The sequence below is a fragment of the Cydia splendana genome, chromosome 9 (genome assembly GCF_910591565.1).
Source record: "Cydia splendana chromosome 9, ilCydSple1.2, whole genome shotgun sequence".
NCBI lineage: Eukaryota > Metazoa > Arthropoda > Insecta > Lepidoptera > Tortricidae > Cydia > Cydia splendana.
In genome coordinates, this window is record NC_085968.1 from 9,008,718 (window position 1) to 9,080,806 (window position 72,089).

The window sequence follows — 72,089 nt, forward strand, 5'->3', positions numbered from 1 at the left end:
AGTATTTAATTTTTGCAAGTTCATTTGGTGCAACTAACACAACCTACTTGTTATTTTTAATTATTTTAGATAGTTTCCAATGGCTACAAATATAATGACCACCAAAAAATACTTTGGGACCCTAAATAAAAAAATCATGCTTACCAAAAAAAATTACTGAACACCAAAAAAATAAGGCCTAAAAATACAAAAGTACCACCATTTTAATTACGACTGCACTTCAAATTGTATTCAAATACCAAATATATTGAATGATCACCAAAAATCATTAATGATCACCAAATCTTGAAAACCAAATTAATGCGATATTTTCACCTAAATAAACCACTATGATTACCAAAAAATGTATACATATTACCAAATAAAGTAAACTGATGCCAAAATTACTAGCCCCTCCCGCTCAACCCCCCGTTTGCCCGCACCGCATATCTACCTAACCTAATCTACTTTTCTAGTAGCATTTCGTTATGCTACTAGAAAAGTAAGTTAAACTGCTATCAGTTAAGTGGGTTAGGTTAGGTTAGCACTGCGACCCTTACAGAAACGAAATGGTACTAGAAAAGTAGGTTAGGTTAAGTTTCTACTGCTACCCATACAGATACGAAATGCTACTAGAAAAGTGGGTTAGGTTAGGTTTGAACTGCGACCCTTACAGAAAAGAAATGCTACTAGAAAAGTGGGTTAGGTTAGGTTTGAACTGCGACCCATACAGAAACAAAATGCTACTAGAAAAGTGGGTTAGGTTAGGTTAGAACTGCGACTGTTACAGAAATAAAATGCTACTAGAAAAAGGTGACGAAGTGGATTAATTAATTTAATAGGATAACGATATATTAAATATTTGCACATTTTTAATTAAAATGTGGTTACAATTTTTGTGATCATTTACTATTTTTGCGTTTACAATGATTATTTTGGAGTCATTTGCTTTAGTAGGATAGCAAGATTTAAAAATTTGGTTATCATTTTACATTAAAATGGAGTTCTAATTTTGGTGGTCAGTTACTATTTTTGGGTTTACAATGATTATTTTGTTGTCATTTTCTTTAATAGGATAGCAAGATGTATAAATTTGGTTATCATTTGACATTAAAATGGGGTTTGAAATTTGGTAATCATTGACTATTTTTGGGTTAATAATGATTAGTTTGGTGTCATTTCCTTTAAAAGGATAGTAAAATGTAATAAAATTGGTTATCATTTCACATTAAAATGGTGTTATAATTTTGGTGATCATTCATGATTTTAGGGTGGTAAAATAGATTTTTTTGGTATTAAATTTTACTAAATCTGGTGATCAGTTAAATAGCAGCCGTTTCCAATTATTCGAAAATAATTTTGTGAAACGTGTTAAGAAACTAAAACCTTTTTATCAGTCAAGGAAACCAGAGATATTTATAAGACGATTGCGTACTTTTGAGTGGTTGTCAATGTCACCATTTGAACTGTCGTTGTAAACAATGTTGTGGTTAGTATTATTAATATTAAGGAATAACATAACTATTTCATTCAAGTATTGAACAAGTGGAACCACTAAGAAAGCGAAAATCCTGCAATGATTCTTACCGTGCTGTAAGCAGACCTAAAAATGGTTAGATGGCAACAAATTAGCATAATTTCCTGTCGAATACTGATTGTTTACAAGTAAGTTCATTGACCCTGTCACCTGTTAGGGTTAGAACAAAGTAGTTTTTTGCGTGGATGTTTATAAGGTCATAATTTAGAAACGGTTGCCCATATTAACATAGTTTTAGGAGAAAATATAGAGCTTAGGCTAAACTATCTCCCATTTCCGGAAAGGATCGTCATGCCTTTCCACCCTGTATATAAAATTTGACTTACTTAAATAATACAAATCACCTTTATGGAGCCAAGCCTTCATCAACCAGTCAGTAGCCGACCGTGGTCATAGTAGGTAACGTCTTACCCCCTTATTCATACAACTTTACGGGCCTAATTTAGTTAAATTATGTTTTATCCCTTTCTTAACAAATACATAAGTCACAATAACAGATAAGGACAAACTATTATTAGCTTATTGAGATTTGTAGCGCGTTTATGAATATTAGTTCTTACCACGTTCTTACCAACCGCCTAATTTACGGTAGATAGTACATAGATGCTATAATCAAAATCTCGTCTTAATATATGCGTTTTCAAATCAAAATCAAGATGAGATTCTCATATAAGTATACATCGGTTTTGGCTGGTTTTGTATTTTTTTCATTCATCCAAAACGAACGGCGAACGCCTGGGTTACAACGGAAGAACAGCGCTGGCTTTGCCAGCAACATGCTGAGTTGTGACCCTTTTATGGCATTTTTCACTAAATGTTATACATTGTATATTTTGTCAACATGTTTTTGTCATCTGTGTTTGTTTGTCATAAATAAATGTATTTCTATTTCTATTTCTATTTCAAAACCCCGAACCCTATCCAACCTAAACATCGCAAAAAGAGACCTAAACAATTTACACCGAATCATTGTATGATTGTCTTTTTAAACAAGTGCGAGTAAAATTAGGTAGTTTTTCGTTATACGTAGTTGTATTAAGTTATTAACAAACCCGCTAAGTATCTCGTGAAGTTAAACTCCATTTAAAACGAACACAAATCGGAATATGTAAAGCCTCGCAGAGAAAGAAATTCTTTGAAAAATTGCAACCTCCGACTGTGGAAAAACATTTTGTTCCGAGTCCGTAAGCTATGCACATAATTCCCTATGTAAATTGTATAAAGTTCTCAATCCTTTGCCAACTATTTAGAGTCTAAGTTGTTGGAGATCACAAGTTTTCCCATATAAATGGTAATGAGGAGGAATTTCGTTTTTATCGCGTGTTTTTTCAATCTTCCCGCACTGATTGTAGTCGGGAAGTTGGCTCGTTTAGATAGTCTGCACTCTGCGGGGATGCATTGGCCTTTCACTCGGCTAGCTTGAGTGGAAATTTAAAAGCGATTAAATGGCGTGTACTCATAAGGCTATTAATTTGTAGAGGATATTTTTAATAGGTACCTACATTGTCACAGATAGTGATGTGGTTATAAAATGTTCGTGTTTTTGTTAGAAGTCAATTTCTATTAGGATACCTGCCTATATTTAATGTGTTCAACATACAATCAGCATTAATAATCCTGCACAAATAACGACATAACATTTCAGCCATGTCTTCTTTCTTCAAAAAAGGAGAGCAAAAAAGATCATTGTCATAAATCTATAATTAACGTTGAACTGCAAACAGTAATACCTACTGTATATGTATACTGCGACCCAATTATCAGAGCTACAAACTAAATACGCAGAAAAGCCCTTAAACACTTTCATTTGAACACAAACAGACCCAATTCGCAACAGATCTACCAATCTAACCCGAAGACAGCCCGATACAATCAAACGCATAACCCCCCATTTTTCATACGGACACGGAATAGCGTGCCGCACGCAAGCCAACACGTATCCAGCCCACTTAGGAACGTCTTATGTGAATAATTAACTATATAATGTTACGTCATTTTTAATTTGTTCCAATGCTTGGTGATAATGCTAATCTTCGTCGTTATGAAGTTATCCGTAAAGCGCGAACAACGGAAAGGAAGGTGATATTTGGTAAATGAATATTTTCGCAAAAAAATGCAGGCTAAAGAAAATATAGAGTTTTCCTAATATGTAAATATATTATATAGAAAACAAAAATCGTACAAATAATACGGCTTCCCTTGAACTGACGATCCATCGAGACAAATAACATCTTAATTCAAACCAGACAGCTTAACACAGCCATAACCTGGCAAATTATTCCAATTATTCATACAAATTCGGAGAAACTATGTGAAACCGAGCGTTAACGGGAGTTGCCAACTTACCCGCAAAACAAGACCATTATGGATATTCGCTGGGATTCTACGATTGAGAATACATATCTGTTTGTCCGTATAGTTGGCGGTATATCGAGTAGGTACTTACATAGATAAAAAAGGTCTTGAGCCGAGGAATATTATTTGTTTCAAGATCTTTTCGACTTTCCATAGAAGGAAACTCGAAAATGTCTCCGTCCAAGACATAAAATGTCTCGTATCAGATATATATATACAATTTTATACCTCCGGACGGACGGACGGACAGCGGAGTCTTAGTAATAGGGTCCCGTTTTACCCTTTGGGTACGGAACCCTAAAAAGTTTCTAAAAGCTTATCATTTCTTCATCCTTTAGTATTTTAGCGTTAATAGACATCAAAGCGAAATTGCTGAAACAGGTACTTAGCCTACTTAAGTTGAAGTTCGGAACAGGGATGTTGCGGATGCAGATTTTTTGACATCCGCGGACGCGGATATTTAAAGGCTCACATCCGCGGATGCGGATGTCAAGATTAGGTACTTAGAAAACGTCAAATATTACATTATTAGTATTTTTTTTGAAAAAAAAACGAAACGTTTAGTATTTGAGCAAGAATATAGGAATTTGAGCCAAGAACTATTTTAAAAACGAATTATTGGATAAAAAGGTCAGTTTCATTCCATATAGTATACCTAATCTTGACACAATCAGTAGTACCTAGGTACTTAAGCCCTGCAGATGAAAACTGCCAATTTTCTGATCTAACCGAGGGTACACGCCAGATCCATGTACCTAGTATGTATATAGCTTTTTCGGGATATAAGTAAAATGATTCTGAGTGTAGATAGGGACCTACTGCTCTACTCGACCATCTGCTAACTGGCAAAACTGCCCATTAATAGTTAATTATAAATCTAAAGTACCATTTTACTTCCACCCTGCTTGGCTAGATTTGTAATCCCCTGAAAATATAAATTATATTTATTGTTGGAACTCCCAACTACTAGTTTTAACGAGGAAAGTTGTCACTAGTTCCGGAAACAATAGATGCAGCTCCGCAAGCTTCATGCGAATTTGAGCCGTATCACATTTTGTTAAGGAATATTGAAAGAGTTAAAAGTGAAAACAAAAATGAGGGCGTAATGGACTCTGCTAACTTTTATTAGAAAAGGCGACCAACAGTCCAACAAATAACAATAGAGAAACGGTTTTTAAAGTGAAACCTTAAAAATTATATATAGTTAAGGCTTTAATAGTTTAATCTCAGTTTATTTATTAGACAATAACAAATATGATCAAATGTTCAGTAAGGATATCCACAACGCAGGCTTCGTCAGGTGGCCACAAATGCAAATCCGCAACACGCTTCGTCCAAAACAAACCAATGATGATGTCCGCACCAGGCTTCGTCATTTTTAAACAAAACAATTGTCACGAATCGTACCTGGTTCAAAAGTCCCCATCACACTGGCAGCGTTACCACGTTGAATGGCCAATGAGATTTGTTGAACCAGGTACGATCCGGACCGAGGGTCACACCCCCTGTCCCTCAGCCGCCGGCCCAAACCCCATACGAATTCCTTGGCCTCCAAAGCCCAAGGTCCCGCAGTCTCGACTGCAACTGGCACAAAGTCGTAGGTACATTGGCTCCAGGGCAGAGTGCTTAACATGCTTCATTTTAGCCGCATACTCCGCGGCTGAGCCAGCAGACCTCACCGTGAGATTCAAGTGGGACGGCGCAAACGTACTGACGCACGTTGCATCCCACAGGAGGCACCGTCCCTTCTGCCATGGAACCAATGTCAGACCGTCAGGCCTCTTGCCATCTGTGCGGCACAACCCTGGAGGCTCCAAAACGCAAGGAACGCCCAAGTAGCACAGATAGCTCTATAACTACTCACTTTTAGTTCTATCTAACGCTCTGTGCGTATTAAGACACTTATAAGAGCACACTCGTGGTCCTACAGCTGTATAATAGATCTCAGTGATATTTATATAGCTTAGGGCTGATTAAAAGCTGCATTACGGCTCTGAAAACTACCATTAATACGCAAAGAGTGATATAAAGGTATATTTGCTACGACCCTATACAGCTTTAAGGGTTATCAAATGCTTTAACCGTTATAAGGTCTGTTTAGTGGATAAAATTACGCCATGTGCTGTATAAGGAGGTAATTGTGGACTTTTATTACGTTGACTTATTAAGGGAGCAAAAGTGAACTATTATGAAGCTAATAGACGTATAATGGAACACATGTGGCACATAATACAGCTTGTCGCTTAACATGTTTACCACTAAGCAGCTTTTATTACACTGACTTTTAAGGGAGCACGAGTGAACTAATATGAAGCCAATAGACGTATAATGGAACACATGTGGCGCATAATACAGCTTATCGCTGAACGTGTTTACCGCTAAGCAGCTTTTATTACGCTGACTTTTTAAGGAAGCACGAATGAACTATTATGAAGCCAATAGACGTATAATGGAACACACGTGGCGCATAATACAGCTTATCGCTGAACATGTTTACCGCTAAGCAGCTTTTATTACGCTGACTTTTAAGGGAGCACGAGTGAACTAATATGAAGCCAATAGACGTATAAATGGAACACATGGGACGCATAATACAGCTTATAGCTGAACATGTTTACCGCTAAAGCAGCTTTTATTTCGCTGACTTATTATAAGGGAGAACGAGTGAACTATTATGAAACCAATAGACGTATAATCGAACACATGTGGCGCATAATACGGCTTAGCGCTGAACATGTTTACCGCTAAGCAGCCTATTATACTACCATTGGGACTGTCTGCATAGCGGCTGTTAAAACGTTCATAAGATGCCTTATAACTGTTTAGAGGTTCACTAGTGTATCGAAATAACGACTTGGACTTTATAGTGGGATATATAACAGTCGTATGCTGCATATAAGAATTTTAACGGTTCACGTTGCTTTTTAACATTGACCGCCATTTTATTGTATATAACATACAAAATTGAAATTGCTTTTCCAACTTTTAAGGGTAACAATATGGTTTTGTGCCTCAGTTCTTAACCTAAATCATTAGTTTAGTACTTCCTATAACGTATTATTAACTTTTTATCTCATAATTCTGTCCGAACCACTGAAATAGTTTTTACACACAGCTTATTTATATCATTAATTTAAATAAATACTGATTATTTTCGTGGCGCACTGAAATTTTCTTAGATAATGTATATATATAATGTCAATAAACTTGCATTCCCAAACATCTTTCTCGCATTAATATATAAAAGATCATGTACAAACATTTAACTAAACACTTTAACAAAATGACTTATGGTGTCGTTGCGCTTAACGTTTTTGCTTCAATATAAATATGTTCACCTCTGCGTTCGTCGTCACTATACTAAATATAATAGCTGATTTTTAAGGCAGAGGTGTAAAAGTATGTTATTAATTATCTTTTATTCAGCCCAACGTCAATCTTTCCCGGTATTAGGGCGCACATGTGACATATTAGCTGAATAAAGGGTAACTGGTGGTCTCTTACCCAGCCAATATACACCTCTTATAACTCCTGTTACCCCTTATAATTCCGTTAAATTGCTGCTACAACGCTCTTAAGTAGCTATGTGAACTTAAGGCTGCCTAATTTGTGCCCATTTAAGAGTTATAAAAGCTGAAAAGACGCTTATACAGCTCTTATGCAGTTTTTATATTCCAGCTTCAAGCGTATTCGTACTTCATTATGCGACTGCTATACAGCTAATCTGTGCTACTTGGGCGTTGGCCGACACCAGAGCCCTGCGAAACTTTAATTGAATCTTAATTCGTCCACATTTCATGGTGTGAACGGAACCATCCATATCTTTAAGGGGTCATCCATTAATTTCATCACACGTTTAGGGGGAGGGAGGGGGTCAAGAAAATGTGACATGTTGTAACAACGGGGAGGGGGGAGTCATAAACTTTGTGACGTCACTTTAACTTCATCAGTAACCGAAAATGTATTTAAATTATTTTATACGCTAATTATCATTTAAATAACAAGTTTTTGAAACGATAATCGTTTTTATTCGTTTAATTTTATTTCTTAATCAGTTTTGGGTTATAAAATTACTAATATTTCTTTTGTCAAAAATATTTTGATAAAATATTAAATAAATATTTGCCGATTTCGTTGAAGAAATGTGACGTCACACCAGGGGGGAGGGGTTTGCCAAATGTGACCAAGTGTGACAAGGAGGGGGGGAGGGGTAAAAAAATCTAGAAATTCGTGTGACGTAATTAATGGATGACCCCTAATATATATATTGTATTTTTTTTTTCGAGTGAGAGGAGGCCTGTGCCCAGCAGTGGGACGTATATAGGCTGAATTATTATTATTATTTGTTTGTCCTTTCCATATCTCTCCTTTGGGACCTTTGGGAGGCATGCGTGGGGCCGAAGCCAACAGCGCAGAGGCCCTTTAAGACAGTTTACTCTAAAAGCAAGGGATACACATGGCGGATACCATCCCCGAGCGCACAATATGATACATCCGGAGATGGTCTCCGCCAGGTGCAAAGACTATTGCAGTGCAGCACTTTTGTGCTGCGATGGGAACTAAGGTCATGGGCTATTGATATGCAAGTTGGATGGACTGGATAATGGGTTATGGGAGGAGACTAGCGGACAGCTGCCGTGACAATCAGTCTCAAAATTGTGTAAGACAGGTGGTGACTCGCCTACTCATTTAGTGGGCCCTACAACGGCCGCACGCACAGTGCGACAATAGGGCAACACTTCGGAGCGACTGTAAGGTTGTCGAGAGGTGAGTCTGCGGTAGCCAGATTCCGGTGATCCGTTCAGCAGGCCGCCGGCGTTATGACATTTTACACTTCCAACCTGGAGCATAGGTCCCGCTCTTGCGACTCCACTCTGGCCGGCCAATCAAGGCAAGCACAGAGGCGAGGGCCAGATGACAGGGCCCTCTGGAATAGGGGTCCGCGGTGTCGCCACTCACCGTCAGCTCGCCACAAGCTGCCCTCGCGGGGTTATTATTATTCTCTTTATTTATTTTTCGTCTTAAGTTAGGGTTTTTATAATATACAAAACGATAAAAAATACATATAAACACATTATAAAAAACCTAACCTAGGGTACCGCCAGCAGCGGGGCAAGGCCCAAGCTACCGGTGGTCAGGGCTGCAGAGAGAGGAACCGGCGGACTATCCGCGCCGTGTCCAAGATCACCGCCTTCTGCATCTGACCCTTGATCCAACCACCTAGCGAGAGTCTCTCAAGATGTTGGTCGAGACTCTTCGCTATTAGACCGTTCACTGAAACGACTATCGGGACAACGATCGTCGAATCAACATCCCACATGGCGGTTATCTTGTGAGCCAAGTCTAGGTACTTACTGGACTTGTCCTTCTCGGCCTTCACGAGATTCTCATCATGGGGGATGGTGATGTCAACGAGCACGGCCCGACGTTGCGATCGATCTATTATCACAATGTCAGGCTTATTGGCTACAATGTCTGTCTGTGATGATAGATCGATCCCAATAGAGCGTGGCACGACCATTCTCGAGAACAGGCGCAGGTAAGTACTTGTAGTACGGTACTTCGCGGTCCACAAGGCCATATAGAAGAGCAAGTTGCTGGTGAATAATTCTGGCTACGAGATTATGTCTGTGCAAGTACTCGCCGTTAGCAAGATGAGAACAACCGGAAATGATATGCCTGAGTGACTCTCCGGGACGGCGGCATGCCCGACAAATGTCGACCGTACCGTCCTTCAGGATATATTTCCGATAGTTGTTCGTCATCATCACTTCATCCGCAATTGCACAGGCAAAACCCTCGGTTTCTCCGAAGAGGTCCCCGAATCGTAACCATTATTATTATTATTATTTATTTTATTTATTTCATATCACACCACACCACAATATATGTACCTACAAAATACCTTGAGAAAGGTATCATTTTCGCCCAAACTGAAATACAGACGCTTCGCGCTCGCTCGGTTAAAAGTCGAGTATAGAAATTATTTTACATACTTATAGGTTTTTTTTCGTTAATGTACACTTATTCATATGTATTTATTTAACCATAATAAACTAATTTTGTCGAAGGTATAATCACTACACCCTATAAAACAAAGTCCCCCGCCGCGTCTGTCTGTGTGTTTGTATGTTCGCGATAAACTCAAAAACTACTGAACGAATTTTCATGCGGTTTTCACCTATCAATAGAGTGATTCTTGAGGAAGGTTTAGGTGTATAATTTGTTAACCCTTGCGAAGCCGAGGCGGATCGCTAGTTTTATATAAAAAATAATAAAATGAAGAAAATAATTGTTTGATTCAAAATCGACTCATCCCTTCCTATTTTCATAATAAAGGTAAATGATTGATATTTGCGCCATCTATCTCAATGCTCTGACACCCCATGATACCGACCGCCACTTTCTATTTACCATGCAACGATAAACTTAGTGCGTAAGGTTTCTTATAGATGGCGCAAAACGCATAGGTTGACATCTTGTAAAATTAGCCTAATAACAGTAATAACAGGCCCCAGGGCAATTTAATTCAATTTTCGGCTACTCGGCGTGACAAATCACAATGAATTTAATTATGATGGCTTAATAGATAATGATCACTTCCCGGACAAGGAACGAATGAGACTTTTCCGTTAATAATTATTTTAATCATATTTAAAAACACGTTTCTTTTACATACCTAATAAAACATTTGGTATTATAATGTCTATAATATACTGAAACACGTCCAACTTGTCAGTAGAAAAAGGCGCGAAATTCTAATTCTCTTCGCGCCACATTTTTTACATTTGCTGCCTTTTTCTCCTGACAAGGTCGCTGTGCCTGAGTATAGTTATATTAAGTAGTTATAACGTATGTTCTTTTCAATTCAATTTATCAATTAAACAAGCCTTAATATAAAATAATAAATAGTAAATTAGCAAAGCGATCAATTCGATCGAATTGTAAATCATTATTTACCTACTGCAATTGATAGTGATGTGAAATTATTTTCACAGTCGAAAATCGATTAAAAATTGATACGATTTTTTTACATGTTATACCTATTACTACTGGACCTACTTTTGCTTTTTATTAATACTTAACTGACTAAAGACCAATACGAGAACTAATAAAACCATTATGTATCATCAAAACCAATTTGTTCAAAGAGTTACTTACCCAATTTGATTCGAGGACTAAGGGTCGGTTGCACCAAACTGTCCGTATCGTTAAAGAGTTTGCTTAATTTTTATGTATGGAAAGTTTCATAGTAAAGCGCCGGGGCGCGCCGGCTGACGTTGATCAGTCTGTCAAATGTGGTTGGTGCAACTGGCCCTTATTCAATCAAAAAGCAACGGTCATATTGATCTCTAGTACCATTAAAAAAAGTAATTTAGATTGGATGGATTAGCGTAGATATAATAAATTCATGTAATATAAATTCAACTAAGTATTTAAGTTCTGAATAAGTTATTTGCAGACCTAATTGTAGGTAGGTAAATAGCTCATACGGAATTGAAACCTGTGTGATAGCTGTACCAAGCTGTACTAACCAAACTGAACCACTGCTGCTCTGCTAGGTACGATTTTGTGTCATTATCTCATTGACAAACTACCATGCGGCCATGTTGATTAGATTGTACCCAAGTATCTATACCAAACTATACTACTATTTACGGGTAAGTAGGGTTTAAGTTTCCTAATTCAATCTCTGACAAGAAAGTCTAATATCCCAGCTAGTTGACTTGACTGTTTCCGGCCACAATTGCCACAACTGAACATGCCACAATTGCCACAACTGTGCGGACCCCGAGCTGAAGGCAGGTTGCCCGTGCCAGGCGAAGGCAACCTCAGAATGTCAGAATTACCGAAAGGTAAAAAAATACCTTATATCTACACGTGATTCGGACTTGTTTAGAAAAACGATGCGTGAAAGACTAGAACATCACATCACCATGCTAAGCTATATTGTATGTAAAAGTCCAATAATCTAGTTGCTTAATACCATACCTAAACCAATGGCTGGTCAGAATAAGAATGCAGGAGAAATATTCATTTATAGTGATATTCATATATGTGTAGTGTACTCATTTATTACCAAAATTATCTCCTTTTTTCTCAGTCGATGTGTCCACGTCCACTGCTGGGTACAAGGTGTTCTCAGGAAGACAGGCACTTCGTGCTGAGTTATAATTGCGAACATGGGTAAGTTTATTTTAATTTTACTTAATAAACAGATAAATAAAATAAGGTAAGGCAAGCTGGAATCCGAAAATGTCATCTTTTAAAATAAATGTTTGCCAGAATCAAACTGTATATGATATCCTGCTCTACATAAACCTTAATCCCCAGTTACTACGCTGATGCATTATTCAATTACACTGATATCACTTAAGATGATTACTTCAATATTGTACCTAATGTCTTGTTTCCGAGACAGCGGCAGCGCGTGGGCACGCGAGAAATGACCGGTATGACTCCAACCGAACTGAGGTCAAACTTAAAAAAAATGTTTTTCAATACATAGTAGAAATTGTATCTATATTTAAATAGGAACTTACTCTCAAAATAGCTTAAAACTTTAACTAGACTTGTCTCTCATAACTCGAAACAAAGATGTAGGTACTTAGATAAATACCAGAAAATTACACTATGAGCTACAATACGATATTTACGATAATGAGCATACGAGTATGAGCTACGTTCAAACCAAAGTATGTTTTAAGAGTCTGTTAATAATTGTTCATAATTTCTGTAATCTATATAGAGCAACAACAACGGATGCATTAACATTATAATTATGTATAATAGAAATTGTAGTATAGTCAAGTTCAATTTATCAATTTTAGTAGGGTCAATAGTGTACCTAAACCCTCACCTACTTATAAGATTCCAAATTTTACTGTGTGGGAAAACGGTTTTATTTACTCATTCTCTGTACTTATTGTACAATCACTTCCAGGAAATTACTATAAATGATTCAGACCGATGAGTAAAGAGATGTCTGTAGTACCCTATATCGTCAGAATCGTCAATATCGTTAAATTCTATTAACCATTAAAATTATCGAGAGGCAGCCAAATATCTTAAAATTGGCAAGCCAATACAAATCGAGTTCTTTGGACGTATACCTAAGGAGTGTAACTTGCTTATAAGATTCAACTTGCCCAATTGCTAAATCATAGTAGGTACTTAACCGGCAAGTGCTTGTCTTGTTCGGATGACACATAAAAAGCGTTAGTCTGACGACAACTTATATACCTACCTTTAACCCTGTCACCGCCGTCTGTCAATACATCTAAATTATAGATTTAGTATGTACTTGGGATTTTTTTATTAATTAATAAAATTTAATAGAACAAAGAGTAAGTTCTTTTTTTTATTTATATAAAAAAACGGTTTTACACCAATTAAACTTTATCCATAATTTTACATAACTATTCGGGGTCATCCATTAATTACATCACACGTTTAGGGGGAGGGAGGGGGTCAAGAAAATGTGACATGTTGTGACAAGGGGGAGGGGGGAGTCATAAACTTTGTGACGTCACTTTAACTTCATCAGTAACCGAAAATGTATTTAAATTATTTTATACGCTAATTATCATTTCACGAATAAAGGGACCTGTGAACCGGAGATACGCAGACGTATCGGCATGGCTAAGACAGCAATGACCCAACTCGGCAAAATATGGAGAGACAGGAACATTTCGAACCGCACCAAAATACATCTCGTCCATATTTCTGTATGGGGCCGAAACCTGGACGCTGAAAGCCGCCGATAGGCAGAGGATCGACGCTTTCGAAATGTGGTGCTGGCGCCGTATGTTAAGGATTCCTTGGACAGCCCACCGCACAAACGCCTCGGTCCTCAAAGAACTCAGAATGGAGAACACCCAACGTCTGTCCTCTATATGTCTACACCGTGTTGTTACCTACTTTGGCCATATCGCACGAAGAGGGGCCAACAATTTAGAAAAACTAGTGGTGACGGGAAAGGTCAAGGATAAAAGACCTAGAGGACGAAGTCCAAAGAGATGGTCGGACCAGATCTCCGAACAGCAGCTGGAGCTACCTGTTACCACCGCCCTCCATCAAGCCACAGACCGAAACAGTTGGAGGCAATTTATAAAGCGCAAGTAGAGTCACGATCCTCAGCAATGGGGGAGCGATTAAGAAGAAGAGAATCATTTAAATAACAAGGTAATCGTTTTTATTCGTTTAACTTTATTTCTTAATCAGTTTTGGGTTATAACATTAATAATATTTCTTTGGTCAAAAATATTTTGATAAAATATTAAATAAATATTTGCGATTTCGTTGAAGAAATGTGACGTCACTCCAGGGGGGAGGGGTTTGCCAAATGTGACCAAGTGTGACAAGGAGGGGGGGAGGGGTAAAAAAACCTAGAAATTCGTGTGACGTAATTAATGGATGACCCCTTCCGTTTATGAGATCTAGTCCAGTCCAGTGTTAAGATATTTTACTTAAACTTCAAAATGCCAAGTGCAACATAATTGAAAAACGGGAGCCCAAGGGTCCCCCATAGTCCATTAGTTTAATTAGACAAATAACTATAATTATCATTCCCGACACATGCTATTTATTAATAATCACCCCAGTAATTTCCAACTACCAATTTAAATTTTGTCTATCCATTGAAAGCGACAAAAAATATATCCTGATACTCGAAGGGATACGGCAGTTGAGTGTTAGCTTAATAAACGATTTAATTAAGAGAGCGTTGGGCCCGGCGAGGGCGCAGTGTGATGTTCGCGCGCGTCCAGGCACCATGCTGACGCTTGCGCTTGCGATGCTCACGATCGCGGCCGCGGAGGCGCAACCGTTCAACATCACTCACTTCATCGTACCACACGACGTCCCTCCGGGCCAAGACGAAGTGATCATCGAATGCAGATACGATGCCAATTTTACCATGCTTAGCTGGTTTAAAGGGCCGACGGAATTTTTCCGCTACAAACCTGGCAAAACACCAAGCACCATGTCATTTCCAATCCTCGGAGTGGGTAAAGTGGACTTGGTTTCCTGTGGACCGACAGCCTGCAGTCTCAAGCTTGGCGCTTTGACCGAAGACGCATCCGGTTTATATAGATGTGACATTGAAAGGAGTTCACCGCCGTACTTATTCGAAACTCGATCCTCTTACATGGAGGTCCATGGTCACAAGCACAAAAGACCTTTGATGGAAGGTCTTGCAGAAGAGTTTGGTGAAGGAGATGAGATACTAGCGTATTGCAGAGGTGCAAGGGATTCAGAATTTCGCTGGTACATTAACGGACGAGAGGTGGAGGAAATGAAGGGTTCGCAAACTTTGAGAAAAACCAGTTCCAGACTGATATTTTCGGGAGTGCCACCAACAGTGACAGTGCAGTGCGCAGAGTTCCGTCACGGAAAACTGCTCGGCTCTAAAGAAGTAAAAGCACGCTGGAGAAAATCCATCCAAAAAGATCAAAAACCTCTAGAACAAAGAAATAATGGTTCATCCGTTAATAAAAATATTACTTTTCTGAGTATCCTATTGTTGCTTTCAATTTTTAATGAAAAATAATTATAAGTTATATTAGTTTTAATCTAAAGCTAAAATTTACCAGTTTATTTTTTGCCAAAGATATTGTTCCTCGTAGTTCATTTAAATAAAGATAATATGGATTGAAGATGTTTTAAGTTTTTAAATAGAAAGTGTAATATGTCGACTTCCTCAGTTTATCTATTTATAGTAGGTACATAACCTACATTTATGTTACACATTACTTAAATTCACTCTCCATTTAAATCATTTTCCTAAATGGATATAAAAACAAAGATCGTGTTAGTTAAATACTATCGAAATAGAAAAATTGTTAAAGAGATTTTTATATCAAAATCTACGGTTCACTAATTTAGCGCGTGTCAACGTGAGTTGACTTTACCCATTAGCATTATTTGAGTGTTTTGCGTTAAAAGTATAGCTATTATTTTGAACATTGAACCAACAGATAGATAATATATTATACTACATATACATCTAATTTAGATATATTTTTTGTAACATAGGGAGATTAGAGAATCAGCCACAGCGGAAACTCCTTAAATTCCATTCCTACACAATAACATAAAGTCGAGCCCTCAGCAGTATTACTGTCAATCCTTATTCATCACATATCCTTATCTTCCTCATAGATGGATGATAGACGTACACACACCCAGTGCAATTCTGATTGCTCATCACAAATAGGTACTAGTTAGTTAATATGTAGTTAGTTATTCTGGGCATTTCCCGCAAATCGATATTCACTGTGCCTATTTTGCATGAAACGAGGTAGCCCTACTTTAACCACCCCAGCTCCTCCAGAAACCTAGCAAGGTCTTCAGGTTACTAGCTGCCTCCTTCAGTGTAATCAGTGTGCACGGATTCCCTAGGTATTTGCTCCTTTGGATAATTTTACGGTTTAGACTCACTTGTTTTAAGTCACTCGCGCGACATGTCGTAAACCGTAAAATTATTCAATGTTAGTATGTCTCACAACTAGGGTTGCCAACCGTACTATATTATATAGTATTGTACTATATTTTGGCTCTCTGTACTATATACTTTTGGAAAAATATATAGTACGCTAAAATACTATATTTCCGATTAAACGTATATTACACTCATGTTTAGTATTTTATCTAAAAGTACTATATTTTTTTGAAATGTACTATTTTTTTGATGCCTTATTCTGGAAAATACTATATTCCACCAAAAAAAAGTTGGCAACCCTACTCACAACAGTTTAAATTCGAGTATTTGCTCCTGTAAACTTCCTGTACATATTTTGATTTCTGTTACTCGACGCATTTCTATGCTCATGACATGACACAGTTTCTACTGGTCCTATAATGTTTGTCGAGAACACAATACATGCCTCAACTTGCCTTTATGTAGGTATATATTTATGGTATTTAGTATAATTCTTCAATACATTTTATGTTACCTACATTCCCAAAAAGTATGTAATGATTATGTTTTAATAGTATTCTTCCTAATCTCATATTGGCGATGGCGCTACCCGTTCTTTTGTGTGCAAGTTATTGGATTCCTATGCTACCCAAAGGTTTTCTGAAAGAGATCATTTTTAGTGTTGTTACCTAAGAATATTATTAAGAATATTTACTTACTTAATACACTCGTAAATTTGGACCCAAAATGCCCCATCTCGTTTGTTGTAATGAGTTGTCAGTAACTACCGTCATTATGTATGTTATGCTTTGTTATGTAAGTAGTTAGAGTTAGACCAAGGAAAGTCTGCAGCGATTTTGATAGCCCACGCAGTGCAAGTGTTATTTTATACGTCATAATTTCATAGAAGTTTAACGTTTAAAATGACACTTGTACTGCGTGGGCTATCAAAATCGCTGCAGACTCTTCTTGGTCTAACTCTAGAAAGTATAGGTACGTAAATTTAATTATAATATTAGCTTGAAATTGAGGTTTATTATACTGGTGAGTTTTATTCACAAAAACCCATCTGACGACATCTGACAAATCCATCAAAGTTATTTAAAAAATCCTACAGACCCTACGAATTCAACTCTCCGTAGGTACCTAGATAACCATCGCGGGCTTCGCGGAAACTGAACCTTAATCAAAAAAGTATTATAAATATACCTACCTACCCACGCAACGTTTACAACAAAACATTGCACAAATTTAATAATATCATAACGTGCCTTGAGTGTGTGACTCACGTATTCTCAATTTCTCATTCACCGTCATTACCGTCAACAATATAAACGAATTACAAAATGTTTTAATTATGAAATTATGATGAAATAGCTAGCTTTTAAGCTACTTTTAGGCAACATCTTATACGTTTTTGTAATCAATGAATACGTAGGTATAAAAATAAATATGTAAGTAGTATGGTATAAGACATAAAAAATATAGGTATGTACATATAGGTTTATACCTATATTTTGTAGGTCTTCATAGTAATACCTGCCAGTTTTTTTCCAAATCGCATAAAAGGGGTTAAAAAAAGAGAGACTCTAATTGTAATAGGTACAAACACATTCTGAAGATTATTTGATAACATTTCACCACGTTATTAAATTTAAAATCGAATGACTATCCCGTCGTCGTTTAGTCGATTTTGTTTTGAGGGAGGACGTCACTGGCTGATGTCAGAATTCGCAGAAAATGTTACCATACATAAAAGAATATCAAAAGAAGCGGGAAAATGACCCGTGTCTTCAACTCGCAGACATTTTTATCTACAAAAAGAAGCCCAAAATGCAGATAACATGTTAAATTCTTTAAAAAAAAAGAGTTTATCATATACATATTAAAGACAGAAACAATCATTCGTGATGATCTATCGTAAGTTTATTATGAATTTCATTAAAATTTGTTGATATTATATTAATCTGATTTTGATTTATTATTATGGCAACACTCAAATCCAAAATGGTGGCTTTAAATGACAGCTAGCCAACCAGACAGCGCATTGCGCAAAGCAGTGGAGTTGAGTGTGCATGTTACACGGTTAAACATGTTAAAAAGTTTTTCTGAAATTTTAGTTTTATGTTGCATTCGGTGCCCAAATCATTCTATAAGAACTGATATATTGAACTTTTCTCCGTCTTGATTAAGTGGGAAAGTTAGAAAATTATTTAGTGAATATAATTTAGTTTCATTTTAAGTCGAGACAACAGCTTTGTGTAAAGTAAAACCTACACCATGCCGAAAGGAAAGAAAAAAGGAAAATACGGTGAGTCTATCCCATTGGTTCTCAAATGTTTGGAAGCTTATTGTTAAAATAACATGTGGGACAGGAAATTAACACAGGAATGCAATCACGCGTTGACCTTGTGCTCGCGGACTTTCCGCACCGCGTCCACGTATTTGACTTCGGTCGTTATACTTGAGGCATTACCTTTTAGTCAGGTAGCATATGTTACGCAGACACAAAAGCTTGGCACTAGCAAAAGCCACTAATTTCGCAAGCCAAGTACCTGCGTCGAGTGGTTGGCGCAAGAATTACTTTCACGATTTCATAACATGCCAATCTCAATGTTTTTATTCGCACGTTCATTGTGATCTAAACAATAATACCATAAACAACAGAAACAAAGCTTGGTTTGTTTAACTTTATTCAACCAAAATTTATGACCTTGTATTCTAAAAACATCAATTATGTAATTTGAGATGATAAGTTTCTTATTTGTAATGCAACAGTCTGGCAGTAGCTGATTACATTCTTTAAGATAAACTTACATCAAGTAACCCAGATGTTACAAAAAATTATAAATGCAATTTAAAAAGTATGTAATACAATGATATAGCAACTTTACGCTAGAGTATTAAATTACTGGAATAGTAACAACTATTGTTCTAGCTTAGAAAGTGAATCTTTATTGTTAGTACTAATACCTGTAATGGTATACTAAGCGCATAAATGACTATCTTATGTATCTGCTGTGATGTTTAAAATTCTTGAAAATGTTCCAGAATATGACATAACTGTACAAGGTCGTATAGGATTATTTAGGTATGGCTTTTAAAAGATTGAATGGAGTAAGTGTCCTTAGTACATTTTGTACCGGAGCTAGGACAGTTTTGAAATGATATGGGGTCACATTTCACATACTTTCCTTTATTTTGAGATCTACACATAGGGTAAATGTACCTAGTAGGGAAGAGGTCATCAAAGTTGACTAATCATTGGATTTGTCAACTTTGATGACCTCTTTAGCCCCTCAAACATGAATTTATGATTTGTAATTTTTAAGAATTTGCTTCGCAACACTGGCTTGAGGACTAAGGAAGTACATACATATAATGTTGCACAACATTGCTCAAGGGGCATTGTCTTGGGTTTTCCCTGGGTGTGGATCTGGATATTGTAGCTTCTGCTGTTATTAAAGAACACTCCTTACTTTGGTGATATTTATATTACTTATGTATGAGTATAAATAATATAGTATTTTAATATACAAAAGATAAGCTATTTGGAATAATACTATTTATGGTTATGGTTACATTCACTTGGGTCATTCTTTAAAACGCCTGGTTTTCTGGTTTTACCGTAGAATGTGTGGTACAGCATTTATTCTAACAAACTGTGCTACTTGTCTCCACTGTCTCCAGCAGAATAACAACAAGAAATAGTTGATCAACCCAACAAACAATCAAGTACATCTTTGTTGCTTGATGTTAATTTTTTTTTTGTATCAGTATGACTGGTACTATTATTGCTATGTACCATCGCCCACACTGTTAACTGTACATCAGTGGACCTTATGCCTTTTGTAATAAGGTCCACCAATGTACAGTAAGTTGCTGTTTGTATCTATGGTACAGTCAGCATCAAATAGATAATGATGGCCAAAGTGGCCAAATATATCATAATTTAGAACACCCCTTTGTTACCATAGACATAAGGATGTCTTTTAACATATTTGGCCACATTAGCTGTCACCAGGCGTGCGAAACTCATCCCTTCGGGCAAACTCGGCTCTGTTTGGCTCAGCATTGCTCCAAGCAATTATTAGGGTTGACACAACTTGATGTCCCTTTATGTGCACGACCACAGATAAGATAATGGCTTGAATTTTGACAACCCTAAATAGCCGAAGGCGGTAGTGCCATATATTAGAAAGGGACAGCATGATTCGACCCTGAACTGCTGTCAAACTTCGGTTTTGTTTGGAAGTTTCCTTTCTGTACGGTAGTACTATTATTTATTCTGTGCCGTCACTATCTATTTGATGCTGACTATACACAACACAACGGTATTCATGCAATAATTAGTATCACAGTATGTTTGTCATTAATGTATCCTATAATGGAACAGCCTTCACTGCAGTAAAGCTATGTGCAAGGTTTATTGATTATTTGCCTTTTCTAGCATTTCTTAGCTTAATTACATTGTTATTTGTTACTACTGCAGCAATTTCACTACATTCCTGCAATATTGCAGATAATGTACCTAATATGACCTTGCCTGACCAATAATGGCATTTCTTGTAGTAGCTCGCTGAATTCTCTGCTTAATAATCCTAAGTTGTGTATATATGTTCCTAAGTATCATCTTACTAAAATTATGACAAATCAGTTGTCCAAATTGGAGTAATCCAACTGGCAGTTTAGTACCGGTAATAGGGTATTTGGCTGTATTTAAAATAAATAATTTATGAAATAAAGCACCAGAAGATATAGAGAAACATAGACAGCAGTTATTTTTAGACACAATTTCTATTTTAAAAACCCGTATAGAACTATAAAGAGTAGGTAATTGGATCGTGACGTCACATGCGCTAGTGTTTCATATAAATTCCATAGTAGCAAAATCGATTTGACAGTTCGAAAAAAGAAACTGATTTGACTAGTAGTCAAATACCCTATACTAAAACTAGTTTTATTTAACTGAACTTATTGCTCTACCAATAATAGTAACATTGTTATACATTTCCTTTTGCAGAGCACAAGAGGACAGAGCAGGGCTACTCCTCAGATGAGGATGCCGGCATCGACATGACTATCGACAACATGTCTGAGACCTCAGGGCAGTCTGACCTGAGGAGCATTCACGACGAAGCAGGTATGTAGCTATCCAGGGATGATGTGATTTAAGGTCACATGTGGCTAATTCCGTCATAGAGGCTATTCCGTTCACTAGCGTTTTTCTCGAACAACATTGATAATTTCGTCGACAAAGCAGCGATTGCTTTTAGTTTCAGCAATCAAAAGCAAATGGTTTTTTTTTTCCTACGATTGAAAATCAAAGAAATATACGCTCGTGGACGGAATAGTCACTATGACGGAATTAGCCACATTGACCTTACCTTACTTTTAGTAGCAGGATGTGTCAAAAACTGATGGGTAAGCAAGGCCAGAGCCAAGTGAAATCCTTGTAGCCCTTGTTTACAATAGCAGTCTGGATAAAATTTAATTGGTCAGCTTTGTGGCCACCACTCAGATTACACCATGGTAGGAATGTTGTTGGTAATAACTATGAAATGTGATGTTATCTTCCTGTTTATACAGCACAATTTGTTCTGTAAGTTGCACCAAACAAAGTCTGCAGCGGATTTGATATACGTCATAATTTCATAGAAGTTTGACGTTTAAAATGACACTTGTTCTGCGTGGGCTATCAAAATCGCTGCAGACTTTTTACGGTCTGACTATCTGTTACCTTACATTTAGGTACTTACCTTAGGGAAAATTACTAACTAGAGTAGGTCTGCATAGATGAGTCTAAGCCATATTGGATGAGTATTAAATATTACTAGATAATTATCCAACTGATAAAGTCATAGTAGACAAATGGAAAATACTCCACCGACAAGAAGATACCTCTTAAATTGAAGAAGAAGAAGAAAGTCATAGAACTATTGATACTTATTACTTTGTAAATTACCACCTTTGTATGTACACAGTTATACAATAAACATTTATTCTATTCTATTCTATGCAAACCATTTTTCCATATGGAAAATTGAATATAATACATTTGTTCAGGTGGTTAAATGAAAAGTGTTATTTTTACCTCGCCTTATAAACGTGACGTCACCACATTTTCTTTCTAGTCAATTCTAGTTATTTTACATGTTTGTCACACACCGCAACCACCTTAGCCAGGAGCTCCCAAGATGGTCTGTGATGATTTGTCACCGGCTGACGCTGCGTACAATGTCACAATATATTTCCAACGAAGATTAAAGCTTAAGATCTAGTAGTCCACCACAAAAGAAATTTTAAAAACGAAAGTGCCCCATGGTGATAAAAACAGTGTGCATTTACCCATTCAATAACACCGTGGAACTCATCCGTTCGTAGATATACATAAGCATTTAAATAGTTTGACAGATCGAATCTGATAAAAAACAATAATTGAGGAAGTGAACTTTGTGGCGTGACTACATAAACACTCGCACTAGGCACTAACTAGTAGTGTGCTATTTCCGCGTAGAAAATCGTCAAGTAGATATACATAAGCCTATTGTTGTGGTATTTGTGGTGAGCCAAAATGCGCCTAATGATAATGGTCGGTAGATATTATGGCTCCTCTCCACGATGGGCCAACGCCGGCCACTCCAACGGATTTATGCGTTAGAGGGAGCAAGTGATATTGCTATCTCATTCTACCGCATGGCTGCGTCCCTTCGAGTGGCCGGCGTTGGCCCATCGTGTAGAGGAGCCATTAAATGTATAATTATTTAGCGAAGTGCGATGTTGAGTCCTGAGGTTCCGTTAACTCTTGCCACATAACCCGGTATAGGTAGGACATATAAACCAAACATAATTACGGTACTCACGGTATTGTATTGTAAATAATAGTTGGAGAGCTATAGATATTTTAATATAATCTGCCCAAAATGATAGTTAATATTGACCGTATCAAGAAGATAATAAAGATAGATAAACGTCATCACATCACAAGGTTATTTTAATGATAAGCTATTTCGTAAGGTTAAGGTTGTAACGACCTTGACGAATATTCCGAGACGCCAAACTGATTATACATACCGACACCAAATAAGTGCAAGGTGATATAACACGTATATCCTCGTGCAGTCTATATTTAGTTTAAGAGCCCATCAACGTGCACACTAGCGCTACTGCAAAATAATCGTGATTATTTAAATTTAACGAAAGATATTTAAAAAAGGGGGCCGCTACGTACTCTATTTTGTATTTAAGTACCTTTTGAATACATCAAACTAGTTTTTATGTTCCTGGATTCGTCAATCTATGCGTCCAAAGTTAAAACGGCCGTTTTTGTTTTGAGTTCCTATGAACTCAAAACAAAAACGATCGATCTATATCGACGAATCCAGCAACATAAAAACTAGTTTGATGTATTCAAACGGTACTTAAATACATAATACAGTACGCAACGGCCCCCTTTTTTAAATCCCTATCGTTAAATTGAAATAATCACGATTATTTAGCAGTGGCGCTAGTGTGCACGTTGATGGGCTCTTAAATATCAACCTTACTGTTACATCAGGAAGATTCTAATTCTACTGAAGTAACGTTTAATCTCGAATATTTCAGCCATAATGCCATAAACTGCAAAGTGTAAACTATTAAATTATTTTACAGTACATATGGTCCTATTTTCCCGCACTAGTGCGTAAAATAGCACTTTTCGTGCGATGTCAAAAGTTTATAGGTATGTACTGTAAAACGTTGTACGATACACGTGCGAATAGGTTATTCGCAACTCGTGTCGATTTAAAACACTCCCTTCGGTCGTGTTTTAATTTATCGCCACTCGTTTCGAATTTCCTCTTTTCCGCACTTGTATCTTAAATAACTATTTTCTTTGTATAGAGACACTGAATCGAGTTATTAAACCCTATTTTTTTATCACATTTTAAAATTATAGAATTTGAGTAAAACACTGCTCGTAATTATACAAAGCTCATTATGCCCTTTGACATGTGTCTCTAACGGTCAATTAACTGATAGAAACTCATTATCATTAGATCATTACCTTTAAGATGATAGGTAAAATATTAGCCCTAATGGCTATTTACCTAGTTAGTTACTTAATAGGTATTTAATCACAGGCTTGTGTTATTCAATAACACTTTAGTGCAATTTACTGAGATTAATTACGAAACCGTTCCGCACATTTGAAATATCTTACGATATGAGAAATAGCTAGGTAGGTATCTAGGTAACATACATTTTCTCAAAAATGGACGGCAAAGTCGACTTTGCCGTTTAAAAAATAGGTCACGAAGCGCGTAGTTTATGGTCAGTCAAAAATTAAAAAGTTAAAAACATTGCAGTCTCGATTTTGGGACTGCAATGTTGCATACAAATTCCATTATTTGTCGAGTTCCAAACTTTTTAAAAGTTGAAATGGCCATGTCAAATGAAGGCACAGGCCCATTAAACAGCCAAACAGATGATTAGTACCGCGACTATTTAGCTGTCTCAAATAGGTTGGCGTATTTTCGGCAGAAAAATCCACTTCTATTTTTTATTTAAAAAATAAAAAGGCGGCAAAGCTAATTTTTTCAATTGTTTCTACTTTTTTCTGTGAAAATATATACGTAAGAACGTTGCTTTTGTAAAATATTTCTATGATATTTATATTTCTTGCACCATTTTTGAGAAAAGCACTATATATGACTCGGCTGGAAGGCTACTTGATGGCTTCGGATTCAATTAAACGGACTCCCAAGGTCGTCCGTTTAAAACGAATCCTCAGCCTGCAAGTAGCTACTTCCGAGCCTCGACAATAATGTACTATTAATCCTAGTAAGTATATATTCTCTAAACTGTATTATTTACTATTTATGGTACTCCTAACGAAATGTTTTGTTTCAAATCTGTTACCTATAATATTTTTGCTTCTTTACTTGGTAGCAATGATAGATATCTCATCATTTTCATCCCTATACTATATATGCTATTCTTGTCTGAATAATGCAATTACACAACAATGGTGTAGTGCCCTGAGCACCATCGAGTATTATAGAGATTTGCAATATTTATGAAAGTAACTTATCTGTACAGATGCAAGCAGAAAGGAACGTCTTATCTATTTTAATATAACCTTAATTTCAACATCACTTTATCCCCATTTAAAAAAAATGAGCATTACTCACGACCTTTATTTTTGTCAAGTAATGTAATTGTACGGTACGATGTCCAAAAGAAACCGTCCTAGTAACAGTATACCTTGACAGTACCTCCTTAAATAATTTGGATTAATTATATGCGTACGAAAGGTCAGTCATTTAACTGCACTTAAGACGAAACGGGAGCTGAGCTAAAAGTCAATTTTGAGATTTCAAGCTGAATATACCCGTCGCTCTGACGGGGCGTGAGAGACTGTATTTGTGTGTGTAATGCACGCACACAGATGCGTACGCTTGCACCCGCGCGCGCCTCATTGCCGACAATTTGCAATGTTATTTTTCGTGCGTTACTGCCACGAGGCGTTCACTTATTACTTACTGTGTTGCGATTGAATTTTTTGACCCGGCTTACGTTTACGGAACTCGATAATCTTTCTACTACTGTGACTTGGCTTTGTTTACTTGACTTTGCTGATCAGCTTATTGTTTTGGACTCCGTGAGTTGTGGTTACCTATTGGACCGCACGCAATTCATCTACCTTTATTCAAGTAATTAAGCGTAATCAGCCGAAACCTTTATAAGAGTGTAATTCATAAGAAGTACATAAGATATAATTTATGTACTGGTTTGCTGTTAGCTTTTAATTGTATCACTTTACATATATGTTACTCAAATAACTAACACGGTTACACTGTTGTAAGAACATTATTTTTCAGGTAGGCCTTATTATACCTACTATAGGCCTTATTACCTCCTAGTACCTTAGTAGTACTAGTACTACTACGGAAATTGATTCAAAGACTCAAGACTGACTTAAGTGGCAGTAGGGTGTAGGGTTTTTTCTAGGCTTAATGAGTTCGCTGAAGCTTATTTTTTATACTTAGCGCACAGAACCACTAGTTTAACAGTATCAGCTCTAACCACATGTCACCATTTTGTCCTTTACGTAACAAACTCAGGGGCCCAGAATATCCGATGTACCTATCAAATCAAGGTTCTGTACCAAATAAGGCCCGGTTATTATAGTTCGTTATTTTTTAGCATTAGAAAGAAGGTAAACAATCATGACGTGTCTTTTTATTAATAATTATTGAAAAACGCTTTCAAAAATTAGTTTATATTACTTATGAAAGCAAAAGAATATAAAAAAGTATATGATTAATACATACATACATACATACATACATACAATCACGCCTCTTTCCCGGAGGGGTAGGCAGAGACCACGGATTTCCACTTGCTACGATCCTGACATACCACTTTCGCTTCCTTCACATTCATAACATTCCTCATACACGCTCGCCGGTTTAGGGTGCTCTTGCTCATTAATATGATTAATTAATATGATTTATAATTCTAACATATTTGCTATGACTTATTTTTCAATGGTAATTTTTAATAAGACATGTCAAAATCTGTTACCTTAATGCAAAAACTAGGGTTCCGTACATAAGTCCGACTCACGCTTGACTGCACATTTCTAATAGGTTTTCCTGTCATCTATAGGTAAAGAACTATTTTGTGTATTTTTCAATATTTTAGACCCAGTAGTTTCGGAGATAAAAGGGGGTGAATGGTAATTTTTTGGCTGTTTTCTTAAATAACTTCGAACCTATGTATTTTAAAATTATAAAAAAAACATTTCCATCTTTAGGTCACTAATTTACATATGTGTACCAAATTTCAACTTAATTGGTCCAGTAGTTTCCGAGAAAATAGGCTGTGACAGACGGACAGACAGACAGACGCACGAGTGATCCTATAAGGGTTCCGTTTTTTCCTTTTGAGGTACGGAACCCTAAAAACGAACTTTAAGCGTGCTAACTTTCAAAATTTCATTTTTTATAAGATAGTATAAGTAGATGGGCAAAAATTTTGCGTCCATGTCCACCAGTGAGTAAGTGATTGAGGTACCTAAACATTTAACTTTATAATGTAAAATGATATAATTTACTAACCTACTCGTTTAATTTCAGGTAGGTTGAATAAGGAACCAAGTAACCATGGGGAGGAGCAGTATTTACTAACATTTTCTTTTTGGGTCTTCAGAGTGTATCGTTTCCTTTTTTTTGCACATATTACACTTAAATATATATTCTCTGTGTAAACCCTTACGTCTTTCAATGACAAAGGCAAGATCAGCAAATGTACAATTTGTATGATCGTGCCTGATATTTGAGATCACAGAAAATAAATATTTTAAATCCACTATTCTGCGACCTTCTAAAATTTTGTTTTATCATGATTCATGATCAAAAAGCTCGGATTCAATAGTCATATCAAACGTCGATTATGCAGTTGATGATGAGCTTGCATTTTCTACCATTGGTGCTGCAAATGCATCAACCGGTGGCGATAAACTTTGCCCTCTTGTAAAACAAATTACTATTGTGATTGTGTCCAGCAAAAGGCCAAAATTCGGTTTACTTTCCTGTTTAAAATATTACTAATTTATTCATATTTCAGATTAAGTACATAGGTAACTGTCTGAATGTTACAATGCCAGCTGGCAAATTCTATCACATTTGTTTGTTTGGTAGTCATGGTAACATTCACTTACATTGATATCCTTATTAAGTTCTGTATCTTATTATCCAGACCTTAAAATATTGCCACCGTTGCCCTTTAAAAAAATACTGTTTAAATAATTGGCTACTCAAACAATGCTTCTATAGTATAAATAATGACTACACAAAAATGGGTAGTATTGTATATAATGCACGAAATAAGGCCCGATTCTTAAGCGGGTTTAAATTTTGAGGCCATGTCCGCTAATACTATAGACAAAATATCAAGTTTAATAAACACAAAAAAAAACATTGATGGGCCTTATTTTATAATTTAGGCCTTACTTTGTAATTTAAAGTAGAGTTAGGCCAAGAAAAATCTATAGCGATTTTGATAGAACACGCAGTGCAAGTATTATTTCAAACGTCGCTTCTATGAAATTATGACATATAAATAACACTTGCACTGCGTGTGCTATCAAAATTGCTGTAGACTTTTCTTGGTCTGACTCTAAAATATTCTTTATTACACCACAAACATAAAAACAAATTTAAAAAAAACCGGCGAAGTGCAAGTCGGACTCGCACACGAAGGGTTCCGTACCATTATTTATAAAAACGGTCACCCATCCAAGTACTGACCCCGCCCGACGTTGCTTAACTTCGGTCAAAAATCACGTTTGTTGTATGGGAGGCCCCACTAAAATTTTTATTTTATCCTGTTTTTAGTATTTGTTGTTATAGCGGCAACAGAAATAAATCATCTGTGAAAATTTCAACTGTCTAGCTATCACGGTTCGTGAGATACAGCCTGGTGACAGACGGACGGACGGACAGCGGAATCTTAGTAATAGGGTCCCGTGTTTTACCCTTTGGGTACGGAACCCTAAAACCGATTTACAATGTAGATAAAGGTAGCAACAGGCGGTCTTATCGCTGTTAGTTCTTATTCTTCGTTTGTTTAGCATTAGAGTCTTTTTTAAGCATGCAATCGTATAATTATTTTGCTTTTTTTGTAATAGTTATGTACTTAGTGGTTAATATTAGTATTTACTATTTTTTTTTTCAATAATGCTTAAAAACGAAGTATAGACATGACAACCAAATATTAACGCCATTGTAGGGCAGGATATACAGAACATGAATCATTTGTACTGTCACGCTCCGTGATTGTTGAGCCATTTAGGGTTCTAGCTAAATTGGACATTCCATAGAGCACGAGTAAGTATGGAACAACCAATTCAGCTAGGACCCTAAATTGCTCGACAATTACGAAGCGTGCCTGTAGGTACCTAAAAATTTTGTTAACCCATTTTAACCATGCAATAAAATATTTTTGATTTTAATTTCTAATTTGAAATATTAGAATCAAAAAGTTCATAATAGATTGTATATCATAACTACAAAAATGTGTTCCCTACTCTCAACCCAAACCCCCTTGTATCTTAGGATCTAGATATTTTCACACAAGACGGTTTATCGATAACTTCTTACATCACTAGATTATCGACATTAAATGTCGACTATTGCCCATCACTTTTCTGGCTGTGTACGTATTTAGAAACTTGACTCCGCCCCTAAAATTAGTGCGATAGGGACAACTGCAGCTGAGGCGAAAAATCCTGCGTAAAAATGACAAAAATCGAGGTTTCGTAGTCCTCTTTTTCCTCCCCCAAAACTTAACCAATCGTAACCAAATTTGGAAATCTAAATGATTATGAAATTATCTGTGTCGGACCGTTTTGCTTTTTTGGCTAATTGATATCAGTTTTGAATACCACGCCTCTCATTGCGGCATAGTCTATTAGGCCATTTTGGCCGTTTTTGAAGGGCTCTAGCGCCTTAAAAAACAAAAATATCAAAAAAAGCAAAACGGTCCGACACAGATATTGACAATATTAATCTGTGTTGAAAAAATCATTGCTCTAGCTTCAAAAACCACGGAGGAAAACGAGGACTACGTTTGTATGGAGGAATGACCACTCCTGTTGGCTCTTAATCGGTCGGAACACTGAACCCGCGCCAAGAGTTAATACAAGTTCAAAGCGTATGAGTCACGACAGCTTACCGTGATGGGGCCAACCTACGTGTTGTCTGTATCTCCCCAGTTATTGGCACACCCTGCTTTAGTTTAAGGCAAACAATTCTACTAAAACTCAGTTTCAGTCCAATGAGTGTTTTACCTTAAAATCGTGCGCCATTACTTTACAGATATTGCCAAAGTTTAGCGAATCTATTTTTAGATGATCTTGAAAACTAAAAGGAAGATTCGTTCACCTCCGTTTACAAATAATCGAATTAATCATTGGAAGCTATTTATAAATAATGTTTGTGCTTGTGTTCTTTGACGATTTTGTTATTTATCGTCCGAATGCCATCAGATACAAAAACTGTTATGACAACTCTACTTATTTATACTCATTAAAATAATAATCAAGGTCAAAATTAAACTTTACCAAAAAACATGCGCAGGTGAACTGGCATTTATAAAATCACTCGGTCAACCTATCAATATGGATTGTAGATGGACTGGACTTGTTTTATGTAAAGATCCATTACTGAAAGACAAGTGAAAAAGCTTAGCTTTAATGCTGAATTACTATGTATTAATCCGGGATGTACTACTAATCGATTAAATTTAATATTTTTTATTCATTTTGATAGACGCAGAAATCCAAGAGAAGTTCGAAGAGAAAGTGATGGAAACCATCGACGGGCTAGGCGCCCGCGCGAACGCTGCGCGCGCCGCCGCGTTTGTGTCACTACGGGCGGCCCTCCAACGGAGATATCTGGCGCCATTGCTGGCCAACCATAGAGCAACACTGGCGGATCATCTCACCAAGGCCATTCGCCGAGGCAGGGATGGGGAGAGGAAGGCAGCTGCGTCTCTTGCGCCTCTGTTAGCGCTACAGGTTAGTGTCAAACGGCTTGGAATCGCTAATGGCGGACCACCAGCTAAATTTCTGGAGATACTGCAAGTTCTCTTCATCTCCAACTAACCTTAAGGGTAGGCGATATTTAAGTAATAAAACTATCAATCTTTAATTCAATTTACGAATGGAACATCCTGTGATGTGATATAATAAGGTTAATCTATTTAATTAGTTGTCCAAGCGTATTCAACCTGCATGCAGGTGTACAAATCAAAGATTTCTTTATTTATTTGCTACGTATATACCCAACTACCCAACCCGCAGTGGCGGATTTGCAGTCTTTGCCGCCCTAGGCCCCATCTTGTGTGACAAATACGTAACTAGTGAATGTAAAGTGTAAACATTTACAGATCGGTGAAGACGGCACAGAGGAGTTCATGAAGGAAGTGCGGCCCGCGCTGGCCGCCTGCGCCGTGGACAAGACCGCCTCCATCGAGACACGCACAGAGGTTGGTTACATGGGCGATACTACCACTCTAATAGGGTATTTCGACTGTATTTAAAATAAATTATTTTATACCACGCATGAAATAAAGCACATTGGTGCGCAAAATAACGACCTCATGTGGTTGCGACCTGAGGGTCATGAGGAATCGAGGAAGAAGAAGAATTATTTTTAGACATAATTTCTATTTTAAAACCCGTATAAAACTATAAAGAGTAGGTAATTTGATTGTGACGTCACATGCTAGTGTTTCATATAAATTCCATAGTAGCAAAATAGTTTTGACAGTTCGAAAAAAGAAACTGATTTCATTACTAGTCAAATACCCTATTCACATTAACTTACCAAGGCAATTGTCTCTCCGATCACAATTACAGAGATGGGAGTGCCAATAGAATGCTAAAAGCTAGAAAAAAACTCGTATAATTGGTTTCTTCTGTGCACGCAGGAACTTCGTCCATTGTATTTACATTTATTAAGCGAAAATATAGTATCTACCTCGTCGACGGTGGAACAGAGGTTTGTTCATAAGGTGCGTCCGAATCTGAATGCCTACCGCGAACACCGAAGTTCGCAAATTGCGGGCATATTTTTCTTTCACTCTAATTACGCCTTAGTTGGAGTAAAATAGAAATATGCCTGCAATTTGCGAAATTCGGTGTTCGCGGTAGGCCCCCTGACGTATTCGCGATTCGCTCGCGTACTGCATGTGTGTAGTACGTAAGCACACGAGCAGTAAGCGAGTGAGGCTTTCGGAAACAGGTGTATTACTGATCCGGACGTATCTGTACCTAATTGTAAATTACCTTTTCTACTAACTACTATTACTAGGTATTATAAACGAGAAGGTTATAGTGTTAGTAATATTATATTACTAAATTTCAGTGTTGCCTGTCATTATCCGTGGTATGCTACTTGCTTGAGGAAGACCTTTCTGAAATCCTGGAGGTCATGCGGATGTACGAAACCATCTTCAGTGGCAGCTATCTCAAGGTACTAGAACCACCATGATTTTATTTTAACCTCATTAAGCCTTTCCTTATAAATTAAGATATTATAGAGAATTTATTATTAACTTTGACAATGACAAAAATCATTAACAATTTTGATTTGCTTGATCTTAAAATTTGTCAGTCCTTCTGACTACATTTGAGTATTTATATAAAAGATAAAAATATTTTTTATTGCACAGAAAGAATACAGATGTAATACTTATACACAAGTTACTGATAAGAGTTGGTGCATAACTGACTTGACATTCGCAGATTCCAGGAGTCCCCGCACTAGGCTAGGCCTGTATCGCGGGAGATCAGATATACATTGTATGTCATGCAAGTTAACTAGATATAATTATGAAAAACGTAGGTACGCTGAAATCAGTCATCACTGCCAACCTACATAGGTTAATATGCCACAACTACGAAAAACCATGGTATAATAATATACTCCGCCTGGTACTCTATTCCGAGATTCGCGTATGACCTAACTGACACGGGCCTACGTCATCATGCTGTTTACAGGTTCTCAAACTTTAAAATGTGGGAGAATTTTAACCAACGGTGAAAATTATTTTAACGGCATTCATTTTAAGTTATTCATGTAGAAACATAGTAAAATAAAACAAATCTAATGTATTAAATTAAACTTTATTTGTCTATACAAGACAAACGTTTGAAAAACTAATTCACAGTTACACATTAATTACCAAGCTTACGACGTGAAAAGTTTGGAAAACACTGCGACTGCTGACACTGAGCGAGAAGGAAATAACAATTAACACGCGTTCGACAAGGATGACGGTCAGGGCATGAAGTTATCTAGATCCGAATTGTCAAATGTGACAGCGCTATCCTGTGGTGCCAGTAATGTAAACAGAATTACCCGAACGTCTGAAATTTCTTTTGTGAATCGGAAGATACTGCTAACGAATAATTAAAAATGACGTGTTATTGTAAAATTTAAGATAAAATACATATAAATGAAAATTATAAAATTATAAAGAAATATTTTAACTTATTAACCATAGGTATAATGTACCCATGTAACATGTTATGTTGAAATAAAGTGGCAATGTTATTGTGACGTAGGCCCGTATCACTCTGGGAATAGAAGACCATGTTTTATTAGACCATGCGAAAAACGTTCGAAACCGTTACAAATTTTTGAAAAACAGATGAATAGCGGACGTCTCTATCAGCGTCGAGCGAACTCGTTCGCGGCTATACTCGTATTTATCGTGGCGTTTGCATAACAGTACGGTGTTAACAGTGGTATGTTCGCAGGGCGACGGTTCGGTGAAAGTGTCGGGGCTGGCCGTGGAGCAGGGCGCGCTGCACGCGGCGGCGCTGGACGGCTGGGCGCTGCTGCTGTCCCTGCCGCCCGCCGAGCACACCGCCGCGCTGCTGCGCACCTCGCCGCCCGGCCTGCCGAGACTCGCCGACCTGCTCACCGCTGCTAGTCTAGAGGTGGGTTACTTGGAATAAATTACAAGCCCCACGAGGATGCTAGTGCTTAACGACAAGGATTTACGGTTGATTTTGGATATAGAGGGTAACAATTATTTATGAACTATGTACGTGGTAGCATGCTGCAGCGTTAAGGGTCATGTAGGCGAACTAACCGCGTAAGCTTTGATACATTGAATCGGAAATCGGTATTTAACTAAATCTAGCGTGCACCACTCGCACAGTTTGAGCCGTCACAGTTCCATTGGTAAGGCTCGAATGACAGGTTTTTATTGTTTTGTATCGAACAGCATAGGCCCTATGCCATAGGGTTTCACGTTTTAATTTTTTGGATATGTAAATGCCTAAAACGTCCCCAATCTGCTTCTACTGTTAGGGTCGGTTTCACCAAACCGTGTCATCGTTAAAGCGTTCGCTAAATTTTGTCGTATGGGACGTTTCATAGTTCACCTCAGTGACGTTGATCAGTCCACCAAGTGTAGTTGGTGCAACTGGCTCTTAGTTGTGGTTTGTTAGTCGAAAAAATATTAAAGAAATACTTATCGACCGTGTCACGTTCCAGGTGCGGATGGCCGCAGGCGGGGCGCTCGCCATCGCGTACGAGTGCATCGCGGAGACGGAGGCGGGCGACGCCGCGGCGGAGTACGCGGACAGCCTGCTGCCGCGCCTCGACGAGCTGGCGCGCGACTCGCACAAGTTCCGCGCCAAGAAGGAGCGCAAGCTGCAGCGCGCCACCTTCCGCGACATACTCAAGTACTTCGAGGTGAGTACAGCACGAGTGCAGCGCGGAGACGGAGGCGGGCGACGCCGCGGCGGAGTACGCGGACAGCCTGCTGCCGCGCCTCGACGAGCTGGCGCGCGACTCGCACAAGTTCCGCGCCAAGAAGGAGCGCAAGCTGCAGCGCGCCACCTTCCGCGACATACTCAAGTACTTCGAGGTGAGTACAGCACGAGTGCAGCGCGGAGACGGAGGCGGGCGACGCCGCGGCGGAGTACGCGGACAGCCTGCTGCCGCGCCTCGACGAGCTGGCGCGCGACTCGCACAAGTTCCGCGCCAAGAAGGAGCGCAAGCTGCAGCGCGCCACCTTCCGCGACATACTCAAGTACTTCGAGGTGAGTACAGCACGAGTGCAGCGCGGAGACGGAGGCGGGCGACGCCGCGGCGGAGTACGCGGACAGCCTGCTGCCGCGCCTCGACGAGCTGGCGCGCGACTCGCACAAGTTCCGCGCCAAGAAGGAGCGCAAGCTGCAGCGCGCCACCTTCCGCGACATACTCAAGTACTTCGAGGTGAGTACAGCACGAGTGCAGCGCGGAGACGGAGGCGGGCGACGCCGCGGCGGAGTACGCGGACAGCCTGCTGCCGCGCCTCGACGAGCTGGCGCGCGACTCGCAGAAGTTCCGCGCCAAGAAGGAGCGCAAGCTGCAGCGCGCCACCTTCCGCGACATACTCAAGTACTTCGAGGTGAGTACAGCACGAGTGCAGCGCGGAGACGGAGGCGGGCGACGCCGCGGCGGAGTACGCGGACAGCCTGCTGCCGCGCCTCGACGAGCTGGCGCGCGACTCGCACAAGTTCCGCGCCAAGAAGGAGCGCAAGCTGCAGCGCGCCACCTTCCGCGACATACTCAAGTACTTCGAGGTGAGTACAGCACGAGTGCAGCGCGGAGACGGAGGCGGGCGACGCCGCGGCGGAGTACGCGGACAGCCTGCTGCCGCGCCTCGACGAGCTGGCGCGCGACTCGCAGAAGTTCCGCGCCAAGAAGGAGCGCAAGCTGCAGCGCGCCACCTTCCGCGACATACTCAAGTACTTCGAGGTGAGTACAGCACGAGTGCAGCGCGGAGACGGAGGCGGGCGACGCCGCGGCGGAGTACGCGGACAGCCTGCTGCCGCGCCTCGACGAGCTGGCGCGCGACTCGCACAAGTTCCGCGCCAAGAAGGAGCGCAAGCTGCAGCGCGCCACCTTCCGCGACATACTCAAGTACTTCGAGGTGAGTACAGCACGAGTGCAGCGCGGACACGGAGGCGGGCGACGCCGCGGCGGAGTACGCGGACAGCCTGCTGCCGCGCCTCGACGAGCTGGCGCGCGACTCGCACAAGTTCCGCGCCAAGAAGGAGCGCAAGCTGCAGCGCGCCACCTTCCGCGACATACTCAAGTACTTCGAGGTGAGTACAGCACGAGTGCAGCGCGGACACGGAGGCGGGCGACGCCGCGGCGGAGTACGCGGACAGCCTGCTGCCGCGCCTCGACGAGCTGGCGCGCGACTCGCACAAGTTCCGCGCCAAGAAGGAGCGCAAGCTGCAGCGCGCCACCTTCCGCGACATACTCAAGTACTTCGAGGTGAGTACAGCACGAGTGCAGCGCGGACACGGAGGCGGGCGACGCCGCGGCGGAGTACGCGGACAGCCTGCTGCCGCGCCTCGACGAGCTGGCGCGCGACTCGCACAAGTTCCGCGCCAAGAAGGAGCGCAAGCTGCAGCGCGCCACCTTCCGCGACATACTCAAGTACTTCGAGGTGAGTACAGCACGAGTGCAGCGCGGACACGGAGGCGGGCGACGCCGCGGCGGAGTACGCGGACAGCCTGCTGCCGCGCCTCGACGAGCTGGCGCGCGACTCGCACAAGTTCCGCGCCAAGAAGGAGCGCAAGCTGCAGCGCGCCACCTTCCGCGACATACTCAAGTACTTCGAGGTGAGTACAGCACGAGTGCAGCGCGGACACGGAGGCGGGCGACGCCGCGGCGGAGTACGCGGACAGCCTGCTGCCGCGCCTCGACGAGCTGGCGCGCGACTCGCACAAGTTCCGCGCCAAGAAGGAGCGCAAGCTGCAGCGCGCCACCTTCCGCGACATACTCAAGTACTTCGAGGTGAGTACAGCACGAGTGCAGCGCGGAGACGGAGGCGGGCGACGCCGCGGCGGAGTACGCGGACAGCCTGCTGCCGCGCCTCGACGAGCTGGCGCGCGACTCGCACAAGTTCCGCGCCAAGAAGGAGCGCAAGCTGCAGCGCGCCACCTTCCGCGACATACTCAAGTACTTCGAGGTGAGTACAGCACGAGTGCAGCGCGGAGACGGAGGCGGGCGACGCCGCGGCGGAGTACGCGGACAGCCTGCTGCCGCGCCTCGACGAGCTGGCGCGCGACTCGCACAAGTTCCGCGCCAAGAAGGAGCGCAAGCTGCAGCGCGCCACCTTCCGCGACATACTCAAGTACTTCGAGGTGAGTACAGCACGAGTGCAGCGCGGAGACGGAGGCGGGCGACGCCGCGGCGGAGTACGCGGACAGCCTGCTGCCGCGCCTCGACGAGCTGGCGCGCGACTCGCACAAGTTCCGCGCCAAGAAGGAGCGCAAGCTGCAGCGCGCCACCTTCCGCGACATACTCAAGTACTTCGAGGTGAGTACCGGGACAGCAGCGTGGACACGGAGGCGGGCGACGATAACAGGGTCCAAATTCAAAATTGCAAAAAATATTCTGAGACTTAGGAGATGAAAGGTCGCCTCAGGTCAAGTAATAATTATTAGACCTGCATTAACGTATTTATTTGATATTCCAGGAGGACACGGTCCCGTCGTTGTCGGTGCGCGTGGGCAAGGAGAAGGTAGAGTGCAGCACCTGGTGGGCGCGCGCGGCGTACGGCGCGCTGGCGGCCACGCTGGGCGCCGGCCTGCAGGCGCTGGCGCCGCACTCGGCCGCGCTGCGCCAGGCGCTCGGCCTGCCCGACACCATAGCCACCCCGCTACCCAAGAAGAAGCTCAACAAGCTGCATCGGGTGAGCCTCCAACTTATACTAAAGCATATGTCGACGAACCGTCGCAAGCGGGCGCCGTATACGGCTCTTTGGGGGTACCGCAGGCATTGCAGGTCTTCGAATCGCCCAAATAAAAAACGACAATCGCGGCTCTTTGAGATTTCTAAAAAACTAGTGATATTCTGGAGTTGCCTTTTATTCTCAAAAGTTTACCGACCTCTGTACTAGTGCCGCAACTTCAACTGTTTTTTTTTCCCTGAATATTACGAATATATGTCTCATCTCGGATTCTTCTGATAGAAGAAGAAGAAGAAGAAGTCATTTATTGTTTACCGTGTACAATAAGGTGGAATACAATGTTATACACATACAGTCACAACGGCAACCCATATCGGGTATACAATATTACATTTTCAACTTAACTAATACTTACTTAATTTAACTAAAACTACATATTTGTTAACATGCTAGTTGGTCTCATACATAAAGTATTCATGCAAATTATAAAAAACACGATCAATCAACCATCCCTTTAGCTGTAGTTTGAATTTTTTTCCGCTTAACATTTTTATGCTTGAGGGTAGGTGATTGAAAACTTTAATTGCAGTTATAAATGTGCTCCTACAATAAGCTGCATTTCTGACTGCCGGGAGCAATATGTTGTATTTGTATTGCGATCTCACATTATCACGTTGTGCTGAGTAAAATGAAAAGTCGCATTTATTGTTTGACACAAATAAGCAAAGCTCGTAGATATACAGCCCAGTTAATGTAAGAAATTTGTTTTCTTTAAAGACGTGTCTTAGGGACTCATTGTTATAGAAGCGGTATATAATCCGGATGCATTTCTTTTGCAGAATAAAGGTTGATTCTACATTAACTGAATTGCCCCAGTAAATTAAACCATAGCTTAATAAAGGATATACATTTCCATAATAAGCGTTTTTAACTGTATCTTCTGAACATGTATTTGATAATATGGATAAGGCATAGCACTGACTGGAAATTCTTTTGTTAATTTTTTCCACATGAGATTTCCAATTTAAATGTGGGTCTATGGAGACGCCTAAAAAATTGGTACTATCTACATCTTGATTTTTTTACCCATGTATTCAATATTCATGTTCAGTGGGTCTGTTTTGTAGTTCCTAAATTGCATAACTTTCGTTTTACTTGTATTCACATTTAAATTAATTGAGTTAAGCCATTCTACGACAGTACTTAAGCAATTGTTTATTTTCTGTTGAAAGTTGCAATCTTTGTTTCCATCGGAGAACAAAATAGTTGCATCATCAGCAAACATTACACAAATGTCATCTATGATTTTGGGAAGTTCATTCACATAGATTAAAAATAAAAGAGGGCCAAGTATGCTCCCTTGGGGAACACCAACTTTGGTAAGTTGAAATTGGGACTGTATCAACTCTATACATTTGATTTTTTTATTATAACTTTCTATGACAGTGGCTTGTTGTCTGTTGTCTAGGTAACTCTCAAGTAGTTTTAGAACGTTGCCTCTAATACCTACGTTATTTAGTTGTGTTAACAATATACTAGGAACGACACAATCAAACGCCTGGGACATGTCCAGAAATAATGCAACGCAGGGTCTTTTGTAGTTGATATCATCCCATATATGTTTAAACAACTGAAATATGGCAAGCGATGTTGACTTGCCCTTTTGAAAACCAAATTGGTATGGATGAATAATATTATTGGAAACAAAAAATCTTACAATTCTATTGTAAATACATCGTTCGATTATTTTAGAGAAACTTGGTAAGAGAGCAATAGGACGATAGTTAGACATATCAGTTCTACTACCCTTTTTATATAACGGTTTGATCAGGGCTTTCTTCAAATCATCTGGAAATATCCCCGTTTGGAATATTAGATTTACAATATGAGCAAGTGGTTCCGCTACGTACTCTAGACATGCTTTAACAAGTTGAATTGGTATGTTGTCATATCCAGAACTTTTTTTGCTTTTTAGGCATTTGGTTATCTTTTTTATTTCATATGCGTCTACGGGAGCTAAAAATATACTTTTGCAGATAGTAGCTGAAGTTGGCTTGTAATTATGTGCTGATGAAAGTCCGTCATGGTTACGGGATACAAAATAATTATTAAATATATTTGCTATTTGTTGAGGATCTGTGATAGAGGCATCTTCTGATATAATTTTTTCAACTGTAGTCGTTATTGTATTAGTCGATGACGTGTGTTGTTTAATTAAGTTCCAGGTGGCTTTTGTCTTGTTTGAGCTACATTTTATATAACTATCGCTACTCAACATTTTCGACGTGCGTATAACCTTTTTGAGAATTTTGCTGTATTTTTTAAAGTTAGTTATGGTACTCGTACTCTTATTGTTTTTTAATTGCAGATACTTTAAACGCTTTACTTTGCTACATTTTAAAATTCCTTTGGTCTGCCACTGTAGTTTTCTTTTATAAGTGATTTTTACTCTTTCAAGTGGTATGCAAAGATCAAAAATTAGCGAAAACAGGTCAATAAATATTTTATAAGCTACGCAGGGGTCAGATTGCAAATATACGTCTGAAAAATTTACCTGAGCCATATATTTAACAAAAATTTCTAGATTAGCATCTATTTTTCTTCTATAAATATACCAAAACTTTTCATTGAAACTCAGATTTGTGCGGACTTTAAAAAGTTGACCTGTATGATCAGAAATTCCTAGGTTTAAAACTTCAACATTATAATTTTTGTAATTCGTTAATACATTGTCAATACAGGTTTGTGAGTGTGCCGTTACTCTTGTAGGTACATCAATAGTTGCTTTCAGGTTATAATTGCATAATATTGACTTAAATTTTTTTGACATATTGTCATCCTTAAGCAAATTTATATTGAAATCTCCTGCAATGATAGTCGAACCTGACATAGTTTTATCTGAAGGTTTAGCTCATTAACCGACGCCTGTCGCAATTTTAAGGTAACTAAGTGCTGAGATCTGGTACTTTCAAACGAGATCATTTTTTATATACCAAATCCATTATTTATTAGTTAAGATTCTCAGAAAAATATTCCAACTGCAATCATTCAAATAAATGTCCTGTCCATTCCAGCATCTCGCGAACAACGCCGCGGACAAGGCGCGGACGGTGGCGCGCGGCAAGAACCGCGACAAGCGCTCGGCGGCGCTCGCCATGTGAGCCCGACCCCGGCACCCGACCCGGCGCGTACGCGGCGCTCGCCATGTGAGCCCGACCCCGGCACCCGACCCGGCGCGTGCGCGGCGCTCGCCATGTGAGCCCGACCCGGCGCGTGCGCGGCGCTACACCCGACCGCGCCCGACTGCATCGCACGCACTGGTATCTGGGTTACACGATCCGCCTGCCCTATCGCTATATTATTGTCTGTCAACCCTACTTTAGGATAAACGAAGGGGATTTGTGTAATTGCACGGTAAAATCTCAACCGACACGCGTAGTCGATAGGACTCCGCTGTAACCCCTTATACCACGTGCTATTCTCTCAAAATGTCGATTTGTTGTTAAGTTAGGTTTAGATTATTGCGGTTGTTTTACATTTTGAAAGTATTGTAATTAAATTAAATTACAGTCGTTGTTGATTTGATATTGATTTTGGTTGTATATTGGGAAGGAAAATCATTTTTTTGTAGTTAAAAATTAGTGTTAACGTGTAACCCACTTACCGCTTGGCGGTATATGGAAATTATCCCAGTTATTATCGGGAATACAGTTATTTGTAGCTTATTTTAGGTTCCAACTGCTAAAAAAACTTTCAGCTATTTTTTGTTTTGTTGAATAAACGCTAGTGTTTTAGTGTAGAACCAAAGAAATTCGTCGTATTGGATTTTTGTCTGAAAATTGAAAAGCAAAAATTGTTGGAACTTATGTCACTATGTGCATCGTCTGATGTCTGGTGCTGGCTACCTTGTCATTGTTCTGTCTAATTAAATTATCTAGTAGATTAGTTACACTGTTGATTCTTTTCGAAGTTGACTCGATCACTCGTTCTGGACCTTGCTGCATATCAGATCACTATCAGCATTTGAAAGCAACATCGACATTTGTCATTTATTTATTATTTGTTTCGTTGTTTCATTGTCTATTGTATATTTGTCTTTAATAATCATCCATTAGCTTTAGATTTTGATGAAATGAACATCCAAACTTGTTTTTTAACATTGATTTGCATTAAGGTGTTGTTATTATATCATATAATTTTGCATTATAATTTGCATTGCTTACTCCTCGACTTGAGGCCGTGCTAAAGGCCAGCGCACACTAAGATGAGGCGGCGCTATCGTGCGTTCGGCAGTGTGCGCCGGCCCTAACTAGCTCCACTGCCAAATGATGCAATATTAAGCGGGATACGTTACGTACTCTAATTATTTACAATATTTTATATCATAGTTTATTAAGATTTTGATTTGTTATTAACAGTACTATAAAATAGCCAATTTTAACAATAATATATGAAATGCTTTGGATAGAGTAAACGTCAAGTTGTGGAGTAAGGAGTGTTATTCAGCTTTTTAATCGCTTCATGCTTTACCGCAATATATTGGCGAATTGAGACAAACCCAAGAGTGGAATCAAATTTTTAACCAACAAAGAAATAGCAAGAATACTAGTAGTATGGAAATTAAAAAGCTGGATAACACCCGTTTTATTTTAAAGTTCACAATGTAATTATTATTTACGACTTGTACAGTGCATTGTACGAGTGATAAATTGTCAAATAATGTATAGTGCAAGTATAAAGTATATAAACTTTCTCTGTAAATATTATTTTGATTGGTAGTATGTAGGAAGTTAAAATAATATTTATGCAGAACAAACATGTTTTTATTGCCCATTGAGGCCTCCCCCTGATCCTCCTAAAGTCTCTGTCAACGATGCTAACGAACAGAGTAACCACCAGACATCGTAAATTTTATAGCATTTTCGGTGCAGCGGAGTGGTGTTAATGGAATTGGTATAAACAATTTCAACCCTAATGATTAACCCATTCATGGCCACGAACCACTGAGCGTACACAATACGCCGGGCCACCATACAAACCGTTTTTAGCTAAAACGTATGACTCAGCTTATGGGTCTCGAGCCTGGCGCGCACGGTAAATAAATCGCCGCTTATGAAGCCGGCCAGTTGAACAGCATTATGCAACATTTTTACTAACCACCGTTTTTCTGTGCCTATCAAAAAAAAACTAATTACTTATTGCAGTTTGGTTAGGCGGGTTTAAATTCCGGTAATCCATAGCCATGGTCACAAAATACGAAATCACTAAACAGCACAGTAGGAGTACAAAGTCGCCCACGAATAAATCGTGACTAAATAATATTTCCCATGTTACTCCAAAATACATCTCTAATAGGGGGAATCACTTCTTGAACTCTTGTGACAAATACCACATGAAAGATAATACCGCCGCCGCCGCTCGGATGCATTCCTAGTTTATTGTCCAAGTGTGTCCGATAAGCTTACACCTGGTCGGTCATTTATCCTTGTTTTGGTAAACGCCATTATATTAGTAACAATAGAGAACTTAAAATGTATTATAGTACTTACTTTCTAATCTGCCAAAGTACAGTGGGAGAAAATCCTAGTTGCCTTACCCCTCATACAAAACCAAATATTATTAATTTATTATACTACGGTTTGGTTCCTCCAAAATGTGGCTTACCATCATCCAAACAGTAATCGGTTGTAAAATGGTACAATATCAAACAGCTTCAACATGAAATAAGCTTTAAAACCAGCCAATAAAGTTTATTTTAGCCTGCTACGGAAACATTAGTAGTTTTTACAAGTAGCGCCAGGCCACGATGACCCATACCTTGAGCCATGTAAATAACTCCTGAAATATGTATATTTTTTGTATTTATTAAATATGGATTTTTCTGTTTGCTTGCATCGCATATGTATCTAGAATTTCAGTATATTTACTATATTGCACTGATAGTAAACCAAACTTGAATATTGTAGACCCTGTTTTCATTAAAAAATACGTTTATAATTTTTTAACCTAATATACCGTATAGAAATGGTTGTTAGCTTATATGATACTTACGTTATTACATCAAATTACGTTTCGTTTAAGTTTAACTCAGAATTTATTCAAGACTCACATGTGAGTCACTGGCCCTGCGGAACTGTTTGAGCATGACCCATACGCTGAGTCGCTGGCCCTGAATGGGTTAATTATGTTAATATTAACCTTAATTTACCATTTCAGTTGGAATTATGGGGCCCACTGATTAACAGTCCGCCGGACGGTATCGGCCTGTCAGTTGTTCGGAACTGTCAAAATTTTGTTCTAACTGACAGGCTGATGCCGTCCGGGTGACTGTTAATCAGTGGGCCCCTTTAAACCACACCACTCCGCTGCACCAAAAATGCTATAAAATTTACGATGTCTGGTAACCACCAATTATAAATGAAGAGAACACAAAATTTTCTCCGTCTAATGATTCGTGTAGTAGTAGAGACAAAGATAAAATCGATCGTGGTAAATCTGTAGTAGGAATAGTATGATTTATCGACCACGTAAGCGCCAATAGAATTTTTAAGGTGTCCGAATTGTAGGAAGAGCTCTTGACCCTTTGAACGCCAAACGGCGCATCCATTTGCCGTGCCACTGACGCCACGGGGGTAAAATTTAGTTTTGTGAATAAATAATGCCAACCTAAAAGTTGGGTGTTTTTCAGTAATTTTCATCAAAAAACAATCGACGTCAAATGCCGTCTTTGGCGTCGTTCTCACGATTTTGCGTCGACGTCAATTGCCGTCTCTGGCGTTCAAAAGGTCAAAGTAACATGATAATATGGAAATCTTAAAAAAACTAATATGATGGTAAGGCAAGTGACGAAGGAAAATAATAAGAGCATAAACACATGACTAGCTTTATTCTCAGACATAGTACATCGTCTCCCTGCATACAAAACATAGTTTTCGCTCATATCATATACAACAGTTAAACATGTCACTTACTCTACGCGTCACCCGCGGTTATGGACCACATTCCTGCCAGGGAATGACTAGATTCACAGTTGCTACCGTAAAATATTAGGAACAGAAATGTCAGAAACAAATATCAATATGTACAGTCACCTGCATAATATATTACTCTTCGAAAGCCGCAAAAATAACTGACACGATCTTATTTATAGAGCTATAAGAATATGTCACATATTTTTGCGGCCTTGGAAGAGTAACATATTATTGCAGGTGACTGTACATAGAATTACCGGCAAGTTTTAATAGAAAAAAAAACAAGATACATATATATCTAAAAACGATATATCATAACAAAAAGAGTAAACCTTTAGTATGCTTAGGCACTGATCAGTGCACCTCATATTCAACATAAACATGTACCTATTAGTCATTCATGATCGCTATATAAATGGCAATTTTTTGACAGTAGGGTACGAAAGATGGATAAAAAGAGTTGCTCAGAGCATAGACAAAGGATTAATAAGAGGAAAAATCAGGTATTACAGTGCCATCTAGTTCAGCTGTGAAAACAAACTTATTTTTCACCTCTTTTCGTCACATTTTTTTCTTTGTCTATACTTTAAAGAAATCTTACATAAATACTAGTTTTTTTTTATTAATGTTATTAATATACTCAGGAATGCAGTCCAATTCGTTGCTCGATTAAACATCTGACATCGGAACAAATATACACTTACCTACTTGGTACAAAGTTTAAGCTCATGTATCAGACCTAGTACTGTAGCTAAACGGTATGGAAGTTCTACACAATTTACAAAACATTTCTATTAAAATATGTATGGCAAAATCAATATAATACACCTGGCCCATAACCAGCCAGAAGAAAGAGAACGAAGGCGTTTGAACCACGGTCCACTCTGCTCTTTCCAAAGCGACAAAAAGTAAATGACGATCAGAAATTCCTCGAGGTTATCGGCCGCTTTTTTCTGGTCACCTTGCACTAGCAGACAAATATTTCTACTAGTGAAGGTGTTTTTAAAAGATTAAAAGCCATACTAATGCTTTTTAAATCCAATAAAATATAAAGTTAATCAAATATTGCAAAAACAGTGCAGGTAACTTAACGAATTAACTCTTATGGGAATTAAATGGGTAGGTACACTAATTAATTTCCATTTTCGAAGCAATTCAACCGTTACCTACTAACTATAGGTACAGAGCCGACATTAGTTGTAAACATTTTCCACTTTTTTGCAAAACATTAACGAATAATTTGTAAATTTACGTCGATATCATTTATGTCTATAAAATAAATCTCAGGTTGAACAGAAATCTTACTTTTAGCTACAGTCCGTCTAAACGAATAAGACACCTATAACTTACAGACTCTTAGTTACTATATCAAGATAATTTTAAGATAATTAAGAATGGTCTCAACTTCTCAAGAATTTAAGACTGCCATTGAAGAACATTCAAGATTAGTAATGACATTTATTAACCGCTAGTTACTACAAGTTGCGAATGTATATACATTTAAAACTATTATACGTAATACGTAAACATATAGATTAATAAATAAAAATAATTCTTAGTGCGATTCCTAATACGTAAAGGCTTTCACGTTTGTTTATATGAATACGTTAATTCTAGGCACTGGCAAGCCCATTTAGGACATTTCTGAGGAATAGATCAATCAGAAAAGCAACATTGTCTATTCTGATTCAGCTTTTCCTTTACATTCAAACTCCGAAGCACGCTGCTATTGTCAATTATGATTTATGATTAACTATAGTCGATTTTATTACTAACAGTCAGTACCAATGCGGAAATGTTCGAAAACGAGTACCTAAAATGATTTTTTTTTTAACTTTTTTCCGTATAGACAAAATTGATACTCACTGATTATATTACTTATGTAACGCACACAAATGGACAGTAATGTTTATTATCAATGGAAACAAATCACAACTTTTGAATTATTATTTGCTTTCACACAACCTGTGTCCGAATTCTTCCCGATCCGAGGTACAGTGTATAAGGCATCTGTAAAGGCTATCATCTCATACTCGATTTATAAAAATATGTGCCAATCTTTATTTAATAATCTATTTTAGATTTTAGGCGCAGAAATGGAGATTCTTTTTTATACGAAATGAATTGGAATATTTTTTATTACGATGCGTTATGTACAGCATCGCTGCAAAAACTGTATATTTTACAATTATTAACATATCTATAGTTTTATTAGTGTGCACTGTGCAATAACATAAAACGTGTCATTAACCCTTTACCAGGCTAAGGGATATATTATTATATTTCCCACATACGGCACTTCAAACATGTGTTCTATTTTCGATGAATAAGACTGGCATTCGATTGTCATTTTTGAACTGTCAGCCTGGTAAAGGGTTGAAGCATGTCCAGTCAATGTCACGTACTAAACGGGCACTTATATACGAGTATAACCGTTACTTTTATCCATACCACTAGATAGAATACCGATAATATCCTCGTCGTATACTCGTTTATCTATATAATAATTTATGTAACGTAATATATAAGTACGATCAAATTGCAAATAATCCCATAAAAGCAATAACCACTAAAAGTATAATCCAACCAGAAAACTACCAAGAACGAGATGATTCACAAAATAACAAATAATTAACATATCTTGAATATTTATAATTGCAAACTATATTTCTTTTATCAACCTCTCAACTGGTAGACGGCCCAAATTGGGACGATGAGCTACAATGACATTTAGAAATAATTGTCAATTTGTCATTCTAATAACACAAAAAGTAGAGTTAGACCAAGACAAGTCTGCAACGATTTTGGTAGCACACGCAGTGCAAGTGTTATTTTAATCGTTAAACTTCTATGATATTATGACGTAAACTTGCACTGCGTATGCTACCAAAATTGTTGCAGACTTTTCTTGGTCTAACTCTATGCCAGCTGAGAAGAGTAGATTATTGTTATTTTATTACGAAGGGGATTCCTACTGACAATTTGGAAAGGAAATTAAGCTCAGATTCTGATTTACCTCGCTTTGTATATTTGTTATTGGTTGGTTGGATCTAAGACCTTAGAATTCTAGCGTAATGGTTTTAAAGATTAATGACTAAAATAATGAGCAATGGACACGGAAATTCTTTGGCAATCAAAAAATATATTAACTCGTGCATGTTACAAACGCTACTGTGCTTATATACATTTTTTTTTCCTATTTACAAATGGTTTGACTAAGGGCAAGTTCTGCAGAACTTTATTAAAACATTTGTACAGTTTGGTCAAACATCGGCTTGAGCCAATGCATGTGCTTCAAGCTCCTTTGATTTATTGAAGCCTTATATAAGTATTTACACAACCTTTATAATTTCAATTTCAAATATATTTAATAACGGTTTCTCTATTTCTATTTGACAATCAATAGTGATATCTAAAAATAAACACTTATTAGATGCCAATAATTTGAGAACGTTACTAAATAATTTAAAAATTCTAGAAGTGAAAACACTTAAACATGTCCCAGAAAAGGACACAATTTAGTACAATTCTGGAACTTTTTAGTTTTTATTGAATATAGATTTTTAGGCAAGATTTTGATAACAACTACTCTTTACTAACTTGTCCACAGAACGAGTAAAGACTCCACATTAATGTACGGTGAAGAGACATGATTTATACTGTAACGCCGCCTTCGAGTGAACACACTCAGTTTCACTAAATGACAAGTGATTCAATGTTTAATGTATATATGATACACCTATATACCTTGTACACATTTAACACACCAAGTTCGTACGTACTAATATATACAGTTTGTGTTGGACGACTCGTGAGGGCATTCATAGATGTACAGTTACTTAATAATAACATTCAAGTCTTATAACACCTTACTGTACATTTTGTATGGTTTTAAAAGTAATCGCAATGGCGGTTTTTTAAATTTAAATATATAGTAGTATTTCTAACACCCAGAACACAAACTAATACCTTACAAACTGTGTTCATATTTTATGTATAAGAAGTTGATTTGCCGAAAGAAAGCATATAGTTTAAACGAAAACAGAACTCCAACATTAACCAACTCTCTCTCTATGTTTTTCTTGTTCTAGTTTATAAACTTAATGTAATTTGCCAGTCGCTACTAGGAAGGTCTCGCAATGTAGTGAGGTTAACCTATACCGACCTGTAAACATTTTATCTGCCAATCGAACCCCTAAACTGATTTCTACTTTAGTCTCCCATTGTCTCTTTATAAAATAATATATAATTGCCCTTCTATAGAACTATACTCTTAGTTAAACTAAACTAAAGTTAAAATCTTTAACTGTCTTGCAACTTGTTTTAATTTTATAGAAATATTAAGGAGGAAAGGAGACGATCGATTATCCATACAAACGTAGTCCTCATTTTCCTCCTTGGATATTGACACCATGGAAAATATTATTACACAATATAACGTATTTTAAACACAGCTATGCCCGCTCCTTCGATTTTTTCGATTTTGAAATTATTATAAAAGTTAGGAGCAAAACCAGAATTCATACAAACTTTTAAAAGCTCCTAACTCTTAAAATAATGAAAAAATCATACGAGCGGACATGGGTGTGGTTGATATACATCAAGTTGTGTCAAAATAGGTATTTACAATAATATTAATATCCAGAGAGGAAAATGTGGCCTACGTTTGTATGGAAAGGCAGTTTTGGGATCGTCTACTTTCGTCTTAAGGTTGAAAAGTTTACTTGACCCACTGGCCCCGTACTATGTAGCACTGATAGGCCCCTTACTCTGGAAGCTTAGCCTTCTTGCAGGGCAGCGGTTCGTCTTAGAAATAAAGGTTGAAAGGATTACTGGACCCACTGGCCCTGTACCTTATGGCACTGATAGACCCCTTACTCCGGGAGCTTGGCCTTCTTGCAGAGCAGCAGTTCGTCTTTGAAATAAAGGTTGAAAGGATTACTGGACCCACTGGTCCTGTACCTTGTGGCACTGATAGGCCGTTACTCCGGGAGCTTGGCCTTCTTGCAGGACCGCTGTTTGTCTTTGAAATAAAGCTTGAAAGGATTACTGGACCCACTGGCCCTATACCTTGTGGCACTGATAAGCCGTTTACTCCAGACAGAAGCTTGGCCCCGTACCTTGTAGTACTAATTACGTAGGCCGTTACTCCGGAAGCTTGGCCTTCTTGCAGGGCAGCGGCTCATCCTCGTCTTCGTCGTCGTCGCCCCAGTCCCAGTCCCCCTCGCCCTCTTCCTCTTCATCCTGGGGCGCTTCTTCGGCTACGTCTTCCTCTTCCTCCTATAATGAGCAAATTATTTTTTTATTTTTTTGACCAAGACAGCGAGAGTATGATGTAACACGGTTCTCGCGTGATACTTAACTACAGATATAGTGCGTAATGGTTTTCCTCAGTAACTTTAGTCAACCTCAGTACTTTTTGTACTTAGACTGTCTGAAATAGCAAGACACGTTCGTACGTTTCCGTGAAAATATGAAGGAAAACAATTATGCACTACATCCGTCCATTTCTTAGTATTTATTGGCTTGTTCTATCATTTCGTTATCACACGATAACCGTAAAAATAAGTACTCGTACCTAATCGCCATCCCTTAACGCGCTACGAAAAAGCACTCGTAAGAGCGTAAGAGCATTTCCACATTGTCCGATCCGATATCGGATGTAGAATCCTACATCCCCGTAGTCAGGCGGCGGGGGGCGCGCCCGGGCGCCGTCTTTAGCAGTCACGCACACTACAATATACATTATGCCTACACATATGGTTTGTGTGCCACCAATATTATCGGGCCGACAGCTGTCGGGGGACTCCGACATGTCAGAATTTATCGGAAGCGCCGCTCCGATATCGGATGTCGGAAGGCGCCTATGACAAAAACAGCTGCATGAGAGTGCCATTGGTATTACCTAAGTCTGCTTTTTTTGTGTTGTCTATCGTTTTTTAGTAATAATGATTTGTGTAAATAAATACCTACAGAGAAACACATATTTCCTACATTTTACTTCTTTCCGACATCCGATATCGGATCGGACAATGTGAAAACGCTCGGTTTCTAAACCTTCTCCTACTGCTTCGTTTATCTAGGGGTTTGGAGAGCCCTGATCAAGCCAGATAACTTGTAGTGAATACGTACAGGTGCGCGCTGCATGACGGCGATGGGCGGCGCGCGGTGGTGCTGCGCCACGCGCCGCTCGATCAGGTACGACACGTACTCGTCGTACAGCAGCCGGATCAGGTGGAACGACCCGAACGACGCCGCCGATCTGAGGACAATACTTTATCTATAAGCAAAAGCGGCCTTTTACGTTACAATTATGTAAAAAAATGTATGAGAAACATTTTCTCATTTGTGTCTAGAAGTCAGTCGTGCCGTGCCGATCGTGGGCAGAAATGAAGTTATCTTTAACGATTTTGTGGTTTGTGCACATTTTTTCCTGTCGAGCAGCAATAGCCTCCCGCGCGCGCGCCCTCCCCCCGCCTCCTCCAAATCACGTCATCGTGTTTACGCGGATGTCGTCGCCGGTCCGAAAGTCGCACCGAACCGGGTTAGTGTACCTGTAAAGGGTACTGAAGATCGAGCGGCTCCCAAGGAGAAGCTCCCTGTTACCAGTGTGGATGTGGAGGATTTCACAGTGGTATCAAGAAAGAAGAAGGCGCGCACGGCGCCTCGTAAGACTCAGTGTGGTACCGCCGAACCGGCTAATTCTGGCTTGAGGATTGCTACACCGAGTAAGGCGCTGTACGTATCGCGCCTGCATTACACCGCCACGGCTGCTGAAGTGGTGGAGTATGTACACCAGAAGACCGGCTACACGCTGAGGGTGTTCCAGCTTCGATCGCGCCACTACGTGCACTCAACTCTTTTGTGGTGCGCGTGCCGCGACCGCTGCAGGGAACCATCGAGTGCGTCGACTTCTGGCCGAAAGGTGTCGTGTTTCGGAGGTTCCGGGGCAAACTGCCGAATCCGACACAAGAGCAGCCGATGCAACGGAGCCACGCCGTTTTGTCGACTAAATAGTGTTTAGTTTTAAGTTTATAAAATAAAATAAAATACATATGTATGTTAGTCTGTAAGGTATTTGTAATATGGGCCTTGTTGCCTGAATTAAATTTCTAAATAAATAAATAAATAAATAATAATAGTCGCCCGCAAGCCACGGAAGCTAACGGACCCTTTTAACCACGATGCCTATAATATTGTACTAGTTTTGCGTTGCGCTCTGGTCTCGTATAGAAAGAAGACTATATGTCTCCAACAGTGATACATACCGTAGCGTGAGCTCGCGTATGACCAGCGACGAGTAGAACGACCAGTCGAGCAACAATCGTCGCGCTCGCGCCGTGTAATCCGGCCGGCGCTCGTGGGCCGCCAACGCGCCGCGCACGCACCCTTCCAGCCACGCTGCCCATTGCTCTAGCGTTGCCCCGCGGCCTAGTGTCGCCTGGAACGAAGACTACATATATTAATATACCCAATCTTAACTACGGTGCGAAGTTAGTTACTAAAGTGCGTAAAGCGTGGCAAATGATGTTGCGATATGCGACCTAAAAAAATATAAGTAGACAAGTGATTGCCACGGATGCCCCAGTCACAGTGCCACCCAGCGAAGAAAAAGTGTGTTTGCGCATTTTCGTTTTCTGGTATCCCTTACATGGCGACCTTGGAGGTAGGACTCCCTTCCTATTCAACTAAGTGTAGCACAGAGCGAGTAAACAAAGCTGGATGGGATGTGCAGCGTTCTTGTTGGACACTCGCCACTGATCGTACACTTCTTCGGCTACGCCAGTATCTCACTATGGTTATGGACTTTGGGTTTAGTCTGTTATATGTCGTCAAGTCACCTTGAAGTCGGCCTCGAGGCGGTGCGCGGTGGCGGCGCTGCCGCACGAGCACGCCCAGGCCGCCTGCTCGCGCACCACTCTGAAGTCCACGCGGTTCAAGTCCGACAGCATCTGTAACAACAATGCGGATAAACGTTTGGACTACGTAAGATATGGGCTACGTACGAGTAAACACTCGGAATACACAAAACGCCTTCCGGAGGCCTTTCCCGTATATTACCTTACCACATCCGCCCGGAGCTCTACGTGGCTATTAGCTGTCGCAAAATATTGTTTTTTTGATACTTTATTGCAGCCTTTGGATGGTGGATAATTTTTAAGGCATGTCAGTCAAGATTCGTTGTTCACTGGCACTGGTTCATTTGTGGTGCGCGTGCCGCGACCGCTGCAGGGAACCATCGAGTGCGCCGACTTCTGGCCGAAGGGTGTCGTGTTTTGGGGCAAACTGCCGAATCCGACACAGCCGATTCAACTGAGCCACGCCGTTTTGTCGCATAAATAGTGTTTAGTTTTTAAGTTTATAAAATACATATGTATGTTAGTCTGTAAGGTATTTGTAATATGGGACTTGTTGCCTGATTAATTTTTTTAAATAAATAAATAAATATTCGCCGATCAAAAACGGTGTCAACTATCTAATGAGTAATGTCCCAAAGCCTTCAGAGAGGCTCTACTGTCACGTACACAGCCAATAACCGGCATGGTGTCTACCTACTCCGCGTATTTAATTAGAATACCTGTTGGATCTGGTGCTGGTTGGCGAGCACGGCCCGCGCGGCCTGGGCTAGATGGTTGAGCGAGGTGTAGCGGCGCAGCGCGGCCGCCAGCGCCGCCGCCGCCGACGCCTGCGCGCGGCTCGCCGCCGACGGCGCGCAGCCCGACCCCGCCGCTAGCGCTGACTCTAGGCTTTTTGCGAAGTTGCGGATTGCCTGCCAGCAAGTAGGTTTTGTAAGTGGACGTAGTTTAGTAAAAAGGATCCATCCTCCAATTTTTGTTATTTAAATAAATTTATTTTCTTTTTGACAGAAATTCCCAAATTATTTAGACATTTTTGTGGGATTGATCCTTTTCTCTTACATACAAGTTTTTAACTTCTTGGTTTGTCACCGCGATATACTTATGTCAAGGAAAGATATGAAATGTGAATATTTAGTAATTGGGAAATACGCCCGGTGTTCCTGACATTAAACACCTAATCTCTCATTGACGCAATATCAGATCAGCAAAGAAAATCAAAATTTAATTCTAAATTTAACACTCATTTCATTGTTGGGTCATTATTAATGATACAGCACAATCTGTCCCTTTCTCATAGTAACAAATAAAGAGAGAAGGATAATTATCATACCTGCGTAAGCTGCGGCGGTATGGGGCGGAGCACGTCGGGCAGTAGCAGCTCCACGGCCCGCTGGTAGAGCTCCAGGTCGGCCCGGCGCAACCAAGCGGCCACGTCCTTCATCAAACAATTTCATAAGTACTTGAAATACGGTGCGGTCGAGTGGTTAAATACAAATAAATACCGGGCCATTTACAATCATTCTAATTCTAATTACACCGGATTGTCAGAGATATATTTGTAGAGACAACAGCGACCAAACGCAATGGAAACAGGAAGTAACTTTCATAAAAAAAGCACGCCGTCGCCGTTGGAATTTGTCGCCACGCCGCCGCGCCGCCGCCATCAAATGATCGGCACATCAATATTTACAACTTGTATTTGTAGTTAAAGCATGGAATTTATTTCTTATTGACCTTATGGTGTTTATTATAATGGGGTTGGCAACTGTCAAAGGTTTGCATAGATGGCGCCATCATAGCTTGCCCCTGTCAAATTTGACACAATTCTAGGGATTGATAGGGTAAGCTATGATAGCGCCATCTGCTAAAAACTTCCACCGGCCAACCCCATTTACATACCGATACGTCAACAGACGCGCGTGGCTACAATCCAATATCAACCTTCGTGCATTCCGAAAAGAGAAAAAATTCAAAGATCATTTGGATCCTTAAGCTTGTCTTAGATTGTAGGTAATTATTAGCCTTTATATTACCTTTCGTGCGGCAAGCCGGTACAGCACGCGGCGGCACAGAGCGGGCGGGGGCCTCCGCCAGAAGTTGCGGCGGGAGCGCTCCACGGCAGCTATGTCCAGCGCCGCCACGGCCTCAAGGAATTCCACCCCGTGCTCACTAAATACAAAAAATATATAAGCCAGAAAATCCTTACTGTATATGCAAAAGTAACTCAGACTATATTTTACTTCTTCATACCAAAGAGAATTTAGACTAGAGGAATATTGTCAAAGTAGATTATGTATATTTATTTACTGCCATTTTTTGACACAAATGATTAAAACTTTTAGAACGCCATTTAACTTTGATCCTTATTTTTTCACTGATATGTGTTAAATTTGTTAAATGTCAAAAAGTATCGCCATTTACTGGAGGATAGGCCAAAGGTATGGTGCCATCTTTTCAAGCGTATTCTATTTCAAAGTCTCTTTGTTCATACTTAAAATGAAATTTGGTATGGAGTATAAATATTTGAGTACATAGGATAGTTTTAATAGGAGTTCATCCCTTAAGAAGGTGAAAAGAAACTAGTAAGAAATAACCCTGAAAGTTAAACCTCTTGCTTTCCAATGACGCGATGTGAGTCAGCAAAGAGAATCAAAATTTCAATGTAGTTACCGGTGGTGGTCCTGCAGCGCAGTGAGCGACTCTGGCGGCAGGTCGTGCGCGGCGGCGGCGGGCAGCTGCGGCGGCGCGGGCGGCGAGGCGGCCACCACGGCGCCCAGGTACTGCCGGTGCGCCAGCCCCGGCACGCCGCCCGCCGGCGCCGCCGGCTCGGCCGAGCGCGACCGCGCCTCCTGCACATACATACCTAACATGAACACTGGAGGGTTGAATACCAGGGCTAGCACAGTGGTTGCGCGCCAAACAAAAACCTATTGATACTAGAACAATTTTAAAGTCACCTCGAGGCCTTGGTCACTTTTTCTTAGTATATGACATTTATTTCAGTTTATAATTTTAAAGTGTTTATAAATCGGCCCACAAAGACAGCTGGGTTGCGTTAACAGATCCTTAAACGTCAGCGCTTGCTTATTACTAATAACAATGGTTCCGTCACCTAACTATTTCTACCGCAGACAGTTGAGCTAGCCCTAAACGTTTTAAACAAAGCAATAGTAAGTACCGTTACAGTAAAACAGTTTACTTTAATAGTCTCAATTATATCTTATTAAAACTAAGGTTAACCCTTATCTTGGCAAGGCTCAAAATATGTTAAATATAAACATTTTTTTAGTTTTTCGTCACCTATACTATACGAGCATACTGGACTGTTAAAAAATAAGGGAAAAAATCCAGGATTTTCCAGTTTCGGAAAATCATATGTATCATATTTGATACAATGCCAATCCCTCAACAAAATAGTTACCTACTTTTTAGAAGAAAAATGTGGATTTTAATAAAAATAAAACATGTAATGCAACAGAAATTATCATTTAGTGCTAATTAAACGCAATCTAAAGCATCAGATGACTATTACACCTGTAAAAATAAATTATATCTACGAATACCTGATCACATGAGCGGAAAATCTGATCCCGTAAACTTTCAAAAAAAGTCGTCAGCAAAAACTTGAGTAAAATATGAAAAGTAAACAAATAATAAAGTCATAAAAAAATTTTTTTTTTTTACTTTGGGGGCATTTTTGCCATACACATATTTTTCCGTGCTACGGGCTACGGCGTAGCAATAATGCTACGGCGTGCGAATATACAGTTAAATAACATCTAGTACTTTTAAAAAATCAAAGCTCAATAACTAAATAATACGACAACTAATACAAAATACTTGAAACATGTTTTGTAAGCCCACAAATATAAAAAAATAAAAAAACATGTAAAACTATTTTGACGACAACTTGGCAATGTATTAAATGTAATACAATCCTTTCAATATGTACATTTCTGAGTTCTTGGCAATGTATCAAATACATAACAGTTTTCTGTAAAATTCTGTGTATTAAATGTTTTAAAATTCAAATGCATTGTAAATATTTATGCACTAACAGATAGTAAATGCATCAAAATGTAAATTATGGAAAAATATATACTAATCTAAGAATAAAATGCAAAACTTCCAGTGCGAACCGAAATCTGTTGTTTCCGTGACTCCATGTTGATTATTACTAATTAATTTAAAATGACACTTGTGTCTATTATTTTTTTCTATAAAAAAGGAGGGTAGCTCGAAATATTGATGGAAGAATTATTGTGTTAGGTAATAAAGTGAACCTGCTAGATTTTTTAAAGTTCCATGTATCACGGGTGTTACAATGCCAAGATAAGGGTTAATTAAAAAATCTGAGCAACTATAATATCATTAATATCTAACCTGCATATCTTGAACATCAGCCTTCTCATCGATAGGATCGGGCGGCGGCGAAGCGGGAACGCTGGCTTTCGCTCTAAAACAAAATTAGTATTTGGAACTAGTTAGTTTAGGCCTTATTACAAAGAGATAAGGCCGTGTAATACGGTAGTATTCTGCCCTGCTAAGCCAAAGAGCGCTATCTCAAATGAAAATTCATTGCTAACTTATACTTTAGTTTCTATTACTGAGAATTCCATTTTCAAAATCATTTGTTTTTGAGATAGCGCTATTCGGCTTAGGAGGACAGTATTGGTATGGGAAATACGGAGCTGTCTCATCGGTAGGCTAATAAAGCCAAACTTAAAAGCTAGCCAATCGTAAACCATATTGCAACCAGATAAGGTCCAGTATTGTTCACATAAATCTTGGTTATCAGAATCACATAGAATCACCGGATGTCCAAGAATTGGCACTGGCGCAAAACAGTTTCAGCTTGTCAAACGATGCCACGTTCACTGGGTCCAGTCGTTGGACAACCGACCTTAGTATGACGTGATAAGGTATACTATTGCAGTTGTAATCACCTGATGCCGTAATAGTGATACTTGGAGATGCCGCGCGTGCCGTGCCTCCTCGTCCGAAGGCCGACGAACACGGACCGGATCAGCTTGCCGAACGAAGCCGCGTTCACTGGGTCCAGTCGTTGGACAACCGATCTTATTGTGACGTGATAAGGTACACTATTGCAGTTGTAATCACCTGATGCCGTAATAGTGATACTTGGAGTTGCCGCTCGTGCCGTGCCTCCTCGTCCGAAGGCCGACGAACACGGACCGGATCAGCTTGCCGAACGAAGCCGCGTTCACTGGGTCCAGTCGTTGGACAACCGATCTTATTGTGACGTGATAAGGTACACGATTGCAGTTGTAATCACCTGATGCCGTAATAGTGATACTTGGAGTTGCCGCGCGTGCCGTGCCTCCTCGTCCGAAGGCCGACGAACACGGACCGGATCAGCTTGCCGAACGAAGCCGCGTTCACTGGGTCCAGTCGTTGGACAACCGATCTTATTGTGACGTGATAAGGTACACGATTGCAGTTGTAATCACCTGATGCCGTAATAGTGATACTTGGAGTTGCCGCGCGTGCCGTGCCTCCTCGTCCGAAGGCCGACGAACACGGACCGGATCAGCTTGCCGAACGAAGCCGCGTTCACTGGGTCCAGTCGTTGGACAACCGATCTTATTGTGACGTGATAAGGTACACAATTGCAGTTGTAATCACCTGATGCCGTAATAGTGATACTTGGAGTTGCCGCGCGTGCCGTGCCTCCTCGTCCGAAGGCCGACGAACACGGACCGGATCAGCTTGCCGAACGAAGCCGCGTTCACTGGGTCCAGTCGTTGGACAACCGATTTTATTGTGACGTGATAAGGTACACTATTGCAGTTGTAATCACCTGATGCCGTAGTAGTGATACTTGGAGTTGCCGCGCGTGCCGAGCCTCCTGGTCCGAAGGCCGACGAACACGGACCGGATCAGCTTGCCGAACGAAGCCGCGTTCACTGGGTCCAGTCGGTGGGCCGCGCAGTGTCGGAGGTAGTGCGCGTAGAGAGTCGACCGCGGCAGAGATACGCCTGCAGACAATCATTTATTTTAGTACAAGATAATAATCATAATAATTTTATTCGTAAAGCTAATTTACATTTACATACATCGTTAATTGGTGCAAGAGAGGAAGCTGAGAAGAGTGAGAAGTAAAACACTCCAAAGTTATAAAAAACTATTGTCAAACATTTTTTCGCAACTTACATTAAATAAGAATACATTGATCGTCCGCTCAAGTGTTTGTTCATTTGACAGAGCAACATTACGATAGGTCTCCATAGAAAACTAGTAAATAGTTTTTTATTTACAAGGGGGCAAAGTTGTTGTTTAACCTCCCGTGCTAATACTGAAACCCGAGCAAGCGAAAGATTCCAAAATTGAACCACGAGCGTAGCGAGTGGTTCGAAAAATGGAATTTAGAGCGTTGTCGAGCAGTCACTGCACGGTGCAGGGCGACGGGAAGTATGTGCGGCTGCGGCGGTGTAGCGGGCGACGTGGCCTCTTTGCCCACCGCCACGCTGTACGAGAGAACTGTACGTCGCGTACTCGGTACACGCTTACCATCTGCAGTCTCATAGTTGTTGAGCAGCCACTGCACGGTGGCGGGCGGCATGCGCGGCTGCGGCGGTGTAGTGGGAGCGGGCGTGGGCGACGTGGCCTCATCCGTGCCCGCGACCACGCTGTACGAGAACTCTACGTCTCGTACTCGGTACACACTTACCATCGGCAGTCTCATAGTTATCGAGCAGCCACTGCACGGTGGCGGGCGGCATGCGCGGCTGCGGCGGTGTAGTGGGAGCGGGCGTGGGTGACGTGGCCTCATCCGTGCCCGCGACCACGCTGTACGAGAACTCTACGTCTCGTACTCGGTACACACTTACCATCGGCAGTCTCATAGTTATCGAGCAGCCACTGCACGGTGGCGGGCGGCATGCGCGGCTGCGGCGGTGTAGTGGGAGCGGGCGTGGGTGACGTGGCCTCATCCGTGCCCGCGACCACGCTGTACGAGAACTCTACGTCTCGTACTCGGTACACACTTACCATCGGCAGTCTCATAGTTGTCGAGCAGCCACTGCACGGTGGCGGGCGGCATGCGCGGCTGCGGCGGTGTAGTGGGAGCGGGCGTGGGCGACGTGGCCTCATCCGTGCCCGCGACCACGCTGTACGAGAACTCTAGGTCTCGTACTCGGTACACACTTACCATCGGCAGTCTCATAGTTGTCGAGCAGCCACTGCACGGTGGCGGGCGGCATGCGCGGCTGCGGCGGTGTAGTGGGAGCGGGCGTGGGTGACGTGGCCTCATCCGTGCCCGCGACCACGCTGTACGAAAACTCATCGGCGCTCCAAGACTCCGTCGGCTGCTCGGCCGCGTTGACCGTTGCGACGCCATACACGGGGTAGGAGCGAAGGGTTTCCCTGGTAAAATGAATAGTATATTCAGATAATACTACGTACAGTCACCTGCAATAATATGTTACTCTTCGAGGGCCGCAAAAATATGTGATACGCTCTTATGGCTCTACAAATAAGATGGTGTCAGATATTTTTGCGGCCTCCGTTGTGTAACATGTTATTGCAGGTGACTGTACGGTCCACCAAAAGGGATGTTGGACCTTCTTCTCTTTTAAAAACTTACCCCCTTATTCATAAACGTCTACTAAAGTTGACAAGCCGATAATAATCGTTTGTCCCTTTCCGACGTATTGGTATGATGGAAAGGGACAAACGATTATTATCGGCTTGTCAACTTCAGTAATGTTGTTTAGTAATGAATAAGGGGGTTAGTACTTGGGTATGTATTTACATTATATGATTACATTGATTACTTAAATTTTTATTCATTAGTAAATTATTTTACTAAAATCATAATTATAGAAAAAAAACAGTAATCAACTACATATCAATGTTAGGCAAATCAAATCTCCAAATAATATGACTTAGATTGAATTACATACATTTAAAAACACTATAATCAAATTAACATTATAATTTACGTCACCTAGGGTACACAAAATTAAACAAAAATCCGCGTCAATAGGAAACTTTGGGCTGCAGTCATAAGTTTTCGCATCGAAATTAACCCACGTCATGACGAGGAGTTACGCCAAAGAGTAAAGTAAGTAGTTACGCAATAAAAACGGCGACTATACATAAGATGGCGGTACCGGTTGTACGCATGTTTCGTTTAAAATCGAACGAAGCAAGACATGCAACTTTATTCCAAATTTTAATAAATATTCGACCAAGAGCATGTCGCGCCATGCTCAGTGTAGGGTTTCGTAGTTACCATTCTGTCAAAATAGGCCAAACAGGGGCTATTAGTAAGTATCATGTTCATTACAAGAATAAGGGAGTACCTTTGCAGCGCTTTGTACGACTTTTCAACCGACGAAAAAAACGGAGGAGGTTCTCAAGTCGACGCGTATATTTTTTTTTTTTTATGTATGACCACGCATAACTTTTTACAGAGTAGTTCGATTTTGATAATTATTTTTTTATTGGAATTTTTTTACCGGAGTTGGTCCCATATAAATTTGGAAAAAAAAATCCAACCTTAAGGGTAGGAAAATAGGGGATGATTGATTTTTTCAATTACCGATTGTAACGTATGACCACGCATAACTTTTTACAGAGTAGTCGTAATAATAATAAAAATTTGGAAAAAAATCCTCCCCTAAGGGTGGGAAAATAGGGGTAATTTATGTATATTACAGAACAAAATAATAGTTAAAGTAGGATTATTAATATAACAGTTAATAGCTAAAGCAAGGTAGGTAGCTATTTTAAAAGCAATCAAAAATTAAGCATGTAATAATTTGTATAAATTATAGCCACTGAAAATTATAAAATAAAAACTTTTTAACAAAAAAATGTAACCGCCGAAAAAAAAACTATAAGGCAATAAAAAAACCGGCACTAACACGAAACGAATCGACCAACAAAAACAATAGCGCACTGAAAAGAAAAAAATAATTATTTTGTCTTCAATAACGCAAGTGAATACCTACCCTACAAGTATGAACCAAGAAAGCATGAACTATATATATGTACTTCTGAAATCAATCACACAAATCTGCGTATTTATATATTTACAATCTGTTATTTTTGGAGTCGGTGCCGGTGCTTCACTAAGGTGCTCAAGTTTGTTTGAGGCTGGCACCGACTCCAAAAATAACAGATTGTAAATATATAAATACGCAGATTTGTGTGATTGATTTCAGAAGTACATATATATAGTTCATGCTTTCTAGGTTCATACTTGTAGGGTAGGTATTCACTTGCGTTATTGAAGACAAAATAATTATTTTTTTCTTTTCAGTGCGCTATTGTTTTTGTTGGTCGATTCGTTTCGTGTTAGTGCCGGTTTTTTTATTGCCTTATAGTTTTTTTTTTTACTAACAAGGAAGGGTGCCCAACTGTCCGACTCCGATTTGATTTATTTTGATATGGGGTCATCCATTAATTACATCACACGTTTAGGGGGAGGGAGGGGGTCAAGAAAATGTGACATGTTGTGACAAGGGGGAGTCATAAACTTTGTGATGTCACTTTAACTTCATCAGTAACCGAAAATTTATTTAAATTATTTTATACGCTAATTAACATTTAAATAACAAGGTTTTGAAAAGATTATCGTTTTTATTCGTTTAATTTTATTTCTTAATCAGTTTTGGGTTATAAAATTACTAATATTTCTTTTGTCAAAAATATTTTGATAAAATATTAAATAAATATTTGCCGATTTCGTTGAAGAAATGTGACGTCACACCAGGGGGGAGGGGTTTTCCAAATGTGAACAAGTGTGACAAGGAGGGGGGGAGGGGTAAAAAACCTAGAAATTCGTGTGACGTAATTAATGGATGACCCCTATATGTTATAGAGTAGTCTAAAATAACGGACACGTATTTTTTTTTAGCGGCCCTGCTCAACCTGTTAGGAGAAAATGGCCTTCAAAGTACTGAAAATTGACCAAACCTTCTAATTTCTGAGAAGAGACATGTTCAAAAAATTGATAATTAATTACTGGTTTCGTTATATGTTGGAGAACATGAATAAAGAATGGGGACGTGTTTTGTCATTTCACCACAAACTCATTTTTTATATAAAAATATATTTATTTATTATATTTTTTTTTTTTGAGAAGCGCTTGTAAGAAGCGAAGATTATTTGCAATAACTCAAAAACGACTGGACCGATCATGTTCCCTATAGTTTTCATTGAAAGTATTTATTAAACTTTTGTTTCACGATCTTTTTCATATTTTTGAACCCATGGTTCAAAAGGGGGGACACATATTTTTTTCTTTCGGAGCGATTATTTTCGAAAATATTAACTAGGTGTATCAAAAATGATTTTTGAAGACCCACACTATTGGGACAAAACAAAAAAAAAGTAATAAAAAAGACTTGTATGGGAGGTACCCTAAAAAACTATTTTTATATTTTTTATTATACCGTTCTGTCGCAATGCATGATTTATGTATCCATGCCAAATTGCAGCTTTTTAGCACTATCGATCACGGAGCAAAGCCTCGGACAGGCAGACAGACAGACAAGGCGAAACTATAAGGGTTTCTAGGTGACTACGAAACCCTAAAAAGGCAGTTATCGTGTGAATAATAGAGATGCATATAGAAAATCGTTTAAAAGAAAACGCTCGCCCGTGAAGAAAAGACTCGCCTATTGGTGATCGCTGCCGGTAATACCGCTGCCGCATGCTGATCCTAATGGATTTGGGTAATACATTATGTAACTTACATATGAGTCTCATGGCCCTGCGTGTAGATCTCTTGAGGCTCCACGTATTGCACATGATAGTTGACCCCATTACTGCCCTCGCCTGTTAAAATAACATCAAATTAATATAAAGTAGGTGTATCTAAATATCTCTAAGCAACGCCCAGGAATTAAAGCCCGCCCATATACAATCAGCAAGGTCGAAGTCGTGTTGTCCCTTTCTAAATTGGAATGCTTTTAATAAGTTTAAAAGGGATAGCACGAGTTGCTCGGTGTCTCGCCAAAGGCAATGTTAATTTGTAAGTCGCAAAAGCGTAGAAGATAGAGATTCAAAGCGAGACATGATATTTACATCACTTAAATCTTATAGCAACTAGATAGGGTTCAATATTAGTCAGCTAAATGTATCAAGGTTTCGGAAATTTTATTAATAAACCTAGCTGTTTCAAAGAAATACTCCAATTTGTGAGCACGATGAAATAAGTAGTATAACTTAATTCTTATGTAAAGTTATTATGAACTACCAGTACCTGCCGAAGAAATTAATGCAACTTGCACCCTTGCAATACCAAATGTTTCAGCCTAATATTTCAAGAAAAAACAACGGGTCGCACTCCGGGAGTGCCGGCAGAAGTGAAAACTCAATGACATTGTAACAGTTTTTCGATCAGGTCACGTGTCCGTCTTACGTCTTACGAATCTTACGGTCACGTGACGTGTCGCGAGTTTAACATTTTTTCCCCATCACAAAAAGTGCACAGCGCCGCTAAAGAAGATTTCACTTCAATAAATCAATTAGAATAGAGGTTAGGATTTTAGGATACTGTGTTATTTAACCCTTTGAACCACATGCCTATTTTGTACAACGCGCTATCATAAACCTTATCGGAACCCACGAAGGTTAATATTACACTGTAATGTAAGGTTACATTTGAAAAGATTCCAGTTAAGTACAAAATTAGTCAGTCTCTAGGATGATTCCGTATTGGCTTATAATAGACACATTACTTAATAGGTATTGGTATGTCAAAAATTGTGCAATATATTTTAGCCGCCAATTTACCAGCTCAAGGAAATGGCGATTTATGGTAAGTGGACTGTCAAACGTTAGGATGTGACGACCTTTACTGCATAATGTATGGGACTGTACCATTAAACTCTCAAATTAAAATCCTAAAAATTAAATCATTAAAATCTAAAGTCTCATCAAGTATTCATTTGTCAATGACATAACAATACCTAATATGTACAAGAACAGAAAGTACATATTAGAAAATAAGACAACTTGTATAGAAATACAACACACCCAAAACCCGATTGAAGGTAGAATTATTTAGTTTTAATTAGAAAGGTGTATCTAATCAATTATTAATTGAGTGATATATGAGTTTCTGCACTTGTTAATCCTAAAATGTTAAATTGTCTACGTCTGTAATCTAACCACTTGTTGAATGTATTGAAAAATATACATTTTCAGTACGAAGATGGGCACGCTTATATCGTCTAAACTAAAGTGTCATGTGTCACTCTCGCACTTGTTACAAAATTGACATATATATATCTAAGGACGGGCTTTATGGGCAATAAAAATGGGGCCAGTACAGCGGTGTCACGCACACGAATTCGAGCCAATCCTGCAGTCTAACGCCAACACGCGATTGGTTGATGAGTTCGCATCACGCGCGTAACTAGTTGTGTTAGACTGCACGATTGGTTCGAATTCGTGAGTGACACCGCTGAACTAGCACCATTCCTATTGCCCCTAAGGCCCTTCCTTAGATATAATGTCAATGTGTTACAAAGTGTCGGTCACGGTGACAGACGATAAAAGAGCGACCATCTCAGGCCCGCTGTGGTTTTCGCATTATATAATTCTTATTGGACTTTTGAAAAAAACGAAATTAAATTTAGGCTCATTATTACAATGCACTTCTCAATATCAAAAACAGCCTCCATTTCTAATCTACACCAAGCCCTGAGAAGATACCGGCAAAAACTAAAATCCCACGGCGTTTATAAAAGTCCTTATTCAATAGGCGAAGTAGCTTAAATATGAAGAAGTTAAAAGCTAAACGATCAAATCCGTTTTCACCAAATGCTAATTGGTGATTATCAAACACCGTTAGCTACGCAGCTCAGCTCTCTGTCAGAAAACTAGCAACTAGCCTAATCTTGGCCGAAAATGTAAATAGATAAATTTTCAAAATCGAAAATGGAACCGAACCGGCGACCGTTCCAAATTACACTGAAACCGTAAACCACAGTCCAGGGTGGCACTCACAGGGGTAGTACGAGCGGTAGCGCACCTCCATGCCGCGAGAGGTCTCCCAGGCAACTCGACTCGACTCCGACTTCACACAAGAATATCCGATAAACCGTCTCGCTTAGGCGCAGCTGTCCCGCTCGCACGTATGAGGTAAGGCGGTGGTGGTGCCTCACCCCACCTGTTTTGGCTGTATTGAAGCCCCTCCTGGTAGGTAAGGATGCTGGGTGTGCTACAGGTTGATGATGTCGAAATAAATTGTCAAGAATTTATTTTAAGACGCCAATTTCATAACACCAGTTGCCCAATTACAGAATAGCATGACGGTTTTTTTTTTTAGAAATCAATATCTGTAACGGTTACCAGCAAAAGGAAACCTGACGTTGTCCAGCGAAATATGATTGAATTAATATTAGTTTTTGCTCTTTAAAGTCGAAAGTTCAAATGAAAATGATAATCAATGAAATCTTTCTAGAATTTATAAGTAGGCTTACCCAATTAGTAATTGGCTAATTATTTACTATATAGCTTTTCAAATTCCACTTAGAGAATGCTCCTACTATAAGAATAGATAGAGAAGTGATGAAAAAATTGTCTGTGTTAACGTGTGTGTGTGCGCACAATTCTTTAGGCATTAAATCGTGGTAGACCTCGTTTAAGAACCTAACCATAAAAGACCGAAGTCTTTATGAACTAAAACTTACTACTTTGGTAATACTAGAATTTATTCTAAGAAAACGGCAATTCAGAATCAGAAAGCATTACATCGAACATGTGGATTTTTATAAGGATGACAATAAATAAGCTTATTCTCAATAGTAAAAGTACCTAACTCGCAAAAACAGATTTCAATAATAATCCATATCTTAAAACAAAAACACACTATATCACAGCAATATCACGAAATAAAATACGACATCAAATGTTCAATAAACGTCCGCACAAATTGAGACGGCACGCGTCATATCAAAGGTAACCAGCAGGTGTATCGCATGACAACGAGATGGACCCCTCGCTGAACGCATTCACGATTTGCACCCAGGTAGATAATCTGAAGGGGCATCAACAATTATCTACTATTACTATTTTTTTTAATACACCCCTATTAATCCTTAACAAGCAATTGTAAACTTTATGCATGGTAGTTAGAGTAGATTTTATTATGAATTGCTTGCGTTTAATAAGGTATCTGTTTGACGGGTATGGATAATCAGATTTGAGTCTGTTTGGCGCATCAAAGGTTTCCTGAGAAATTAAATGTGCACTGGATTCTGGATTATTTGTTATAAATGTTTTGAGATATAGAGAATATCAGATCATGAAGAGCTTATAGCAAGCTCAGCTCAGGAAAATATAAACCATTAAATAGACGTTATAAATATTAAAGATAGGTAAAAAATAAAGTGCGAATAACAAAACGATTACAAATGAATATTAATAGAAAATGACAGAAATATGTAAGTGCCCATTTACTACTAAGGAATCGATGCTTAAATACAAATCACGTTAACAAGATAGAAAACAGGTGAATAATTCGTATCAGATGATATTTATTTAATTACACAAACGGGTCTACCGTGGTATAATTTCATTGTTTTTACCTTAAATTTTCAGCTGAGTTGCACCAGCTGTGGTCACGGAAAGACTGACGCGTCGCGGTAGACCCGTTTGTGTAATTAAATATGTGTACAAAACGCGAGAGTTTAAAGTGTTAGATGATATTATTAGGTTTGAAACGAAATTACACGAAAAAACCATACGAAACCTAGAAGATCCAAGCTGTCAAATGATATTAGTCTCGCATTTAAGGATTGGACGATGCATTATTTTGTCTCATGAATCTGATGATCTATCGCGCTCATGAAGAAAATATGGATAATGCTTTTCACATCAGTAAGAGTTAGACAAATAAACTTTTATTTTTTTACTCATCCCAACGTGTTAGTAACAAGTAACAGGTACCTACTAGTAAGGTACTTATATTATATAACAAACGACTAGTTCAGCCAGGAAATAAGACTTTCACATGTTAATGAGAATGACAATGAATAGAGTAAGGAGAGGTTGTCAGAATAAAAAGAAGTCCTTTATTGTGAGTCCTTCGTAGCTTGTACAAACAGCAACACTCCTAACTGTACCTCAGTGGACCTTATTACAAAAGGCATAAGGTCTACCGATGTAGAGTTACCAGTGTGAGCGATCAGCGATGTTACCGCTTGTACCGGTATCGTGGTCCGACCAATACGAATGCGATGCTGATCCAATTTTTGATCCGAAAACGGTTTGTAAAGTTTAAGAAACGCAGTGACTTCTTCGTCGTATTTTTTGGGCGTTCACTTAACGTAATTAATATTTAGACTACTCATTTCAGACTAAAGGGGCCCACAGATTACCAGTTCGCCGGAAGATATCGGCCTGTCAGTTAAACGCAAAAGGTGACAGTTCCGAAGAACTGACAGGCTGGCATCGTCTGGCGAGCTGGTATCTGTGGGCCCCTTAAGATTTTCTAATTGAAATATTTTTTTAGGTTTAAATCAGGCGAACCGGACAGTTCAAATGGAGTTCCTTTTATAATAGCCAGTACTTACCCCAATTCTTAGGACTAGGTTACCAAAAGCGGATACCAGTTTCCTTTAGAATACAACCGAGAAAGCCCTAAGATGTGGAGGAATATTTGATCGACGATTCTGAATAGATATCAAACGACGAAAGCGTGCATTCGAAAAGAACAGCATTCTTAAGGGGCCCACAGATTACCAGTTCGCCGGACGATATCAGACTGTCAGTTAAACGCAAAAGGTGACAGTTCCGAACAACTGACAGGTTGATATCGTCCGGCGAACCGGTAATCTGTGGACCTAATCGAAGATAAAAAGCCTCTTTTTATTCTGACATACAAGCACGTGCAACCATAACCATGAACATAACTAGAACACTTGCTTTCTTGGTCACTGTGGATCTCGGCCTTGACGGGCAACGGGCCGATCTCGTTCTGCCATTCGTCCTGCACTGTGCCGTAGACACGCACAAAATAACAAATAAAATAGTGCAAATAAACAAAACAAATTAAATCAAATGATAACGAGTAAATCAATCTTAAAGTGAACATCACGTTTCTCTATAATTTTTATTCCGAATCCAATGAAAGTAACGTTGATAGACTTGATAGTTAACCCGAAAGTGCTTGAATAATTTTTGTTTTGGCGTTCAGTTTAAGATCGGTTAAACTCAACATGCTGACAACTTTTACGAAAAATAAATTGATAGGGTAAAATACCCATTCATTGGCATGCAAAATAGACTATACTTAATAGTATTATAACCCAATTATTGTAAAAGTAAAAAATATGTAGGTAGATGCTATAGTTGTCTGACTAAACTAAAGACTCCAAAGATCTATTGATTGTATAAGACGTGCAAAGTTTAAGGCCTGGGAACTGAGATACACTTGTAAGTTTTACTTACGTAAGTAGGGACACAGCTATACTATAGAATGAGAGATGAATATCATTATCTCATTCTAGCAAATAGCTTTGTCCCTACTTATACGAAAGTAAAACTTACAAGTGTAACTTAGGTCTAAGACAAATTTGTGCTCCATATTTGACAGCTAATGTAGATGGAACTTTGCGGCTATTTCTGACTGACCACAAAACCTGACGCCTTACAGCGCCATCTACTTGAATTAAGAAACCGTGACACGAATTCCTGCGGATGCGATTTTTTTCTTAGACTCCACATCTTATACAATCAAGAATCTTTGATAGATACGAGTAAAAACATCTTGAAAGCCAATCTAAATCATAAATCTTATACCGACAATTCCATACAACGTGTGTAGGTATTAGAAGAAGTACTTACTGGCTACAGTGATGTACGTGTGCCGGGCCTCGGTAGTAGGGCTCGAGTGGCCGGAGCTATCGCCGTTCACCTCCACCACCGTGCTTGACACCTGTGGACGAGAGAATGTTGCGTTATTATTATTTATTTATTCATTAACAATATTACAATTGTGTTGAAAATTTATAAAATAAAACCGGCTCGGACGTGATCCGGACTCGCGGACATTTGGAGTACAAATCCCAAACGCGAAAGAATACTTGCTAGTTGAATAATAAATATGAAGGAGCATCATGCACCAACTACAACTGATGGACTGAATAACACCACTCAACAATGAATTATGAAATTTCCGATAGTATAAAATTTTGCGAACGTTTTAACGGTGACAGGCGGTTTGGTGCAGCACTGACCCTTACACTCTAGACTTGTAGACGAAGAGCTAGCTACGGTAATAGTTTTGCAATTTATAGAGCAACGAAATCCATCCATTGCATTTAGGGAATGCAATAACCGGCCAAACTTCATAACCGATTTCGGTTACGGTTATGCCCGAAAAATAACCGAATATCGGTTATAATCGGTTACGGTTATTTTCGACGAAAAATTATAAATTTACAATGAAGTAATTAAAAAAATACAATAATCTTTATTTTAGTACCTACAGTATTAGGGAATGTGAGTAAAAGTCTTCGTTTTTTAATAAAACACACCAAATACAGTAAAAGTAAAATATGACCTTGGACGTGATACAATATTCAATAAAAATATTTCATAAATAAGGGAAGTAAATTTGGTATATTTTAGTTATTAAAGTCCACGAATGACAAAAATTATAGTCACAGACGTCATAGCCACAAAAGTCAGGATTTTGTACTCATTAAATGATAAAAACATACAATTTAAGTTATAAATAAATAACCGAAAATAACCGTAACCGGTTATTCGAGTTTCCAATATTCGGTTATGAAATTTTGTCAAAATATTCGGTTATAACCGAATATTTCGGTTACGGTTATAACCGATTTGCATTCCCTAATTGCATTGTTCTCTATTTAGCTTGCATTTATGTGGAAAAAGGTCTCACTGCAGGGCTGGCTTTGTAATATACCAACCTGTTGTATGGCCTGCTGCAAGCTGATGGTGTTAGAGATCTCAGGTATGACGATGAGCTCCCGCACGGCGCTCGGCGACGCGCCGCCGCCCGCGCCCGCTCCCTACAATACAAAATTATTGATAAGTTCAAACTTTGAATATAAAATAGGTTCTGCGAGACGAAATGCAGCAAAATGGTCTAATAAGGTGGCCCGAAGATCTGGTAAAAATCGCACAGAACAGCAAGATGAAAGGAGATTCGATTCCTTACATTAGGGAGTGGACTGTGGCTAGCAAATGCCTCTTTCGCCTGATGTAATGACGCCAAAATAAGAGTTAATAAAATGTATGCGCCGATGGGATGGAAGACCATTAAGGTCACATCGGGTTTCACTATTCATTCCATTAAACCAGGATGTCCAGGTTGACATGATATCCAGGATACGAGCTAGTATACTGCCCTTTTAGCGTATTAAGCTTCGTCACTTGCTTTTACGCGCACCCCTCGCGCATGTTTGATGATGAACTTTATATACATCTACTCTGCTCCAAAAACCCTAAAAACGACTACTTGAAGTACAACCTTCTGCGTGCCATCATATATTAAAAAGCTTGATACCATTTTCTTCATTCGCGATCAGTGCCCTGTTTATCAAAACCTTGCAACTTGTAATAGGTACAAGTGGAGGTCCCTTTTTGACAGCTTTTATTAGAAAGGGACTTCCACTTGTATTACAAGTTTCAAGTTTTTGATAAACAGGGCACAGGTTGCTCTCCTGCTGTGGGGGTGTGGCTTGTGAAGAATTATGTTCTACCACAGAATAAATAATAGTACTAGGTACTGAAAGTTCTCTCTCTAACAAAACGCGTCTGTTACGATTAGGACAGATATGACCGCTAGGTGGCGCAAGCGCCACGCGCGGCCTATGGCTAGCCACCAAAATTGGTGTGGGACGGACGTATACTTGTAGCTACTTGTTGCGACGCGACGAAATCGCGGAGTGAGCCACGCCTGGTTCTACTTATATTATATATGACTGTGAATATATCAATTATATCATACACTGTACGAAGTTACCTGCGCAGGCTGAGCAAGCCGCGCCGCCATGACCGGCGAGGCGGGCGGCGACGACTCCACTAGCACCTCGTCGCCACAGCACTCAAAGCCTGGAACATTCCACATGCAATCATTTTAACCACTGAAATTTCGAACTGCCTGCCTAATACAGAGTACCCAATGTATGCTGGGTATATTTTTAAGCTTGAAGGTTTGGCTATGTAAGCTTTGTTCGACTTATGTGTGTGCTTAGATTAAATCTCAAACTAAGCCACCTTTTAGAAGACAACCTCCGCGCGACTACCTTACGGTTCTCAGGAGCCGTCAGAGTTGATTGGTAGCACTACTATACGTATTTATGCCATTCGAACACTGACTGGTGTTTTATTCCATTGTAAAGTAAATGGTCAAGACGCCCTCTACATTGAGCTTTTAGTTTTAAACCCTCATTTACAGAGGCGAACTCATAAAACTGCGGTCGAGCGTTCATATACAAAATCCTGCCATATCCAACTTATCATACTAAGAATCAAACTTATTATACTTAGAAGGAAATACACCGGATACCGCAGCGGTGCGCGTTTGATAGCCAGTATTTACCAGACCGTAGCTTTACGACCTGCACCGTAAGTGCGCCACAGAACAGTGGCACACGCAACGTTACGCATGAAAGGATCAATGTTGATATCCACGTGGCGCGCAATCGTGCGAAGTGTGCATCTGGCTTAAACCCTTTCTAACAATCCTA

General features: G+C 39.6%; 3 protein-coding genes across 3 annotated transcripts; 2 read left to right on the top strand and 1 right to left on the bottom strand.

Annotated features, from left to right (window-relative positions):
• The first annotated feature begins 14,600 nt into the window (after positions 1–14,600).
• LOC134793992 (uncharacterized) lies at positions 14,601–15,526 on the top strand. Its single transcript, XM_063765698.1, has one exon. It carries the CDS (start codon positions 14,646–14,648, stop codon positions 15,420–15,422), a length of 777 nt encoding a protein of 258 aa, XP_063621768.1. The 5' UTR covers positions 14,601–14,645; the 3' UTR covers positions 15,423–15,526.
• Positions 15,527–18,318: 2,792 nt separating this feature from the next.
• Positions 18,319–40,771, top strand: LOC134793564 (interferon-related developmental regulator 2). The gene is made up of 9 exons (XM_063765175.1): positions 18,319–18,603; positions 21,316–21,435; positions 30,611–30,858; positions 31,230–31,328; positions 32,210–32,317; positions 33,607–33,789; positions 34,352–34,552; positions 37,338–37,553; positions 40,625–40,771. The coding sequence occupies exons 1-9, from the start codon at positions 18,573–18,575 to the stop codon at positions 40,709–40,711; spliced, it is 1,293 nt and encodes a 430-aa protein (XP_063621245.1). The 5' UTR covers positions 18,319–18,572; the 3' UTR covers positions 40,712–40,771.
• Positions 40,772–49,136: 8,365 nt separating this feature from the next.
• Positions 49,137–71,448, bottom strand: LOC134793562 (transcription factor RFX3). The gene is made up of 16 exons (XM_063765173.1): positions 71,363–71,448; positions 70,305–70,406; positions 69,211–69,301; positions 68,290–68,358; positions 63,108–63,189; positions 59,552–59,766; positions 58,202–58,379; positions 56,764–56,836; positions 55,051–55,229; positions 54,414–54,549; positions 53,711–53,815; positions 53,100–53,291; positions 52,363–52,473; positions 51,790–51,962; positions 50,654–50,783; positions 49,137–49,801 (listed from the first exon to the last, which is right to left on the bottom strand). Exons 1-16 carry the CDS (start codon positions 71,390–71,392, stop codon positions 49,667–49,669), a joined length of 2,001 nt encoding a protein of 666 aa, XP_063621243.1. The 5' UTR covers positions 71,393–71,448; the 3' UTR covers positions 49,137–49,666.
• Positions 71,449–72,089: the final 641 nt, after the last annotated feature.

Excerpts from the sequence above, each read along its gene's own strand:
- LOC134793562 (XM_063765173.1), bottom strand. The coding sequence starts at position 71,392 with ATGGCGGCGCGGCTTGCTCAGCCTGCGCAG. Across the intron at positions 69,302-70,304 it reads TGCAGCAGGCCATACAACAG|GTGTCAAGCACGGTGGTGGA; the intron begins GTTGGTATATTA and ends TCTCGTCCACAG. Across the intron at positions 49,802-50,653 it reads CCGTCATGCAGCGCGCACCT|GAGGAAGAGGAAGACGTAGC; the intron begins GTACGTATTCAC and ends TGCTCATTATAG.
- LOC134793564 (XM_063765175.1), top strand. The coding sequence starts at position 18,573 with ATGCCGAAAGGAAAGAAAAAAGGAAAATACG. Across the intron at positions 21,436-30,610 it reads GAGCATTCACGACGAAGCAG|ACGCAGAAATCCAAGAGAAG; the intron begins GTATGTAGCTAT and ends TCATTTTGATAG. Across the intron at positions 30,859-31,229 it reads CGCCTCTGTTAGCGCTACAG|ATCGGTGAAGACGGCACAGA; the intron begins GTTAGTGTCAAA and ends AAACATTTACAG.
- LOC134793992 (XM_063765698.1), top strand. The coding sequence starts at position 14,646 with ATGCTGACGCTTGCGCTTGCGATGCTCACGATCGCGGCCGCGGAGGCG.